General features: G+C 40.0%; 3 protein-coding genes across 3 annotated transcripts in view; 2 read left to right on the plus strand and 1 right to left on the minus strand.

Moving 5' to 3' along the window:
* The first annotated feature begins 30,796 nt into the window (after positions 1-30,796).
* LOC148361840 (uncharacterized) lies at positions 30,797-40,373 on the plus strand. The gene is made up of 6 exons (XM_088343203.1): positions 30,797-30,931; positions 30,996-31,265; positions 36,680-36,801; positions 39,885-40,004; positions 40,077-40,175; positions 40,259-40,373. Exons 1-6 carry the CDS (start codon positions 30,826-30,828, stop codon positions 40,319-40,321), a joined length of 780 nt encoding a protein of 259 aa, XP_088199329.1. The 5' UTR covers positions 30,797-30,825; the 3' UTR covers positions 40,322-40,373.
* A 2,680-nt stretch (positions 40,374-43,053) lies between these two features.
* LOC148361841 (40-kDa huntingtin-associated protein-like) lies at positions 43,054-57,700 on the plus strand. The gene is made up of 12 exons (XM_088342645.1): positions 43,054-43,227; positions 44,391-44,437; positions 44,615-44,687; positions 50,941-51,100; positions 51,212-51,280; positions 51,359-51,479; positions 51,679-51,771; positions 51,863-51,927; positions 54,358-54,439; positions 55,632-55,678; positions 56,804-56,859; positions 56,957-57,700. Exons 1-12 carry the CDS (start codon positions 43,169-43,171, stop codon positions 57,036-57,038), a joined length of 954 nt encoding a protein of 317 aa, XP_088198771.1. The 5' UTR covers positions 43,054-43,168; the 3' UTR covers positions 57,039-57,700.
* Positions 57,701-61,341: 3,641 nt separating this feature from the next.
* emp1a (epithelial membrane protein 1a) overlaps positions 61,342-72,089 on the minus strand; it is a 19,621-nt gene continuing 8,873 nt past the window's right edge. Inside the window, exon 5 of the mRNA XM_088342646.1 lies at positions 61,342-63,367. Within this exon, the coding sequence (XP_088198772.1) occupies positions 63,210-63,367 (158 nt within the window). The 3' untranslated portion in view covers positions 61,342-63,209. The remainder of the gene's footprint in view (positions 63,368-72,089) is intronic.

Here is a 72,089-nt window from a genome sequence, read left to right on the forward strand (position 1 = left end):
ACTCCGGTATCCTCCCACATCCAAAAAACATGCATTTCAGGTTGATTGGCCGGTCCAAATTGTCCCTGGGTGTGAATGAGCGAGTGAATTGTCTGTCTCTGTGTGCCCTGCGACTGGCTGGCAACCGGTTCAGGGTGTCCCCTGCCCACTGCCCGAAGAAAGCTGGGATGGGCTCCAGCACTGCCGCGACCCTTCTGAGGATAAGCCGTGCAGATAATGGATGGATAATATTTGAGGGCCACAACTCTGTCCAGCCTCCAGTAGCACAATGATGTTTAAATATCCAAATAGCATCCATTGGTTTTTTCTCAAACAATAGACGCATTGCGTGTGACGTTATTTGTCCTCTTCTGCACAAGCGGGACACTTGTGGCGTTCGAACAGGAGACCTTCAAATATCACAGATGATGGCAATCTGAGTCACATTTAGTGGAAAATGTGAAAAACATCGTATTTCACCCAGAAATCGTAATTGAGCATTCATCACTGCAGTTTGAACCTAGCCTTATACACACGCCCACACCTCACCCTTCATCAGTGATGCCCGTATTTCCCACAAAGCCTCAGTGTCCCCAGCTACATCTGCCGCCTTACATCACATAAAGGACGCTCTGCACAATTTGAAGAAAATCGGATACTTTTATGTGCGCCTTGTGGTCGTAAAAATACTGTAGTTTTAATGTCCTATGGTAGGGAAAATGTCGTATTCCACATTGTATTCCACATCCTAACTTGAAACTATCATAAGCTTGGTACGCCGTAACCCGGGGGTCTATTGTTTTTTTCTTTTTGATTACTTCTAGTTGGCCTTTCTTTTGCGCTAATAGTATTTCTTAAATCAATGTCCAATTTATACAAGGAGCTCACTGAAAAAGTGAATGTTTTCCTTTCCAACCTGATACAAAAACAAATAACTTTATTGAACTTGGATGACAAGTCAGTATGTATGATAATAACCATTTGCATGTCTACACAATTCTTTCTTTCTTTCTTTGACAACTTTGACTTTGAGCCTGGCAAATGGGTGTTTTTTTCCAGATGTCATGAGTTGGTGCCGATCGTTGTTAGTGTAGGTGTGCGTGCTTGTCCTTGCAATTGAAGAAAAATGTAATCGAAAACGCACCAAAATCCAAAAAGGAAGCACCACCGAGACAGATTCATTGTTGTGATCCTTAACGAGTCAGAGGTTTTGCTTACGGTCACTCAAGAAGCCTTCTTTTCATATTTTTCTCCTTTAAAAAAAACATGATTTCTGTTGTCGTACGTGCCTGAATTTGTACGGTTGATTACCTCTGTGTGTGAGAGCCACAGTGAGTGAGTAATACACACTTTTATATGTATTATACAACTCCATGTAAATAGAAATACTCATAGATTTTTGATATATGATAAAAAAAACAGTGTACAAAAGTGGCTGAGAAAAAGGTCTATTTGAGATAAATCTTTGATTCGTAGGTGCCCCTTACAAAACGCTTTTGTAACTTCTTCAGGACGTTTGTTGTGCAATCGTTTCAAGTTTGCTGCTTTTTTGTTTCAACCCGATCTGAGTCCTTGGTTTTTTTTCTGGGATGGAGAATGTCCGTACCAACTATCCCGCCGATTCGGGGACTTATCCTGTCATACGTTAAAAAAAGAAAGCTATGCATGAATAAATACCAATAAATAAATGTCATATAAATAGATTCTGTAATACTTAAATACATAACATGAATGCAATTTATTCATGTATTTATGATATTTCTCATGTATTTATTTCTGTATTTGTATTGTCATGTATTTTGTTGTGTATTTGTGATGCATTTTTCTTCCATGTTGTCGTTTATTTTGTCGTGTTTTTACCGCGTTGGCCTCACAGTTCAGAGGTCCAGGGTTCAATTCCATCTCCTGGCCTCCCTGAGCAGAGTTTGTATGTTCTCCACGGGTGATAAGCGGTTCCAAAAATGGATGGATGTATCGTGTATTTTGCCTTGGATTTTGTCACCTATTTTGTCATTTATTTTGTCATTCATCTTTTGTCATATTTTGTTTTTACCGTGTATTTTGTCCTGTAATCTGTCCTGTATTTTGGCCGTGTATTTTGTCTGTATATCGTCGTGTGTCTTGTCACAACAAGTTGGGCCTGTTGCCTGCGTTTTTCACCTATTAGTTCATAAGTGATGAACAAATCAGCTATCGGTGAAAAGCTCAACCAGCTTGACCCGCCCCCTGATTTGAATAATTAAATAAAATAATAATTGTGTTGTGAATAAAAACTCCACAAAATAAAGGACAAAATAGCCTACAAACTACCTGACAAAATGTGTGTATTTTACACCAATATATTCTTTTGATGAGGGGGGCGGTCCAGTTACCTGAGGTTTCCAACTATTGGTTGAACAAAGATAAACAAATTGGCTTAAGGGAAAAATGTCTTGCTTCCCACTTCCGTGTAACCAGAAAGGTTTTGCAGTTGATTAGTGCACTTATCGTTAAATCAACAGGTGAAAAGCTCAGCCAGTTTGACCCACCCGTCCATTTGAATAACATTTTGTTGTGAAAAAATTCCTGACAAAATACGCGATAAAATAAATGACAAAATACACAAAAAAATACACTGCAAATCACAGAACAAATTACACGACAAAATACATGACAAGATAAATGACAAATTTTACAAAATACACTGCAAATTAAACGACAAAGTACATGACGAAATTTGCAACAAAACATACAACAAAATACACATCAAATTACATGACAAAAGACACAATAAAATACATTTTGTCATCTATCTCGTGATTTATTTATTTTGGTGTTCATTTTGTCACAACAAAATTTTAATAAAATGAGTGGGCGGGTCAAACTAGCTGAGCTATTGGTTGAACGACAAGTGCACTGAACAACTGCAATACCTTTCTGGTTAAATGGATGCGGGAAGCAAGACATTAGTAGCCAATTTGTCTTTCACTGATCAACTGATTGGGCTGCCTCCTCATTTGAGTACCAATTTGTGACAAAATACAACACAAAGTATATGACAAATTAACTCACAAAAAACACATGAAAAACACAACCAAAACATACATAAATGATTAAACTATATAATAAATAACGAAATGCATAAATATATGAATAAATTGCATTCATGAATAAACTACATTATAATATATATTTTGGTATAACGTGATTTATTTATGTGTTCCTTTATTTATCTGGCATTTATTCGTTGGTATCTATTCATGTATACATCTATTTCGACATATGGCTGGATTGGTCTCCTGTAAGTGGGAAGCACAACAGCATTTTTTCTTTTATTCGTCTTCTGTTCGGGCCTCAGACGATCCATCCCAGAGCTGTACAGATTGTGAACATTGTACATACAACTTTAAAATCTTGTTCACCCTCACTTTTTTGTATGCAAATTATGTGGGGAAAAAAAGGATTTCAGATTTGATGGAATATTTAATAATATTTGAACATTGAGATTAAAACACACAGTCGATGTGCAAATAAGTGCTGAGAAATAGTATTCTTCTGTCTCTTTGGAATAAAAGTGTTGAGTAATAATAAAAAAAAAAGTGAAATCTCACTCATGCTTACTTTATTTGTTTTATTGGCTCTAGGTCTGGGGTCTTGATCTTGGCCTTTAGATATTAAAATTGTTGTGCCCTCGGAATTTTTTGTTGATAAAGGCCCGGTCACACAGCCTTTTGCGTCTGTATCGCGGGTAAAATTTTGCGATTTTTTTTGCCGAGCGCCCGCGGTGGAAAATGTGCAAAATTGGCCGGCGACTATTCCGCGTCCTTCCGGCGACTGTTCCGCATCCTTATTGCTGGTAACCGCGGCTGCATCGTGGTCTAAAGTTTTGAGCAGCGCAAAACTTTTTTGCGCGGCCAACCGCGTGTGAATTTCTTACCACGTGTAAAGCACGGCTGTATCTCGTCTATCGCGATCTCAAAAGCGTCCAACAGCGTCTGCTTCACGGGCAGAAATTTTTGGCCGTGATTCAGCCTCGATACGCCCGAGAAAGGCTGTGTGACCAGCGTAATCCGAAAAGGACCCAGCGTAACTAACTCGTGAGCCGAACAACCCCTCCTGCCCAGCACTTGTATCCCTCCACGGCCCAGTAACAGCTTGTAGAAGTACGGCTTCCTACTTTGTTACGAAAGAGGTGCCGCCAGGAGCAAATGGCTACGGAAAATAGACGCCCCGGCTATCAGTTCTCACCACCAATGGGCGACACCAACAAGCGCACCGGCTCGGTCCAATGGCCAATCTAAAATGCCCGTCAATGCCAGAAAAAGCGTTATGATTTCAATAGTTTAAGGAGCCAAATGTGCGTGGATGGGGAAACCGAAGTCCAAAGTAAGTTTTTCGAGATCTGACGAAAGGGGTAGTGAACGTGGCTGGAGACAATGGTCTTCGGCAAGGAGGGAGTCTAGGAGCAAGAGGATAGGCAATAGGGTTAACAGGACAGGCCTAAATAAGGCGATAAGTCAAGAATACAATTTCGACGGGTCAAACGTGGATCAGCTTTGACTTACCACAAATGAGCAATGTTTTTAAACACTGCAGCTTAATTGACGGCGGATACATTTAGGTTGATTGTGATCCTTCTAACCTGTGCCGGCTGAGGTAGAAGGCTGGTCCAGGGGTGAGGAGGAGCAACAAGTACCCCTGTCTTCGTAGAGGCATGGCATGAGACAACATTTATCAATTTGTTTATTTATTTGGGGTGCCTTGAGCTCTAAATTACAACTGCGTACATTTCCACGAAAATCGGTTCAGCCGTTTCAGAGCCTGTGGGAAACACACACACACACACACACACACACATACATACAGGCACTCACACAAACACACACAAACACACACGCAGATCAAGATTTAGCTTAAGATGTAATTTAAAGGTTCTGTTGGTAGTATACAAAATCATGCATGGACTTGCTCCCTCATATATTTTGGATTTAATTTTCCCATATGTTCCGGTCCAGAGCCTTTCCTTCTGAAAATGCTGGTCTACTAGTGATCCCAAAAGCCAAGAAGAGATCCGCAGGTTTGAGAGCGTTTTCCATTTGGGTCCCGGTGCAGTGGAATGCTCTTCCCCGTGAGATTCGATCTGCAACCTCAGTGAAATGTTTAAATCTAAACTTAAAACACACTTCTATTCTATAGCATATGAATAACCTATATTTTATGTTGACGATATCTGTGTATTATTTGCCCTAATGTATATTTTAGAGCAGGGGATGGTGTCATAATTGTCTGTGGTTTGCAATAATCTGAGGTCTGTGCAGCCCTTTGAGACTCTTTGTGACTGAGGGCTATACAAATAAACATGACTTGACTTGACTTGACTTGACTTGACTTGAATTGACGATAAGTTTAGATTTAGATATAGTGGAGAAGTGGTCTCTAAGTTCCCACTTCACAAAAATAATTTCATCATAATCATCCTTTAGTCATGTGGATATTGTTCGAGATTTCCTTCAAGTCGCTTCATGAGTTCCACATGCTTTTCCTTTAATGAATTTTGTTCCATTAGCCATTTTTGTTCACTCCCACAACAGAGCACAAATATAGTTTCCATATGTGCTCTTCTATAAAAATAAAATTCAAAAAAATTCCAATATGTATCTGTAACAATATCTCTAATCTCCTTTTTGGGGACTCTACTATATGTAGGTCATTTTTAAACAAGTATTAAAAAAATCGCTGCCATCAAAGCGCTTCCAAAACACCCACTTGTTCCTCTGATGTGCTTTCTTCTGAAATCTTCGTCCAGCAACAGGGAGATAAATAAAGAAGCAGGAGGTTTCAACATGTAACAATGCCTGCCAGCTTTCCCTCTGTGGGCAGATCTTTACATCTTCTGGCATGCAACTAATCTCTTATCGTCACCTCACATCTTGTTTTTTGTTTAGGGTACCAATCCCTCCATCGGCATTTTATTCCGCTCACATGTTCCCAGTGTTGGGCGCTCTACTGAAAAAAAGTAATTAGATACAGTTACACGTTACTTCTTTTAAAAGGTGGATTAATCCTGGGTTTCTGGTACCCAAAAGTAGTGCGTTACTCTGAAAGTAAAAATCAAGTTACGAATTACCGTATATACTCACATTGAAGCCTGATCGCCTGAATCTGCCTCAAAATAGCCAACATTTGGTTAAAGAATAGAACAGAATAGAATAGAATTTACTTTTATTGTCATTCTTTGTAACCATGCACACAGAACGAAATGTCGATACACCTGACCCGTACAGTTAAACCGTAGCAAGCCGATGCAGCCGCAGCCAAACAGGGCGCCGCCATTTTTTTAGACCCAACTGAGGTGTTGGGAGTCATTAGGTGACCAAACCCCCCAATTTCAACCCTTAATGCCGAGCGCCAAGCAGGGAGGCAATGAGTACCACTGTTGTAAAGTGAAGCTTTCATATTTCTTTGCTTGTGCAATCTTGAGCACTTGCAAGCGAACACAGCCGTGACACTCCATGTCGATTTTGTGTATGGGTTCATTAGACTTGAAGATATGCTTCTCCAATTGTGGGTACTGTCCAAGACATTTCTCCTTTTTCCAGACATGGTCTACTGCAAAAATATTTTTACAAATGAAAAGACCAAAACTCAGCACTCTTTGTTATGATTTTGGGTGGACCCAAATCCAGGAAAGCATGAGAAGTGGCTGGGGTGACCGAAAATTAATGGGTAGCTGGCTTCCACTTCTAGAAGCCGTCTAATAGAGCCGTTTGGTACGCGAACCACACGAATCGGTTGCTGCCTCATTCACCAACTCACCTTTTCTTTCGGCGGATAGTAAATACTGCTATCTAACTATATGGTCGTAGCTATTATGAATCGCGACATGATCCGAAAAGACGTAGTGACGTAAACAACTCGGAGAAGAGCGGAAAACCGCTTTATTCAACGTAACGCACCACTTTTTACCGTCAGTGAAGATAACGTTGTTGTAATGGCGGAAAAAAACATTTAGTTCGATTACCCCGTTACTGAAATAAATAACACTGTTACTGAAATGCATTATTTATAATGTTGTTATTCCTAACACTACTAGTGACACACAACCTAATACACACACTTATAGACTGACCCCTGATATCAGTATTTTATAGTTGTGAATATGGCTTGGATGTGGATGCATACAGAAGGGAGAACTTTAGATTTACAGTGGTGAGAAATGCAGTGGTGAGAAATCCAGCATTGTGCTTAAGAAGCTGCCACCGTAACTGTACTTAGTTGTACTTTATAGGTAGATATTAGAGCTACAACAATTTAATCGAGAAATCGATTATTAAATTCGTTGGCAACAAATTTCATCATCAATTATTTGTGTAGCACGATTATGCATTGCAATTGAATTTCGTTGTGACGTTTTAGTGTAGTTGGGCTGTTGAGGGGACATGTCTGTTGTACCACTTAAGTCTGTCTGAGGGTGCCTCTGAGATTTGATGTACGAGGTCCTCTTGATTCGAGAAAGTTGCATCTCCTTATTTGCACTTCATACAGAAGCTATCTTATACCATACGTATACCATACATTTGTGTGTATTTTTGTTTATTGTTTAGCCATTTGACACTTGGATTTTTTTATAGTTTCAGAATACAGGATATTCTGTTGTTCTTTGCACTATTTTTTTTCCGTCCAAAACCTCAATATTTGAATAAAGAGGAGGAAATTATAAATGTGATTTTCTGATTCATCGATTGATCGAAACAATAATCGACCGATTCATCAATGATTAAAATAATTGTTAGTTGCAGCCCAAGTTACTCCCAACCCTGATCTTCACCTTACGTCTTGTTTTTGAGTACCCATCCCTCCATCGGCTTCTTATTCCACTCACTTGTTCCTGCCGACATCATCAGGCCCTACAAGCTGGGCACGCATTGCAACACATGTAACTACTTCTTGACAATTAAGCGTTACCTAGCAACTGGCTCTTTTGCCAGCGATGGCGGTGGAAAAGAGCGGAGGGCGCGGCGAGGAGGAGAGATTTAAACAGAATTCCCACAGCATCTTTAACTGGATCGGGTGCAACAATGCATTGACAATCGTGGAACCGAAATGGAAACGCGCAGCTTGATCTCGACGCCCACCAGTGCAATGCGCGCGCAGGAGAGAGGAGCGGAGAGGCTTCTAAATCAGGATGCTACACAAGTAACGCAGAAAGAAGATTTTGAAAAGAAAATGTGGCAGAGGAAGGAATGTGCCGACTATTTGGATAAAAAAAGCAAATGATTACCTAGAAATAACTATCATACCTGCCCACCGGTGGTGGGGAGTCAGGGCCCTGAAAGCCCTCTCTGTTGGCCTTAAAATATCTGAATCATGTGATTTTGTTATAAATTATGCATGAACACTTATTAAATAACGACAAATAATTTGTCAGCTTTCGTTAGTGCTTTCACCCTGATAGCGCTGCTTCCAATTATGTGCATTCATAGTTAAGCATTTAACACATCCATGTCAAACATATGGCCCGTCGGCCAAATTCAGTACGTTGGATGATTTGATCCAAGCCGCCATACATTTCTGAGAATGTCAAAAAAAGAAGCGAGTCTGTAGGTCTGGAACCTATAGCTCTCGAGTCAAGTCAAGTTAAGTCCCATTTGTTTGTATAGCCCTTTATCACAAAATGTTTCAAAAGCCTGCACAGGCCACCATTACACCATCCCACGATCTGAAACCGACATGGCTCTTTTCATGAGTTAAGTTTACAGTCAGGGTGTCTCACCAACATACTCCGTTGTGGCTATTGACAGCTAAAGAATCCTTTAAAAGTTCTAGCAAAGCATCGAGAGCTATTTGATTTGGTGAGCGGTGATAATGGGCTAAGCTAAACACAAGGTGCGCACACTCCTTCTTCTCGTCCAGCGCCGTCTGCATTGAAGGTAAATATGTTGGTAACCTATTTTATAGTATTTTGAGAGATTTTTACAAAAGAACTTTGCTTGCACCTTGTTTCAAAACCATTGTTTGGAACAAAAATGGCCATCAAAATGAGCTTCAACACTCTTAAGTAACTCCGGGAGGGAGACGAATTTCAAGTGGCGTGTTTAGATTCATAAGAGACACAGGCATTGGCAATATTATGATAAAATAGATTTTTATAACATCATCAAACATCACACAGTGATATCAGTAACATGTTATATCTATGACTGCAACAAAATAAAAACTATGGATCTACAAACAAAAATACAGTTTTGCAGTTACATGAATGGCCTTTATTGTAAATACACAATAGTACAACAAATTTTCAGTGTAAGAAAGCTATGTAGAGAGCAGCCAGCTTGCATTGCCAATCATCGGATTGGCAGGTTTCCATGATGATTGAAATCCAAGTGTCAGAAACGTAGCAGTTTTCCAAAAGTTGTATTCCGCGTCATCAGTATAATGCGTAATGGATCTGGCATTGATGAAATACAGGTACGACAGTGGTGGCTTCAGAGGGTTGTTAGCCTAGCCGTAGCAATAGACCGGACCTGCAGCCACGCTATTGCTTTCCCTCCTGGACCCGATGACCATCCATGGAGCACCCGCCGATGTTCAGCATTCATTTGCGCTCTTCTGACTTTCCCCAAAGTCCGATATAAGTGCTGAATTTACTATGAAATGAAATTAGATGATCTGCATTTATATAGCGCTTTTCAAGTCAGCGACTTCCCAAAGCGGTTTACAATGTGCTTCACATTTCCCAATAGCGGTCTTGCAGCCATGTAAGGCGCCAACCTGCTTATTGGGGGTATTGGGGGTTCAGTATCTTACCCAAGGACACTTCGACATGTAACACGGACGAGCCGGGATTCGAACTGGGATCCCTTGATCCCAAGACGAGCGCTCTACCTCCTGAGCTACTGCCGCCCAACTATCAATGTAACGAGCCGCTAATATAATAGTTGTTTGCTATGTGTCTACTGCAGGACACAATTATATCAATGACAATAAAGACAGTTCAATTCAAAATCCACGAAGCATCAAAACCTGCGAAAAAGTAAACCGCAATACAGCAAGGGACTACTGTATTCCTAAATTATATTGTAATTTCATGAAGTTATTTTTTATCCTTTTTATATGTGTCACAACTCTAGCTGCAGCAATTGTTTTACAGCCATAACATAGTTATTGAGGGATGAATTGATTCCGCTTACTGAAGGCCTAGGTGTAAAATGGACGGCCTACCACTACTGTCAAAGCTACCGCTTTACGCGTTAGACTGCTGCTTTTCACCCTTAAAAAACGTCACGTTTTTATTTTAAAAATCTATCTATTTTTCAAATTCAAACAATCATAAAAAATCTTTACTAAAGATTACTATTTCAATCTGTCACTGTTTTAATTTGAAGTAAGACTAAACTGCTCCAACAATCTCATTTACTCAGTTTTGGTAAAAGTTTGCCACTTGCGGTTTTAAAGAGCTGAACCGAATTCGGAAGTTATTTACTCACTGCTGCTATCTACTAGCTTGTGTCATCATTGCTGCCTCAGTCAGCTCAATCATGATGATGATGCAAGTACATGCATTACTAAATACATAAACTCACATAAACTCTTCTTTTATCATCTTTGTAGGGGTTTGGCTTAGGATTTTAATTAAACAGACCTTTTCCTATTGCAATTTTCCACTAATGGTTCCAGCTCGCCTTGCATCGCTTCGCCTTTTTTGTTTTAACATTTTGAAAAATTACCTGGTTCTTGGTACTTGGCACAACCTTTTTTCCGTACCACTTCGGTCGAGGTGCCAAAACACAGTCCCGAGACTTAAACGTGATGTCAGGCACTGCTGACTATTGATTGGTCAGTGACATTGGTCACTGCAGACTACTGATTAGCCAGAGAGGATCGACCCCAAGTGGTGCAGCGAAAACCAAGCGGCCTCAACTTGCGTCCCAGTAGCAGTACAAGGATCTGCCTTTTTGAGCCATAGTCACCGAGTGGCTTTTTTTGTAACTATGTTATAATGACTTTCTTCTCGGCTGCCACTGTCACACCCAACCATCCTAGGACTTTGCAGGGTTGGGAGCAATGTTCCTTCTAATTTTCCATGGGTCTGAGCGTTCACACAAAGTCGGTGAGCAACGCTTGAAACAACAGTGAGCAAAAGCAATCCCAAGTGTGGCAACTAAGTAATTATCAAACATGTGCAAAACTTGACATCAAGTTATATTCTGCTGAGTTTCCGGCAATGCAATTTTTTTTTTCACTTTTGAATGAATTGACTAATGTACGATTGCATAGGTTGTACGGCCTACAAACGCGATTTGTTTTTACAACAATTCTTTCACAAGATTTCCATCTATTTTTTTTCCTGGTATCTTTTGTCGCATAATACTAACATTTTGGGGGGCTTATTTAATCGGTTGTACGATACACAACTGTATTTAATCACATTTTTTAGTGGAAGTACAATGTTGGCAACAAGATTTACTTGGTATAATTAGAAATTATTTGAGTGCAACACAAATGTTTTCTACCTTTCCCTGTTTTTTTCTGTTTTTTTTCAATTCCTTTAAAAAAAATCTCATTGTGTTTTTTTTTTTCCTGGCTGTTACTTTTTTCTTTTTGCTCTCCATTCACTTTTTTTCCTTTTTTCCTTTCTTTTCTTTTTTTCTGGCTTTTTTTCCGAATTTTTCCTTCTTTTTTTCTCTTCCTTTTGTTTCTTTTTTTTCTCAGCTTTTCACTACTTTTTGATCTTGGTATTTTTTTCTTTTTTGTTCTATTCCCCCTTCCTATAAGTCATTTTGTGCATAATTTTACATAATATTTGGTCATATAGGGATGAAAGAAACAAAAACAACCTGAAGAGCCGTTTAGGACCCGAGAGAGCCGGTTCCTTTTAGAGAGCCAAGCCAAAGAAGCCGGTTCTTGAAAAACTCTACTGACTTTACTCAACTTCGTTCCACTTCGACCTTGACTTCCAAATACCGCATTTAGAACACAACATCAGGGGAACCCTTGTATTTTTACCTTCATGCACTATAACTTTGACTTAATTCGCTTCTTAATTAGCAATTTCGAGCCCTGATTTTTGTGAGCTGGCTAGATTTTCTTGTGCGCGGAAAAGCTCTGGAAGGTGCGCAATTGCGCACACACGCAGCTTGGAGTTAACATTGCGCTGGATAGATTATCTTGTGCGCTGAGAACGTTTTCGCAGTGCGCGATTGCGCACGCGCGCAGCTTAGAAGGAACAATGGTTGGGAGTAACTTAGCAAAACCTCTGCAGCCGACCTCTATTAGCTCAAAGACAATGTTCCAGCCCCTGCCCCTGCACTCCTCCACCAGCTCCTGGTACTTTGCATGTTTCCTTCAATTGGCTTCGTCAATACGCTCTTCTCACGGGACTGTGAGTTCCAGCATAATCAGGTGGTGATGATCATGTCTGGTTGGAGCGATGTTACTTCAATGTGCTGGGGGAACCTTAGTTGTTTTGAGAGGTTGACATGCAACAGCCAATCAGAGGCAGTGTAAAGGAGTTCCGTTGATGTCTGTGCACATGCACCGAAATAAAATGAAATGAAATGATTGAAATGAAATGAAATGAAATGATTTGCATTTATATAGCGCTTTTCAAGTCAAGACTTCCCAAAGCGCTTTACAGTGTGCTTATAGGGTATTCAGTGTCTTACCCAAAGACACTTCGACATGTAACACAGAGGAGCCGGTTTTCGAACTGCGATCTCTTGATCCCAAGACGAGCGCTCTATCTCCTGAGCTACTGCCGCCCGAGGTTTCTCCCCTGCCTTGATAAAAGGGACAGCTTGATAGTATATGGCTGTGTTGATTTCCAGGGCGATGCTCTCAACAACTGCTTTCAGGACCTGATCATGGTTCCAGCGATAGCAACCATCAGCCAGGGACTTTGGGCTGCTGCCGAGGAGGTGTTTCAAGCATCCTCTTCCAGAGTAAAGGGGACAGGAGGGTGTCTAGCTCTTCCCCACATATGAAGGTTCGCTGGGCTTGGTAAGACGTTGTAAACGCCCTGCACAAAGAACCAGACATGGTGGAAGTCCGCCTGCATGCCGTTTGACCAGGTCATTTTGCGCTGTAATGTGTTCTCCCACATTGTCCATGTTCCCTGCTTCCAGAGTCCAACTGCCTTGCTCACATGCTCTTTCTCCACACCTGCTTGAAACTCGTCCTGGAGAAAATGGTGTCTCTCCTTTCCCCGGGCCTGGCTCATTTGGGTCTTTGGGAAGAAGCCCTGGCCTGTTCTCGTTTCCACGACCCCAAATTAGTATGTAAACAAAATTAACGTCAAAATGCTATCAAATGTTTTAGAGCAAAAAAATACATTTTTTTATGCCTTAGACTACCACTTTTCTCACCTTAGATGCCACAGGTTTTTTTTTTTTTAAATCTATCTACCGATTTTTTCAAATTTAAAAAACAACAAACAATCAAGACTCGAGACGAATATTCTAATCTGCGGCTTCTTTCTTTTGGAAGGAGACTAAGTGAAAAACGCTCTAATGATAGAATAAGCATGCCAGAAAACAGTGTTGGGCACGTTACTTTAGATAAGTAATTACTTATAGTTACTCACTACTTTTTTCAAAAAGTAACTGAGTTAATTACTCTATTGTAAAAGTAACTACTTACAAGGAAGAGTAACTATTTCCGTTACTTTAAAAAGAAGTGGTATGTCGAAGAATTTGAACACTGAAGATTTGGTAATACCTTTTTTCGGCCCAGCTAACTAAAAAGAGACGACTCTTTCAGGTCTCAAATTGCTCTTCGGGTTGTTTTTGTTGCTTTAATTCCTACCTTACTAACTATTATGTAACATAATGCATGGAATTAAAAAGGATGGAACTGTCACGAGGCGTGGTGGAGTGGAAGGAGTGATCGGACCGGAACGGAGGCAGGAAGGGAGAACTCAATTGCGTAACGATCCAAAACTTTTATTCACCGAAATAAAAGTTGTCCAAAACTCTGGGACATGACAAAACAAACAGTTGTTTCTTCCAACTCAACTAAACAGGACAAGGCATAACAGAACGGACAATGTTTAAAACTAAAACAGGACAAGGCATAACAGACCGGGGAATGTGTAATGAGCCAGCGCCCGCCAAACCCACAACCCAGCCTTAAGTAGCAGACCAGCAATCAGCTGATCTGCTACAGCTTGAGTTCGGGGGCGCGGCAGACTCGTCGCCACGGCGACCGTGACAGAGCCCCCCCTTTAAGGGACAGCTCCTGAGGTCCCCAAAAAAGGAAAAAAAAATATATATACTACCTCACGCCCCGGAATGGTTCGAACGCTCGGCAGGGTTGGGGGGGTCCGGCAGGCAAACTGGACCGGCGAACAAGAGGACAGACGGAATCAGGACCGGCAAACACGAGGACAGACGGAATCAGGACCGGCAAACACAGAGGACAGACGGAATCAGGACCGGCAAACACGGAGGACAGACGGAATAAGGACCGGCAAACACGGAGGACAGACGGAATCAGGACCGGCAAACACGGAGGACAGCCAGAATCACGACCGGCAAACACGGAGGACAGACGGAATCAGGACCGGCAAACACGGAGGACAGACGGAATCAGGACCGGCAAACACGGAGGACAGACGGAATCAGGACCGGCAAACACGGAGGACAGACGGAATCAGGACCGGCAAACACGGAGGACAGACGGAATCAGGACCGGCAAACACAGAGGACAGACGGAATCAGGACCGGCAAACACAGAGGACAGACGGAATCAGAACAGGCAAGACTGGACAAAATCGGTACAGGCAGACTGCAGGCAGGCTGGAGAGTCGAACAGGCAGGCAGGCCGGAAAGTCGAACTGGACAGGCGAAAACAGGACAGGCGGAGTCGGACTGGCAGGCAGCGCAGGCGGAGTCGGACTGGCAGGCAGCGGAGTCGGAGTCGGACTGGCAGGCAGCGGAGTCGGACTGGCAGGCAGCGGAGTCGGACTGGCAGGCAGCGGAGTCTGAGTCGGACTGGCAGGCAGCGGAGTCGGACTGGCAGGCCGCGGAGTCAGTGTCGGACTGGCAGGCCGCAGAGTCGGAGTCGGACTGGCAGGCCGCAGAGTCGGAGTCGGACTGGCAGGCCGCAGAGTCGGAGTCGGACTGGCAGGCCGCAGAGTCGGAGTCGGACTGGCAGGCCGCAGAGTCGGAGTCGGACTGGCAGGCCGCAGAGTCGGAGTCGGAGTGGCAGGCCGCAGAGTCGGAGTCGGACTGGCAGGCCGCAGAGTCGGAGTCGGACTGGCAGGCCGCAGAGTCGGAGTCGGACTGGCAGGCCGCAGAGTCGGAGTCGGACTGGCAGGCCGCAGAGTCGGAGTCGGACTGGCAGGCAGCAGAGTCGGACTGGCAGGCAGCAGAGTCGGAATGGCAGGCAGCAGAGTCGGCCCGGCAGGCAGCGGAGTCGGAGTCGGCCCGGCGGGCAGCGGAGTCGGAGTCGGCCTGGCGGGCAGCGGAGTCGGAGTCGGCCCGGCGGGCAGCGGAGTCGGAGTCGGCCCGGCGGGCAGCGGAGTCGGAGTCGGCCCGACGGGCAGCGGAGTCGGAGTCGGCCCGACGGGCAGCGGAGTCGGAGTCGGACTGGCACGCAGGGGAGACGGAATAGCAGGCAATCGGCACGGGAGTCGGGCAGGCAGGCATGAGAGTCGAACAGGCAGGCGTCAATTCTTCCCGGGACCCCATTCGAGGCACAGCAATGGCCACGACGGGCGGGGCCGTGGTTCGAACGGGCAGGGAGTCGAAGTCGGACTCAGTGGGCCCTTGCCAAACTGCGTTCTCCAGCTCTTCCCAAGTCGCGCTGGGATCGTTCGCTGAGTTCTAGTCGTGGCTGGCTCATTCTGTCACGAGGCGTGGTGGAGTGGAAGGAGTGATCGGACCGGAACGGAGGCAGGAGGCAGGAAGGGAGAACTCAATTGCGTAACGATCCAAAACTTTTATTCACCAAAATAAAAGTTGTCCAAAACTCTGGGACATGACAAAACAAACAGTTGTTTCTTCCAACTCAACTAAACAGGACAAGGCATAACAGAACGGACAATGTTTAAAACTAAAACAGGACAAGGCATAACAGACCGGGGAATGTGTAATGAGCCAGCGCCCGCCAAACCCACAACCCAGCCTTAAGTAGCAGACCAGCAATCAGCTGATCTGCTACAGCTTGAGTTCGGGGGCGCGGCAGATAACCAAAGGAAAAAGAAAAACAAAAGAAACAAAAAACAATACACTTTATTTTTTCATATAAGCACATTAACACTGAAAAGCACAGGCAATACAATCAAATATGTATAAATCTACAAAAAAAGATAAAATACATAATAATTGTAATCTTATTTATGCTCAACAAATTCACAACACTGAAATCCCCCCAGAATTCATAAAAGAGAAAAAAAGATTTCTTGAACAGAATCAGTTGTTGATTGGTAGAAAGACAGCTCTCTTCGTTTACTTCCAAGAGCCGCGATCAGCACGAGTGGGGGGGTCGGTTAAATATAGGGATAACATTTTTTCGCGAATCAGCCCTCATTCGCCTTATCTTTCGACACTTTGCTAAATACTTTATACGTAATTGCTATCTTACTATAGGACTACTATATATTTTGTATGGTGACATGATCCAAAAACACGTCAACAACTCGCATACCTGTCAAACTGTACGTTTTTGTCGTACAAAGTATGTTTATTATGCATTTTAAGACGTGTACGACATACAAGAAAATCTGTAAGGAAAACGCAAATCTGTCAATTATGGGTACCATCCGGTATACACCGACCATCACGAAACGGCAAATCAATCAAGTCAAATGAGTTCGCCGCGATCGCCTCTATCTCGGTATCGTTTTTTTCGTTGCAAACCAAGTGAGCGATTTGATGCTACTGTGTGCATGCGTCTGCCGCCTGGGGATTTCCCATCATGCATCAGTCTGTGGTAGTTGTGTAGTGAAAGGAAGTCCGTTTCTTTTTAGAGAACCGGCTTTTTCGGTTCAACTCATTAAAGAGAGCCGGCTCTCAAACGGCTCACTTGCTTTGATGCATTATATTACGAATCATTATTGTTGTATAAAGAAGTTAAGCAAAAAAGGAAATATAAAAGGAGAAAATGAAACAAGACAGGTTTATGGTTATCCCTTTAATCAGTATATTACCAACAATAATATAATGCAGAAAATGAAATAATAATTTGAACAAGAAAATTTATTATTCTACTTAATTATATTTACATATATTTTTTCCCTCTACTGTGAACGTCCAAGCTACTTCATTTTTGAACTTTTTTTATAATAAACCTCATTCATGTCGAGCAACTCAGTATCTCACAACAAAATGTTAAATAACAATATATATGATATAACGCAACACATGTACAATTTAATGTGTTAAAGTACATAAATAAACACGTTTGAAAAAAAATATGGTGTAAGATTATTTTGTATTTTGTGAGGGAAAATTCAACATTTTGTAAGAGCATGGAGCCGTGGAGGTTGACAGGTGTGAACTCAGAAGAACGTTTTGGTTCTCCTACAGATAGATGAAAGTATGCTAAATTCATACGTAAACACAATTAGTGTCGATGTGTCATCAAATACATTAGCTTAGAACAGTTAGAAAAAGTCGAGTACAGTACGTACTCTGGTCTGGATTTAAAACTTAGTTGCAACAGCTTGGAACGATTGCCCAAGTTGTTGCTGCCACTTTGTGGCGAAATGTGGCAAAGCGGAGTCTGTAACTGAAATTCCGCTCTTGAACTTCCACTATTTGTAAGTTTATTGAACATCGCATCATTACAAACAAAATTGGCATGAGACATTATAAATGTCAATATAACATTAACATTTTCACTGGATAATAAACGCTGCATAATAAAGAAGAAAAATAACACTGATAATATTAATGACAATTCCAATAATTGGGCGGAGATCATTAAAGGGACACGGTGTAATATTTGGACATTAGATGTATCCTTCCTTCCTCTTTCCGACTCTCTTTCCTTCCCACGCCCCCATTCTTCACTTTCTTCATTTCTCCCTTTGTCCTTCCTTCCTACCTTCCTTCCATCCTTCCCTCCTTCCTTCTTTCTTTCTTTGATTTCTATTCTTTTCTTTTCTTTAATTTCTATTCTTCCTTACCTCTTTCCCACCTCCATCCTTCCTTGCTTCCTACCTTCATTCTTTCTTTTCTCCTTTTCGTCCCTGTAGTATGGCTTGTAAAAAAATGTAAAGACATCTGGTTCTATTGACAGTTCATTTGAGCCATTTTTCGACTGCATAATACTTTATTTTTAATACATTTAACAAAACAGAAAACTTTTTAGGTGTGTGAATGCATAAGTGTGAAGTACATCATTACATGCTTTGGGACGTCTTCAGTGACCTAAAAAGGTCTATATAAATGTAGACAATTTTTTATTTCACTTTAATACTGTCCGTCTGTCTGTCTGTATCTATCTATCTATCTATCTATCTATCTATCTATCTATCTATCTATCTATCTATCTATCTATCTATCTATCTATCTATCTATCTATCTATCTATCTATCTATCTATCTATCCATCCATCTATCTATCTATCTATCTATCTATCTATCTATCTATCTATCTATCTATCTATCTATCTGTCTGTCCGTCCGTCCGTCCGTCCGTCCGTCCGTCCGTCCGTCCGTCTGTCTATCTATCTATCTATCTATCTATCTATCTATCTATCTATCTATCTATCTACGACATTCCAAAAACATGCACGTCATGTTAATTAGCCGGGTCAATTTCTCCACAGGTGTTTAAGAGCGAGATAATTGTCTGTCCCTGTGTGCCCAGGGACTGGCTGGCAACCAGTTCAGGGTGTCCCCTGCCCACTGCCTGAAGATAGCTGGGATGGACTCCAACACCCAGGCGACCCTACTGAGGATAAGGGGTGCAGATAATAAATGAATGAATGTTACAAGGCTATTTATTTATCCACCCTTCTCTTGACCATTAAAAAACTTGAATAACAAAATGAAAAGAGACAAAGGTCTAGTAGATTTCCCCCATCCTCGTTCTTCGCCTTACCCCGCTGCCTCCTCACCATGCGACTGCCCCCCTTGAGGCCGGCGCTCGTCTTGTAGCAGGCCATGAATGCATCTCCACCTGTCGGGCTGTGACGTGCCAAAGACAGGTCATCCCGGCATTGCCTCGGGGTAGCCATGGTGAAGGAGGAACGGTTGCACCGTTGCTAGGCGACGGGTGAGCTCCGTGATACACTGGTGCAGCGTGGAGACATGTCTGACAATGGTTTCTGCGAGAGGACGCACCCTGCAGGAAGAAGTTTCAAATTTGAAAGCTTATTTGAAATACTGATGAGCAGTATTGGGACTAACGCTTTACAAAGCGTTCCTGAAACGCAATTGCTTTTCTTGGTAACACGTTAGTAACACATTTCTAGTGTGGTTACTACATGGTGCATTATTGCTTTATCCATTGATCCATTATCTGCATCGCTTTTCCTCATTTGAGTGGTGGGGGCTACTGCTTTATTCCATTATTACTAAATGTATAATTATTAAATACAGTTCATAGAATACATCCAACCGCTTATCCTGGGCAGAGTTGTGGCCCCCAAAATATTATTCATCCATTATCTGCATCGTGTATCCTCAGTAGGGTTGCGGGGATGCTGGAGCCAATCCCAGCTATCTTCAGGCAGTGGACACCCTGAACTGGTTGCCAGCCACTCGCAGGGCAAATCAAGACAGTCAACTCACAAGCTCATTCACACCTAGGGACAATTTTGACTGGCCAATTAACCTAACATGCATGTCCTTGGAATGCAGGAGGAAACCCATGCAAGCACGGGGAGAACATGCAAACTCCACACAGGAGGTTCGGTCTCATGACCACAGAACTGTGCCGCACACGGGCTAACTTTGCTCCGCCGTGCTGCCTCATAAAATATAGTGTTCTTGAATTGCTAAATGCTTCTGTGTAACTTGATGTCTCATACAACCCTGGATCTGCCACCAACATTTTCTGAAAGGTGGGCATGTGTATATATACTTTCAGCATACAACTAAATACGTACGAGAACACTAAATCTTTCCTCATGTAGATATTCTCCCTGCGAGAGGCAATGATGAGAGGTTTAGCAGACTAGTCTCGCTAAACTGGTAGCTGGCAAGTATTTGCAATCAGAAGGGATTTAGGTTTGTGGATAACTGGCCTTCTTTCTGGGGCCGACCTGACCTGCTGAGGAGAGACGGCCTCCACCCTAACTGGGAAGGTGCTCTCACTTCTAAAAATATAGATTACTGTTTAAGCCTTCCATGGCAGGGTACACTAGTGCAGGCCAGGTCACAGGTGATTAGTGAACCTGTACCCACGGGTGTGGAGTCTGTAACGCTAGAGCTAACTAGCGCTATGCTAGATTCATGCAATTCACATAGTTTTTGTAGTTTAGAGCGTTCTATTGACTGCACCATACACCCTGATCTATACTCTTCTGTAGCATCTTCTTCTGTGCTTCTTACATCTGTTTCTCCCTTGTTAGGTGAGGAGGGAGAAGAAATGACATTATTTTCTACCAATAGTCATCCTGCTACTCCACCTGTCAACAATATTCCTGTGGTATGGAATTCGGGCCGCATCTGCCGTCATGCAAGGCACAAGACCCGGGACCGGCAGTATAATCCTGTGGAGGTTACCACTAAGGTTGCCATTAAGGTTCAAAACTTGCGAAAGGTTTCAGCTCAGTCCACAGTGCGGAAGCTTGGCCTTCTGAATATTAGATCACTAGCCTCCAAAGCTTTACTTGTCAATGACCTTATTAATGAACACAATCTTAACCTTATTGGCCTTTGTGAGGCCTGGTTAAAACCAAATGAGTTTGTAGTGTTAAATGAGGCTTCTCCCTCTAACTTTGTGAGTTCGCACTTGGCACGACCATGCAAAAATGGTGGAGGTGTTGCTCTTATATCGGAAGGTAAGTTGAAATTTACTCCTAATACCCCTACTAGTTTTAAAACGTTTGAAGCACTTGTTATGAGGTCCTTAATGTCAACACCAATTTATTTAGTTGTTGTGTATCGCTTGCTGCATGTCAACCCCTGCATTTACCAGCTGGCAGAGATGGGAGGCAGCGTCGTGGCCGTCATAGACTTTCTGGACTGGTTTGCAGGCTGGGGGCGTCGTTGATGTCATGCACTTTCCGGACATTTTCAACATCTTACCTAATGTTTACTATTATGTGTACAGTAATGCTAATTGTAATTCACCCTGGTCAATCCTGGAAGGGGGATTACCACATGTGAGGTCCTTTCTCGAGGTTTCTCCTTTCTCCTCACACTGAGGTTTTTGAGTTGTTCCTTGCCCGCATGCTGGTTTAAGATCAGGTAATTGTGTAATTTTGTAATTGTAATCCTGTGCAGTCCTTTGAGACATTTTTGTGATTAACGGCTATATAAATAAATGTGACTTGACTTGACTTGACTTAATTCGCTTCTTAATTAGCAATTTCGAGCCCTGATTTTTGTGAGCTGGCTAGAATTTCTTGTGCGCGGAAAAGCTCTGGGCAGTGCACAATTGCGCATACACGCAGCTTAGAGGGAACATTGGCTGGGGGTCAGTCCATATCTGGTTGTATGTCACCAGTATCAAATGGTAATAAGCGTGTGGGGAAGGGGTTTTGGCTTATACATGAATAATAAAACAAAGGAAAATCAATGGGGCATACGTAAGCAAATAATTTATGGTAAACATGTGGTGGACATCATGGAATGTACCCAGAAAGACGTGTATCTTCGAGTGGTTTGTAGAACAGAGACTAAATGGATTTAGAGTATTTTCATAATGTGTCCGTTCTAAAGCAGTTTAAAGGGACTGGCTTTTAAACAAGTACACTATACATATACAGTAACTTGTAACCAAATAATTACTTTTAGAATAACGGGCAGCGGTGGGTAAAGAGGCCAAAAATGTAATCTTGTGAAAATATTGTTGCTTCAGAATAACATGACTCAAGTAGAAGTAAGAAATAGTCATCCAAATAATTACTTAAGTTACAAAAGCACTTGTGAAAAAACTCAAGTACTAGACAATGACTTAACTATTCAATTAGATCATCAAATCGTTCAAGTTTATCCAATCCAATCCATCCAATTTGAAGAGCTTTTGAAGTGTATTTGTCAGTCTGGAACATTGCCCGGCGACCCAGTTTCTGGAGGGAGGGAAACGTATTCTTTTTTTGTATTTGCTTAAAATGGCATAAAATTGATGACTCTTAAATATGGATCAATGTGGTTGTTCGTAAAAGCTGCTACCTCTTGAGTTGGTGTTTCCCTTAATGAAATGCAACTCCCCAATTCCAGTTGCACTAATGCAGCCCCAAAGCATAACATTCCCAAAACCCTAACCCTAACCTTATGTCATGATTACCGATTCAGAGCACCTGCGACTGCTTAATTGGCGCCAACAGCCTGGACAGCTGATTGGCTGATGCACTCTTTTTAAAACCCCGGCTTCCAAGAGGAAGCCGTCAGATCGTTATGCGAACTGTTGCCACCAGCTCAGTAAGCCCTTGCATCCGACTCTGTTCCTGCCCCGCTTTTCTCAGCCTGATCTCCATTGCCAACCTGTTTCCTGACCGATCTGTTTTGCCCCATTAACTGCCTGCCTCCTGTTGCCGACCTCGTTTCCGAACTTGACACAGCCTTTGCTCTCCAGTCCCGGCCAGCGACTTGTAATTCCCGCCTGTCTTCGATTCTCTTCGCTAGACACGGAAGTGCCACTTCCTCATCGCCCGCTCCTCTTGTCCTTCAGCCATCGAATCGTGGAAACAAGCTCTGCTCTCCCTCTTTATTAATAAAAACTGAGAAAACGAGCGCTATTGGGTCCTGTGTCCATTTCTGGTTTGTGACACTTTGCTTAAATTTTAGGCACAGACATGCTTGTACTCCTCACCTGGTTGCCGCCACACATGCTTCAGACCATTTGAGCAAAATACATTAATCTATGTCTTGTCAGACCAGGGTATATCTTTCAAGGGGCCCAGGGCCTTGACATACTTCTTTTCATTGTGTCAAAGCGATGTTTCTTCAGTGATGTTCTAGTAAACATTACAATGAAATCACTGCAGAAATAGGAAGGGTGTACTCACTTTTGTGACATACTGTAAACGTTTGAATCCTGAAATATGACAATATGTCAAAAAAATCGTGGGGGGGCAATACTTTTGCAAGGTACTGTAAATAGGCTAGGGTGGTGGATCTTCAAGTAAGACCAGTTGAAAACCACTGTTTTATCTTGCCCTGGTGATGTTTTACCTCTATCTCTGTAGTTCCAGTTGGTGGTCCTTGCCGGCCCACATTACCATGGCAACCGCCACCAGCACCATCCTCGGTCAACGTAAAGCTTTAAAAGATTATTTATGGAAAAAAAAGGAGAATGGTTAATTCTGGCATTTGTTCACAATATTGCAAATAATATGATTACTACCTTGTTTCCCCTCAATTTCTACAATTAGATGACTCACCTAATTCGACCAATTAAAGAGAATATGCTAATTTTTGGAGTATCTATTTTCGCACATGATGATGTACCATAATTTACACACACAATTTTACATTTCTTAGAAAAGAAATCTCGCTAGTTATGATGAAAAAAAACACTTGCTGGAAAGAACCAAAACAAGTAACCTTTCTTTGGTAGATACTTTACTGAATAATTTCCTAGAAATAAGTCAGTTACTCATTATTGAATATTTTTTTAAATCAAGACCTTAAATAGTTCTTTTAGTTGTGCATATTTAATTACAGTTTCGTAATATTTTTTGCCTTTCATGGTTTCAACCACTGAAAAAGGAATTGCTTCGCATCAGCATCTAGGTATTGTTTGCCTCAAAACAAACAAATTGTTAATCGCACCAGCTCATAGTAAGCTGCTGACTCATTGTTGACGTATTAAAGCGGATTTTCAGAGAATGTACAGAGGAAAAAAAGAGCGAAACAAGAGGTAAACAATCTCCACATCTGGCAAAAACATCTTTCCTCGCATTGCACCTTAAACACTCTGCTTTGCAAAACTGTAATTTGCAACCAAGAAAGAAGCCTGATGCTGAAAAGATTATAAAAGATACTCACAATTTTAGTTGCTAAAGAGATGAAATTGGTCATTAAATTGTTGATCTTTCATTTTGTTTGGTTTTCCTTTTTTGTCTTTTATTCTGTTTACAGCTCCAATTCTGCTTGGGAAACAAAGCCTGAGCTCTGCCAACTTTCACTTTCATGAGTTTTGCCTTTCTTCCTTTTATTCACTTATCGCTCCTTCTTTTCTGGATTGCTTTAGAAGAAAAGTCAAGTGCAAAACAACTGGCACCAAGTATTTTGTTGATATAATTGTATTAAACCAGGGGTCTCAAACTCATTTGAGTTTGGGGGCCAAATGGTAGAAATACTCATGCTGGCCAGTTTAGTAAATAAAAGAAAGAGAAAGCAAGGGAGTAAAAGAGAGTAAGAGAGAGCGGGAGAAAGAAGAAAAAAAGAAAGAAAGAAAGAAAGAAAGAAAGAAAGAAAGAAAGAAAGAAAGAAAGAAAGAAAGAACACTTTACAATGTACTTCACACTTATCCATTCACACACCTAAAATTAGCAAAGTATTCCGTTTTGTTAAATTTATTAAAAATACAGTATTGTGCAGTCGAAAAATGGCTAAAATGAACTGTCAATAGAAGCAGATGTCTTTGCATTTTTAACAAGCCATACTACAAGGGAGAAAGGGAGAAAAGAAAGAGTGAAGGCAGGAAGCAAGGAAGGAAGGAGGTGGGAAAGAGGAAAGGAAGAATATAAATTATAGAATGGAAAGAATAGAAATTAAAGAAAGGAAAGAAAGAAAGAAAGAAAGAAAGAAAGAAAGAAAGAAAGAAAGAAAGAAAGAAAGAAAAAAAGAAAGAAAGAAAGAAAGAAAGAAAGAACACTTTACAGTGTACTTCACACTTATTTATTTACACACCTAAAATTAGCAAAGTTGTCGGTTTTGTTAAATTTATTAAAAATACAGTATTGTGCAGTCGAAAAATGGCTAAAATGAACTGTCAATAGAACCAGATGTCTTTGAATTTTCTACAAGCCATACTACAAGGGAGAAAGAGAAAAGAAAGAGTGAAGGTAGGAAGCAAGGAAGGGAGAAGGTGGGAAAGAGGTAAGGAAATATATAAATTAAAGAAAGGAAACAATAGAAATTAAAGAAAAGAAAGAAAGAAAGAAAGAAAGAAAGAAAGAAAGAAAGAAAGAAAGAAAGAAAGAATCGTGTATTTAAAGACATCATGTCAAATATGTATCATGGCAGTTACAAATCAGCTTTCCTAGAAAATCACAATGACCTATCACAGATGAGCCCACAAACAGAGAGAAAATGTCAATGAAGTAAGTGGCAATGGGCAGGGGACACCCTGAACCAGTTACCAGACAGTCAAAGGGCAAACAGAGACAGAACAACCATTCACACACTAACTCACACCTAGGAACATTTGGAGCCATTAATTCACCTACCATATTTTGGAAAAGAGGGAGGAAACCAGAGTGCTTGGGCAGCCACTGGAACAACTGTCAACGCCTAAGTATCCGTCAAACAAATTCACAACAATTCGCTTTCTTATTCACACCTAGGGACAATTTGGACCGGCCAATTAACCTGACATGCATGTTTTTGGGATGTGGGAGGAAATCGGAGTGCCCGATAGAAACCCACGCAAGCACGGGGAGAACATGCAAACTACACACAGGAGGTTCAAACTCATGACCTCAGAACTGTGCCGCACACGCGCTAACCACTGCACCGCCATGCTGCCCTAACTAAGAATTGTTTTTGAGCTTTAAGTTTCAGATTCAGATTCAGATTCAGATCTACTTTATTGTCATTCTAGTACACGTGTATACAGAACGAAATGTCGATACATCTGACCCGCACAGTTTCCTCGAATGTACAGATATAAGTAAAAGTTGTATTGTAATATGGCTACGTATAGTATTTTACCATAGTGCCGATAGTGCAAGAGGAGTAGCTAACCAGATGTGCAAAATGGGCATTCAGGTTAACAAGTCAGGTAAACAGTAACATTAACACTGTAACAATAACGCTGTAAGTACAATAGTGCAGAGAGCAAATGTGCAAGGAGTGGCAAGCTATAAAGAACTGCCAGTAGTGCAAAAAGTCAGATTAGCAGCCGTTTAGATTTAGGTTAACTATATGTTAGATTGACCATTTAACAGTCTAATGGCCAGGGGGACTAGACTACTGCAGAACCTGGTGGTCCTGCACCGCACACTGCAGTACCTCTTCCCAGAGGCTAGCAGAGTGAACAGTCCATGATGGGTGTGAGAGGGGTCCCCGATAATGTTCTTAGCATGGGATAGGCAGCGCTTCTGGCCAATGTCCTGAATGGAGGGAAGTGTAGTCCCGATTATTTTCTCTGCTGTCCTCGTTACCCTCCTCACACTACCCCAGTCGGTAGCGCTGCAGCCTCCACACCACACAGAGATACAGCTGGTCAGGATACTCTCTATGGTGCCCCTGTAGAATGTGATGAGGGAGGGTGGGGGCAGGTGGGCTCTCCTCATCCTCCGCAGGAAGTACAGGCGCTGCTGTGCCCTCTTAACCAGAGATGCAGTGTTCACGGACCAGGTGAGTTTGTTTGTAATGTGCACCCCTAGGAACTTGATACTGCTGACAACCTCCACAGCCTTGTTGTTGATGCAAAGTGGGGCATGGTTGGGCTGGTTTTTCCTAAAGTCGACAATGATCTCTTTAGTTTTGTCAACATTCAGGACCAGGCTGTTGTCCCTGCACCAGGCCACCAACTGCTCCACCTCCTCTCTGTAGACCAGGTCGTTGTCGTCCCTGATGAGGCCCACCACTGTTGTGTCGTCAGCATACTTCACGATGTGGTTTGTGGCGGACCTAGGGACGCAGTCGTGTGTCATCAAGGTGAACAGCAAGGGGCTCAGGACACAGCCTTGGGGGGAGCCCGTGCTGAGGTAGATGACATCTGAGATGTTCTGACCTATCCGCACTGATTGGGGTCTGTCACTGAGGAAGTCCAGCAGCCAGTTCCGCAGGGGGGTGTTGAAACCCAGGAGTCTCATTTTGTCTACCAGATGTTGTGGGATGATGGTGTTGAATGCTGAACTGAAGTCCAGGAACAGCATCCGCACATGGGTGTTCTTCTCCTCTAGGTGTGTCAGGCTCAGGTGAAGCGCAGAGGAGATGGCATCCCTGGTGGAGCGGTTTGTCCGGTAGGCAAACTGAAAGGGGTCGAATGAGGAGGGGAGACAGGAGGTGATGTGCTCTTTAACCAGTCTCTCAAAGCACTTCATTATGATAGGAGTCAGTGCAACGGGCCGGTAATCGTTGAATGATAAGATCTGGGGTTTCTTTGGCACAGGGATGATGTTGGCAATTTTGAAGCATGATGGTACTTTGGCTTGGTCTAGCGAGGTGTTGAAAATGTCTGTTAGTACACAAGCCAGCTGATCGGCGCACTCCCTAAGTACCCGCCCCGGAATGTTGTCAGGGCCTGGAGCCTTCCTTGTGTTGACCCCTCTCAGGGTCTTTCTCACGTCAGTTGAGTCCAGGTGGAGTGCTCTTTCGTCCTGATTTGGAACCGCTTTCGCTGCAGGGGTGCCGTTTTGTGCCTCGAACCTTCCAAAGAATTTGTTGAGGTCATTCAGAAAGTCCATGCTAGTGTCCTGCACTGGGGCGGTGGTTGGCTTGTATTTGGTAATGGCCTGAATGCCTTTCCACATATCCCTGGTGTTGGTTGTATTGAGGAAACGTTCCTGGATTTTTTGACTGTGCGTTCGCTTTGCTAGTCTGATAGCACGGTTCAGGTTAGCCCTCGCTGATCTCAGCGCCTCCTTGTCACCAGATTTAAAGACAAGGTTCCGTACTTTTAGTTGTTTGCGTATCTCAGCAGTCATCCAGGGCTTCTGATTGGCACGGGTGCATATAGTTTTGGTATTGCTGACGTCTTCTGCGCATTTACTGATGTAGGCTGACACAGAAATGGCGTACTCATCTATATTTATTTTGTTGTTGTAAGTGGCAGCCGATTTAAACATGTCCCAATCAGTGCAATCAAAGCAGTCCTGTAGTGCCTCCATTGCCCCCTCAGACCACACCCTCACCTGCTTCACTGTAGGTTTTTCTCTGGTCAGCAGGGGCTTGTATGCTGGAATTAGCATAACAGAAAGGTGATCTGATGAGCCAAGGTGGGGGTGGGGGGCTGCTTTATATGCACCTTTGATGTTTGTGTAGGCCAGGTCTAATGTGTTCCTACCTCTTGTAGCAAAATTTACATGCTGATGGAAATGCGGGAGAACTGTTTTCATATTGGCCTGGTTAAAGTCCCCCGCCGCAATAAAAATGCACTCGGTGTAAGCATGCTGCAGTTCACTCACAGTTCGGTAGAGAACGTTCATTGCCTCCTTCGTATTAGCGCTGGGGGGCACGTACACGGCAGTAATGATGGTCGCGCTAAACTCCCTCGGTAGGTAGAAGGGTCTGCAGATCACCGTCAAAAGTTCAATGTCTCGTGAGCAGTGATTCGAGATTATCTTCGCATTTATACACCAGTTGTTGTTTGTATAAATGCATAGACCGCCACCCTTGCTTTTGCCGGTGAGCTCGCCGCTTCTATCAGCGCGGAAAGCAGTTAGCCCCACAATGCTAACAGCGTCATTCGGGATAGATGAGTTTAGCCATGTCTCTGTCAGAATTAAAGCACAACAGTTCGTCAACTCGCGGTTCGATGTGAATTCCACTTGTAAATGGTCCAGTTTGTTGTCCAGGGAGCGGACGTTGGATAGGAAAATGGATGGTAGAGGCGTTTTGAAGGGTTTGAAAAATTTAGTAAAATAATACTACTTTCAAATTTATCACTTCCAGTTTTGCGATCTGTTTTGTATTCTGTAGTCCCACACTGGCTGACAGGACATGACGGTTGTATGTCCAATCCATCTCTATCCGTGTTGAGGAATTCACGAGTCAGTGCCGTAAATTTTTAAAGGTGTTCATTTGATGTACAGTATAAACAACTGTATCTTGTAATAGTTTCGTGAAAATGAATGGACTTTATATTCAACCCTAACCCTAACCGTAACCCTAACCGTAAACCAATTCATTCAAACCCTCAACACACACCATTGTACAATTACAGTCAAACATTCCACAAATGAACACCAGATAGATTTTCTAGACACAACCACTTACAAAGGACCCTCATTCACCCAAACACAAACTTTAGACACTAAGGCCTTCTTCAAAGACACAGACACACATGCGCTCTTACACAAAAACAGCCTACATCCAAAACACACCTACAGGGGCTTAATAAAATCACAGTTGCTCAGATTCCACAGAATCTGCTCACAGAATACGGACTTCGAAAAGGCTACCCAAACCCTTTTCAAGGCACTGAGACCAAGAGGATACTCTAGATCTTTCCTCAGGCAAGTCCGTAAAACATTTTTAACCACAGGGCAACGGGACACACAGAAAATTATCCCCCTAATAAGTACCTACTCAGAATTTAGCCAAACTGCTAATAAAAAAATTAGACAAAATATAAACCAGACACTAAAGAACACAGACATAATCCAAGATTACAAAATCATCTCAGCCTTAAAAAGAAACAAAAACCTCAAAGATTACTTAGTAAAAAGTAAATTACCGGAAATCAACATAACACAAACACAGGGCCCCACATTCTACAAACAAGCCACCACAGTTAGGAACACCGTCACCAACACAAACTACCTAATTAAACAAACACTCACACCTACTACGGAAAACTGTATATATGTCATAAAGTGTAAACACTGTGACATTAAATATATAGGAGAGACAGGAAATTCAATCAGATGTAGATTAGCACAACACATTTACAACATAAGGAACAGCAGGCAAACTAACACACACCTTGTAGCCCACTTCATACAACATGGACTACAGGCACTAGAAATATGGAGCCTACAAACAAACAGCAATTGGACGCAAGAAGAAAGACGCAAGGCAGAAAAACACTGGATAAGAAAACTCAACACTCTCTTTCCAGATGGACTAAACAAACGCAGGTAAGACAAGAAACACTCCAGTTTCCTGAATGGCCAGTGCAAAGACTTACTTTCTCAAGGGCCTCCAATTTTTGGGGGACCTTGAGAAAGAAAGATTGCTTCCTAACCTAACCCTAACCCTAATCCTAACCCTAACCCTAACCCTAACCCTTATTATATTTATTGGCTGATCGTTTCAATGCATTGTAATGTACTTTTGCAGAGACGATTTAACACTTCAATTACCCGTTTTACGTGGTCACAGTCCTTCTCTGGTTGTTTAGCTCGGTGTCATATCGATGACACTGCAACTACTACCTTCAGGACTGTTTAGCCAATCAGAATGCAGAACACGATGCAAATCCATCAAGTAGCTAAATCGTGAAAAGAAAATCCTGTTATAGGAAGGGATCACTGTATATTTCCTTTCCTTAAACAAAATACGTCAAACAATATAGTAAACCGTATTAGAATTAGTAAGAAAATACATAGGCTAGCAAAAACAATACAACAGTCAGCAAATAGGTAAGTAATCAAGTACATTTCCTGCACAAAACATAATTTAAACAAAAGTAATAATAATAAGGATTAATGTGACAGTAAATCAATCAAACAGGGGCCTTAAACTATTATCCCAGGGGCTGCAAGTTAGAGCCCTTGATTTAGAATTTGCACATTGGTCCATTTCCTGTCCTATGTTGGTTTCCAATGAGCAGCGGACATTTTTGAGGAAGTTCATTTCCCAGAAACAGGAAGTTTCAGTTGTTAGCTGAGCGCTGCAGGGTATAAAAAATGCATGATTATTTTTTCTTTAATATGCCTTCACGACAACTTTTCCACCTTTGTCTTATGTCAGTTTTTATTTCCCTTCCTTCACCTGGCAAAGCTGAAGATCCAAGTAAGCCACTTCCAAATTGCTATGCTTCATATTATGATGTCACATTTTTGCCTGCTTCCCACAGAAATATTTTTTCAGGAGACTGTCTTCGTGGCTTTCACGGGAGAAAACCTTCCCGTTCATTACGAGGTGATGGTCCCGGCTAACCAAAGCAGTGATCTACTAATGTGTTTTGACCCGGACGACCAGCTGGTCTTCAAGCAGCGGGTGCCGGCTACCCTAGACCACGCGGTTACCAACAGGGCCATAATGCATCTAAGAACGCTGACGACCTCTGGGGAATATCAATGCCAATACAAAATGGCCAGAGCCTACTGGTTTTTACGACTGAGAGGTAAGTGGAGGTGTGTGATTATTACGAATAATAGACACATTAATAAATAACCACAGTGCATTGTTACCAAAAACAGCGAGAGTAGCAGAACAAGTTTGAATAGAGTGAGAAAACATTTGTATAATTAGATGCGTCTTTAGAGTCGCAATTTACGTTGACAGTTTGTTTCGTGTAGGTGCACAAAATTAACACAATTTTTTGAAATCCCCAGTCCTTCTCTGGTGGTTTAGCTCGGTGTCATATCGATGACACTGCAACTTCTACCTTCAGGACTGTTCAGCCAATCAGAATGCAGAACATGATGCAAATCCATCGAGTAGCTAAATCGTGAAAAGAAACAGGCATTTTTAAAAGCTCAGTAGGAGCCGGTGGCTGCAAGCCCTTATTATAAATGACTGGACCATCAACAGACATCATTAAAAATGTCCGTGTTTGTAGTGCCCATCCATCCATCCATCCATAATCTGCACTGCTGACCCTCAGTAGGGTGGCAGGGGTGCTGGAGCCCATCCCAGCTGTCTTCGGGCAGTGGGCAGGGGACACCCTGAACTGGTTGCCAGCCAGTCGCAGGGCACACAGAGACAGACTATTCGCTCGCTCATTCACACCTAGGGACAATTTGAACCGGCCAATTAACCTGACATGCATGTTTTTGGGATGTGGGAGGAAACCGGAGTGTCTGGGGGAAACCCACGCAAGCACATATCTGGTAAATTATCTGGGTGATCTGGTTAAGATTTACTTGATTGCCGTAGGCCTTGGAAAGTAAGTGGAATAAGTGTCAGGAAAATATAAGTGTTTGCTACCAAAGCCAACACTACTCAGCAAATTTGCTACTACTGGTGCTCCATAAAATATATTTCATAATAATAACTTAAAAAATAGTAATAAAGATTAGTGTTAATAAGTGGTTCCCAAAATCAACCTGGGTCTAGACCCCAAGTGAGGCGTTCAAAAAAATTCCGGACCCCCAACCTAAAGTTCCGCCAATAATGTAGTGCTGGACACAGCAATGCCATGACACAGAATACCTTTTATTGTGTCAATGCGATGTTTCTTCAGTGTTTTTCAATTAAACATTATGATATCACTGCAGAATCATGAGGGGTGTACTCACTTTTGTGACGTACTGCATACTATGTGATCACTTAAAAAAAGTAAAGAAATGAATTTTGGTGAGGCACGGAAGGATTTCTTCTCCCGAGAGGGGGCACGACGGAAAATAATTAAGAAGCACTTATAAAGTTGAGTCAAGTCACATTTATTTGTGTAGCCCTTTATCACAAGGAATGTAATAGGGCTGCACAGACCACAGATTATAGCAAACCACAGACTATTATTACACCATCCCCTGATCTGAAACCTACATGAGAGAAAGGCAAAACTCAAAAACTCAACATGAGATAAATGAAGAAACCTTGAGAAGGGACCGCACATGAGCTAATCCCGCTTCCAGGATGACCAGACTGCAACGGATGTTGCAATAACAAATAATACACATACAGTAGGTCATTGATAAGGTATAGAATAGAAGTGTGTTTTAAGCTTAAATTTAAACAGTTTCACTGAGGTTGTGGATCGAATCTCAGTGGGCAGAGCATTCGGCCAAAATGGAGAACTCTCCCGAACCTGCGGAATTCTTCTTGGGATGACTAGTACACACCAGCTCGGTAGCCTAGAACATCAGCTCGGTAGCCTAGATGGTAGGGCGCCCGCTCCGAGACTGGGAGGTCGCTGGTTCAAGCCTCGTCCGAGTCATACCTAAGACTTACAACATTGGTACTCATTGCCTCCCTGCTGAGCGCTCTGCATTAAGGGTTGGAATTGGGGGGTTTGGTCACCTAATGACTCCCAACACAGCAGTTGGATCTAAAATGGCGGCGCCCTGTTTGGCTGCGGCTGCATTGGCTCGCTACAGTTGTATCGACATTTCGTTCTGTGTGCATGGTTACAAAGAATGACAATAAAAGTAAATTCTATTCTAGAAGACCAGCATTTTCAGAGCAAAGGCTCCACACTGGTACATAGTGGTAAAATAAATCTGAAAGATATGGGGAGCAAGTCCATGCATGATTTTGTAAAATACCAACAGAACCTTAAAAATCACATTTTAAGCGAACAGAGAGCCAATGCAGGTTAGCTAAAACCGGGGTGAACTTAAAATCCTAGCTGCAGCATTTTGTACCAGCTGGAGGCTCTTGATTTTGGACTTTGGGAGACCGGAGAGTAGTACATTCCAGTAATCAAGACGGGAGGTAACAAACGCATGAATTATTATCCCCGCATCAGACTGGGATATCATTGAATGAATTTTATCAATGTTGCGAAGATGGAAAAAAGCTGTTGTAGTAATATTCTTAATGTGTGTTTGCCAGCACGGATTTGGGTCAAATATGACACTTAAATTTGTGACTGAATCACTCTGGGTGATATCAAGGCAAGTCAAGTCAAATTTATTCATATAGCCCTTAATCACAAAAATGTCTCAAAGGACTGCACAGGATTACATTGACACAATTACCTGATCTTATGAACAACTCAAAAACCTCAGCGTGAGGAAAAAGAGACTTGAGAAGGGACCTCACAAGTGGTATCCCCCTTTCAGGTTGACCAGGGTGAATTACATTTAGCATTACAGTACACAAACATAGTAAACACTTAGTAACATGTTGAAAATTTGTCCGGAAAGAGCATGACAGCAGCGACGCCCCCAGCCTGTAAACTAGTTCAGAAGGTCTATGACGGCCACGACGCAACTTCCCATGCCAAGTGTGTCTTAAGCCTTGATTTAAAAACTTCCATTGAGGTTGCAGATCTTATCTCCGGAGGCAGGGCATTCCATAGCACCGGGGCCCGGATGGGGAACGCTCTCGAGCCTGCAGACTTATTGGCTCTCCGAGTCACCAGTAGACCGGCATTTTCCGAGCGCAGACTCCGTGCAGGACTATAGGGGGAAATCAAATCAGAGAGAAAAGAGGGTGCAAGTCTATGCAAACATTTATATGTTAATAAGAGAACCTTAAAGTCACATCTTAAGTGGACTGGGAGCCAGTGCAAGTTGGCCAATACAGGAGTAATATGCTCAAACTTTTTTGTCTTAGTCATGAGTCTAGCTGCTTCATTCTGAACCAGCTGCAAACTTTTGATGCTAGACATCGGGAGACCAGAAAGCAATACATTACAGTAATCAAGCTGAGAAGTAAAAAGCGCATGAATTAAAACTCTGCATCTGGTTGGGACAGCATCGAACGAATCTTCGCAATATTACGGAGGTGGTAGAAAGCTATTCTAGTAAATTTTTTCACGTGTGACTGAAACGACAGATCAGGATCAAATATAACACCTAGATTTTTGACCGAGTCACTATGGGTGATATTACATTTGTCTAGGTTCAGGGTAGTGTTTGAAAACAACTCACGACAGTGAGCTGGACCAATAATCAACATTTCAGTTTTTTCTGGGTTAAGGCGCAAAAAATTAAGTGACATCCATCTTTGAATCTCAGTAAGGCAAGCCTCCAGATTTCTACAACTTAACTATCCAGTTGCCTCCAGTGGCACATACAGTTGAGTGTCATCTGCATAGCAATGGAAACTAATATTATACTTGCGGATAATGTCACCAAGCGGGATCATATAAATACTAAAAAGAAAGGGGCAAAGTACAGAGCCCTGTGTAACACCACAGGGGACGTTAGATTGTTTAGAGGTCAGATTGCCATAGTTAACACATTGCATCCTGTCTGACAGGTAGGACCTAAACCATGAGAGTACAGTTCCTGAGATATCAATGCATTCCAGACGAACAAGTAATATGTTGTGGTCGACAGTATCAAAAGCAGCACTGAGATCCAGCAGCAGTAACATTGATGAGGCATCGGACTCTATTGCTAAAAGGAGATCATTGGTTACTTTAGCCAGGGCTGTCTCAGTAGAGTGATTTGCCCTAGATGCTGACTGGACAGTTTCAAAGTGGTTATTTTCTGACATGAAGTAATTTAACTGCTGTGCAGTGACCTTTTCAAGTAATTTTGCAAAAAATGGCACATTTGACACTGGCCTATAATTACAGTTGTCAATATTCAGAGCAGTTTTTGAGAACAGGTAACGGCATTTAGATGGACCAATAATTAACATTTTGGGTTTTTTCAGGATTGAGGAACAAGAAGTTGAGTGACATCCGTTCTTTAATCACAGTGAGGCAGGCCTCCAAATTTCCACAGTTTAGTCTGGCATATTCCTCTATCGGAAGATAGAGGATGAGATGAGTGTTATCTGCGTAGCAATGAAAACTGATATTATCCTTGCGAATGATATCACCTAATGGAAGGATGTAAATGCTAAAAAGAAGGGGGCTAATTACTGAACCCTGCGGAACACAACAGGTAACACTAAAGGGCTCAGATGTCATTTCACTGTATTTAACACAATGCGTCCTATCTGAGAAGTAGGATCTGAACCATAAGAAGACGGTTCAAGACATGAATTCTGTCGTTTTGACCGTGTGGGTGCAGCTTTAATATGTCACATTTTTTTTTCAAAATCAAGATTTCACAATGGCTTAACTGCGACAACACTCCATAACGTGCCAAATGTATGAAACTTGAAAACTAGAGCTGAAAATATTTTTTTCATCTTGAATTTTGATTTTTGTTCTTTTTAATTCCATAATTATTGTATGCCTGCCTAACTGGGACCACGCCCCCTAATAATCCTCCCAAAATCTGAAAATTGAAAAAAAAGATCTGGGAAAAAAAAAATCTTGATATTTTAGGTTTTGGGAGGTCTTCATTGACTTGAAAAGCGCTATATAAATGCAGACCATTTACCATTTGATTTTCAAAAACTCGTGATTCCATGCCCCCTCGATGGAGACCACACCCCCTGATAATTTTGCCAAAATTCAGAGACCTGAATAATTAAACTTATTTGTTCAGATAGATAGGTAGATAGATAGATAGATAGATAGATAGATAGATAGATAGATAGATAGATAGATAGATAGATAGATAGATGGATAGATAGATAGATAGATAGATAGATAGATAGATAGATAGATAGATAGAGAGAGAGAGAGATAGATAGATAGATAGATAGATAGATAGATAGATAGATAGATAGATAGATAGATAGATAGATAGATAGATAGATAGATAGATAGATAGATAGATAGATAGATAGATAGATAGATAGATAGATAGATAGATAGATAGATAGATAGATAGATAGATAGATAGATAGATAGATAGATAAAGTATTGTACAGTCAAAAAAAATATTATTGTCAATAGGACAAGATTGTGTTTTTCTTACAAGCCATTATACAAAGAAACATTTTGCGCCTTCAAGTCACATTTATTAACTTATTGTATAAATCTGGTTTCTAAATAATCTACGGATGATTACATTATTCCAGATGAAGGTTATCGGGATCTAGACATGGTGGACTACACAAATATCATTGTGGTGGCTGTCTTCAGCGGTGTGTTGCTGCTTTTTAGCGTGCTCAGCTCTGTGTATGTCTTCAGAGGAACTTGGGTAAGACAGGCTTACTTGCTTTTCGGAATGTTGTGAGAACCCTGTGGGCTTTTGTCTACCATTACATTCAACAAACTTAAATACAGTAGCTTCGTTTCCATGGCTATCATGTTTTTGCTTCTCCCTTTAGCATCACTGCAAGTCTTGGGATCCGGAGCGAATAAATAGAGTGGCAAAAAAACACGTAAAACAGTATTGTATCGACGACCTGCAAAGGTTTTACAAGGCACACAAGATTCTGAACTAAATGAAGAGAAAGGGATTATAGGAGGTAGTTCAGCCAATAGCATATAAGCCTTTTCATGATGCCGCATTTTATATGATCTTTACCTATAGCAGAACTGCATCTTCGAGACATTGATTGTCATTCTCACAAACACTGCAAAATTCGCAATTTGTATGTTTTTGACACAAAACAATTTGTTGATGTCATACAACACGAATGTGAAACTAATTTTCACCAAGGGCCACAATTGCAAAATTACTGTGCTTCAAATGGCCTGATGTGATGTAAGTAAATGTAAATGAATGGTATTTAAATAAATGTATCATCTCATCTCTTTAGCTGCACCGCTTCTCCTCAATAGGGTCACGGGCGTGCTGGAGCCCATCCCAGCAATCATCGGGCAGTGGGCAGGGGACACCCTGAACTGCTTGCCAGCCAGTTGCAGGGCATACAGAGACAGACAACTCGCTCGCTCATTCACACCTAGGGACAATTTGGACCGGCCAATCCACCTGAAATGCATGTCTTTGGAATGTGGGAGGAAACCGGAGTGCCCGGAAGAAACCCACGCAAGCACAGGGAGAACATACAAACTCCGCCGTGCTGCCCTACTATATGATATATTAAACTGAAATTGCTGATCCGAACAACAAAGGAAAATCATAGTTGAAAAGCGTTTTGGGAAATGTAGTTTTTGGTCAAAGCACACTTGACAACTTGACAACTTCTTTTTTTAGACAATCAGATACCAGCTCAGTAGCCTAGATGGTAAGGCGCCCGCTTTGAGACTGGGAGGTCGGTGATTCGCGCCCCGGCCGAGTCATTCCTAAGACTTAAAAAGTGGTCGGCGGCGCCCTCTGTTGGCTGCGGCTGCATCGGCTCGCTACAACGGGTCAGGTGCAATCGACATTTCGTTCTGTGTACATTGTTACACAGAATGACAATACAAGGAAATTATTATTATTATTATTATTATCATTATAAGCCCTCGCGGGCCACATAAAATAATATGGCTGGCTACATTTGACATACAGTGCATCCGGAAAGTATTCACAGCGCTTCACTTTTTCCACATTTTGTTTTGTTACAGCCTCATTCCAAATTGTATTAATTTAATCTCTTATCTCAAAATTCTACACAAAATACTCCATTATGACAATGTGAAAAAGTTTTTTTTTACTTATTTTGAATTTATTAAAAATAGAAAACTAAGAAATCACATTTACATAAGTATTCACAGCCTTTGCCATGAAGCTCAAAATTGAGCTCAGGTGCATCTTTTTTCCACTGATCATCCTTGAGATCCTTCTACAGCTTAATTGGAGTCCACCTGCAGTAAATTCAGTTGATTGGACATGATTTGGAAAGGCACACACCTGTCTATATAAGGTCCCACAGTTGAATGTGCATGTCAGAGCACAAACACATGAAGTCAAAAGAACGGTCTGTAGACCTGCGAGACAGGATTGTCTTGAGGCACAAATCTGGGGACGGATTCAGAAAAATTTCTGCTGCTTTGAAGGTCCCAATGACACAGTGGCCTTCATTATTCGTAAATGAAAGACATTTGGAACCACCAGGACTCTTCCTAGAGCTGGCCGGCCTTCTAAACTGAGCGATCGGGCAAGAAGGGCCTTAGTCAGGGAGGTGACCAAGAACCCGATGGTCACTCTGTCAGACCTCCAGCGTTCCTCTGTGGAGAGAGGAGAGCCTTCAAGAAGGACAACCATATCTGCAGCAATCCACCAATCAGGCCTGTATGGTAGAGTGGCCAGACGAAAGCCACTCCTTAGTAAAGGGAACATGGAAGCCCGTCTGGAATTTGCCAAAAAGCACCTGAATGACTCTCAGACCATGAGAAACAAAATTCTATGTTCTGATGAGACAAAGATTGAACTCTTTGGTGTGAATGCCAGGCGCCATGTTTGGAGGAAACCAGGCACCGCTCATCACCAGGCCAATACCATCCCTACAGTGAAGCATGGTGGAGGCAGCATAATGCTGTGGGGATGTTTTACAGCAGCAGGAACTGGCAGACTAGTCAGGATAGAAGGAAAAATGAATGCAGCAATATATAGAGATATCCTGGATGAAAACCTGCTCCAGAGCGCTCTTGACCTCAGGCTGGGGCGAAGGTTCATGTTTCAGCAGGACAACGACCCAAAGCACACAGCCAAGATCTCAAAAGATTGGCTTCAGAACCCCTCCGTGAATGTCCTGGAGTGGCCCAGCCAGAGTCCAGACTTGAATCCGATCGAACATCTCTGGAGAGATCTGAAAATGGCTGTGCACAAACATCTCCCATCCAACCTGATTGAGCTTGAGACTTATTGCAAAGAAGAATGGGCAAAACTGCCTAAAGATAGGTGTGCTAAACTTGTGGGATCATATTCAAAAAGACTTGAGGCTGTATTTGCTGCCAAAGGTGGATCAACAGAGTATTAAGCAAAGGCTGTGAATACTTATGTAAATGTGATTTCTTAATTTTCTATTTTTAATCAATTCAAAAAAAGTAAAAAAAAAAAACTTTTTCACATTGTCATAATGGAGTATTTTGTGCAGAATTTTGAGATTAGAGATTAAATTAATACAATTTGGAATGAGGCTGTAACATAACAAAATGTGGAAAAAGTGAAGCGCTGTGAATACTTTCCGGATGCACTGTACATTATACAGTAAGGAAAATATCTTAAAGAGAGGCTGAAAAAACATCTTGCACCCAACCGAAAAGTGAAAATGACACAAAGCACAGTATCCTGGGGGTTTGTTGCTATAATGTCAGATGTAAAAAAAGAAGAGTACAGATTCCAGGTATTGTATTGCTGCTGATGTACTTTTTCCCCCTTTCAAATTGCAGAAAAAACAAACCCCAAAATATGGCAGTCCTCGCAAGGATCAAAAGCAGAACCAAGAACAGTTGCGAGCGGACAAATACGAAGATGACAAGATAAAAGCTTCCTCCACATCCCTTTATGCCGTAAGAGGGATGAGGCACAATCATATTGTTTTTAGTTATCTCTTATTTCATCAGAAAAATATATTTTTTTAGAGTCTTGAGCCGCGACCTCGCTCCATTTATGATGTGCTGGACCGCTCAGCCTCTGATGCTGAGTTCAAGCAGGAGAAACCAGAAAGTGAACACAAACTGGTCAGTGTGGCGTTTTGGGGGGATTTATCACTCAATGAAATGTTAACGATAAAAAAAAATAAAAAATGTGTATGTCTTTTTAGGTGGTACAGAGCACACCCAAGCAGGAAGAGGGCCTGTTTGAGTGTGTCTATGAGAATTTCTGAAATGTGAATATGTGACAATCCTGAAGTATAAGTCATAAATTAATAAATGAATTACACTCACATTTTTATCTTGTTTACTTTATTTCAATGTTCATACAGTTTACAGTAGGTAAATGTGAATACTTTCCGTATGCAGTGTATATATATATATATATATATATATATATATATATATATATATATATATATATATATATATATATATACACGACTTATTGTTGTCCTATGGACAGATACTCCCACCTCTGCTGTAGACCTCTGCAGTTCATCCAGAGTGATCATGGGCTTTTTGGCTGCATCTCTGATCAGTTTTCTCCTTGCATGAGCTGAAAGTTCCAATCTTGGTAGATTTGCAGTGGTCTGATATTCCTTCCATTTCAATATTATTGCTTGCGCAGTGCTCTTTGGGATGTTTAAAGCTTGGGAAATCTTTTTGTATCCAAATCCAGCTTTAAACTTCTCCACAACAGTATCTCGGACCTGCCTGGTGTGTTCCTCGTTCTTCATGTCGCTCTCTGCGTTTTAAACAGACTTCTGAGACTATAACAGTGCAGGTGTATTTATACAGAGACTTGATTACACACAGGTAGATTCCATTTATTATCGTTAGTCATTTAGATCAACATTGAATCATTCAGAGATCCTTACTGAACCTCTGGACAGAGGTTGCAGCACTGAAAGTAAAGGGGCTGAATAATTTTGCACACCCACTTTTTCGTTTTTTATTTGTTAAAAAAGTTTTAAAATATCCAATAAAGTGTGTTCCACTTCATGATTGTGTCCCACTTATTGTTGATAATTCACAAGAAATTACAGTTTTATATCTTTATGTTTGAAGTCTGAAGTTTGGCAAAAGGTCAAAAGGGGCAAAATAGTTTTGCAAGCCGCTGTAAATCCAAGAGTGTGTGTGTCTTGATTAAAGTATATTGAACAAAAAAAACAGTGAAAAGAATTCAGCTAAAGTTTGTGTTCACCATGGCTCTGGGATTAGTAGTAGACCAGTATTTTCCGAGAGAAGGCTTCGAGCAGGAACATAGGGGGTAATCAAATTGAACGATAAGAGAGGGTAAGTCCATTCATAATTTTATATAATAGCAACAGAACCTTAAAATCCCATCTTAAACTGACAGGGAGCCAGTAATAATGTGATCAAACTATCTTGTCCTCATGACATGAGTTATCCTCTCAGCATTAGGCAGGGGCAGCCTAGGACGAATTTTTGCAAAGTTGAGAAGATGGAAACAAAGCTGTCTAGTGATATTCTTAACGTGTAACTGAAAGAACAAATTAGGGTCAAATGTGACACAGAAATGTAACACCTACATTTTTGACCAAGTCACTCTGGGTGATATTACATTTGTCAAGGTTTATAGCAGTGTTTGAAAAAAAGTCAGGGCACTGAGAAGGACCAATAATTATCAGTTCAATTTTTTTCAGGGTTGAGGCGCAAGAAGTTAAGTGACATCCATATTTCTTATCTCAGTGAGGCAGGCCTCCATATTTCCACAATTTAGTGGAAAACATTATTTGTGTCATGTTTGCCTTCCTACACAAGCAATATTATTTTTATGTTTAAACATTTAAACAGTGAGCCACTAGGGAGTGCCTTAAGAGCCACATGTAGCTTCAGAGCTGCTTGTTGCCGACCCCCGGGCTAAACAGTCTCTGGGAGTAGTTATTGGTTATAAATAAGCCAATTAGTGTTTACAGGTGCAGTATACAGTACTTTCACTTGTTAAATACAGACATATTCCTGTAAAACGGGTTTGTTCTTATACATCAATGTATAATTGTGTAACTTATTGTATAATTATTATAAAAATAAATAAATATAAATTCATCAAGTCAAATACGATTTCAAGAAAAGATTGGTTCTTGTGGCGGATGTATTTTTCTTATTTTGAAAATAATTTCAAGAATTATTTTACTTTCGGATACTTGGCGTATTTTGATTATTATTTTCTTATTTTAGATTTAAAAAACGAATGAAAATCTAGTACACTTTAGGGGGTATTTTCTTTTAACAAAAAAAATTTAAACTTTGTAAAATAAGAAAAATAATACTTTTATTTTAGAGGAGCGAGATCTTTTTATTTGCCGGTAATGCGTGCTTACATTTTGTTGTCATTGACCATATTACCGCTTTTCCCATAATCCCCTGCTTTTCTTTCATGTATTTCAGGTAAGGATTTGAGAAATGTAGATTTCGGTTTATGAGATGAGATGAGATTTATTTAGTATTTATGCACATAGACGTAACCAGACCATTATTTTGGGTGCTTAAGCACCTCCAAATTCAACCCAAGCACCCTCCAAAACTATAGCATTTTAAAACTTTTTTCCCTTATAAATGACAGGATAGGCTTGTATGTGATGAAAAACGCTTCATTAAAATAAAAACAAAACAAAAAACAACAACGCAACGTCGGAAATACTCCACTGGCTTGGTCCAGTCAACCTAATTTTATTATTTAATTCCTAAATGGGAATAAAACAGCTTGTAATTAAGAACATGGATGAAGATAATTTATGTATTCTTTTATTATTTAATACATGTTTAAATGACTGAATCAATATGTTTAATGACTGAAAGATGTTTGTATGTGGTTGTTGCTCTGAAGTTAAGATCGCCCCTGATGGACTGTTTGTTACCTTAGATTTTCAACAACATAATACGTGTTTGATTTAGTGACATTTGAAGTTACGCTTTGTGCCAGATGATGGCGGTAACGGGCCATGTAACGCATGCTAAGGAGATACGCAGAAGGAGAGAAGGGCTAAACACAACCCCTTTTTCCGTCGCTGCGTTTCCGAACAGAATTTTTTTCCAATTTTCCTGCGGTAACAATGGCAGCAGAAGGTGACTTTTTGGCCAGATACCGTGCTGTATCGAATAAACTTAAAAAGTAAGTGCAATTTTGGTTAAGTATATTATAAATAGCAATTTTTGATGTGGCTATCAAGCAGGCTTAGCTAGCTAGAGGTCACCTGCTTATTTTCATCCTGATTATTATGTATACCTGCTCGTGTGTTTCGTGTATTTTGTTAATTGAAAAAAAAACGTAATGTAGAAATTAGATTATAACTTAAATTTTTCTATTTAGTATGTAGCCGCATTAATATAATATTTCAATAGCAGAGACAATGTCTTCCTCAGAGCCATCGCCGTCCTGAACAAGTACACAAAACTGACATAAATATATTCCCTATGTGTTGTAAAAATGTCATGTCAAGTCAAGTCAAATTTATTTATATAGCCCTTAATCACAAAAATGTCTCAAAGGACTGCACAGGATTACAGTTACAAAATTACACAATTACCTGATCTTAAACCAGCATGCGGGCAAGGAAAAATGTGTGTATATATATATATATATATATATATTACAGTGTTGCCCTAACCATAACCATTGCACTACCAGTATTTTTGATTGTTTTTTCAACACTTTTCTAACGGATTTACAACTTGGACTAGTTTTCAAGCTATATCTATCTATCTACCCTGGTCATATCCCTCAAGAGGGGTGACCGACAGCCAGACAAACACATACAAAAATGAAGAAAATTTTTAAAATGGGAAAAAGTAGCAGAAAACACACACGAAATTTCGGAATCCAAGCTGGTCATGCTTTCGTCCCTCCAGATGAAACGAGAGACAAGAAAGCGGCCATGTCACTCGGGTCAGGGTGACACAATACACTCTTCTGTTCAACAGCAGAGCCCGACAGCTTTCACTGGTTTACCCCTGCCACATCATACGGGTGCCCTGCCCATCCCTTAGATCGTGTCCAAACATCCCACTATCCTTTCACAACACCTCTCCACTCATTCCTTCAAGCACTACGTTGTAAATATTTCCTATCTATCCTAATTATCTTGTTATATCTTATTCTTTCTTTACAAGTCTTTTATTACATGTTTATCTTGGAGTGCTATGTCTTATCTCTTTCCAATCAATGGACACTTGGTAATCAGTATATACTTTGCTTGACGCTTGTTGAAGCTGTCTAAACATGGTACCCATTCTAGGTAGATTTGAAATTTACAAATGTATTTTTCCCCGTTGCAGACGTTTTCTTCGGAAGCCAAATGTCGCAGAGGCAAGTGAGCAATTTGGTAAGTTTTGGTGTTTAAATAATGAAAACAGTGTATGCCTTTAATGTACGGACTACTCCACTAGATTAGTTTTGTTACGTCCATATTCAGCAATTTCCTGTCTATCTTATCTTTTCTTATTCAATACCCCACTGGATTAGGTTTGCTTTGTCGGTATTCATCAATTTTAATTTGCAGGCCAGCTAGCCAAGGAGCTAAAGCAGCAGGACTGTCTTCAGTATGCTGCCTTCTGCAACTTGGCAATGGCCCGGTAAGACTCTAGGACAAAGACTTTCTGGATTGTTTTTTGTGGTAGTGATTATTTTCATGCAGGCAAACTGTATAGAAAAGGTTCAACATACAAATTTTGCCTTTAGAGTCAGGACCTTGGTTAACTTTTTGATCTCATTGACGAAAGAAAATGTGAAGAAACTTTCTTCAGTTTTGTTCCGCAAGAGCAGTCGTATCCCAAATCACAACTGATCCTGATTCTCAGTTAACACTATATCAAATCCTCATTGGGGCAGGGGCCACCAACAATGTTCCCTCTAATTTTCCACGGGTCTGAGCGTTCACACAAAGTCAGTGAGCAACACTTGAAACAACAGTGAGCAACAGCAATCCCAAGTGTGGCAACTAAATCATTATCAAACATGTCCAAAACTTGACATCACGTTGCATTTTGCGGAGTTTCCGGCAATGCAAAAAAAATTTCACTTTTGAATGAATTGACTAATGTATTATTGCAAAGGCTGTACGGCCTACAAACATAATTTGTTTTTACAACAATTCTTTCACAAGACTTCCATTTCTTTTTTTTCCTGGTATCTTTTATCGCATAATACTAACATTTTGGGGGCTTATTTAGTCGGTTGCACGATACACAACTGTATTTAATCACATTTTTAGTGGAAGTACAATGTTGGCAACAAGATTGACTTGGTATAATTGGAAATTGTTTGAATGCAACACAAACTGTTTCTTCTTTTTCCCTGTTTTTTCTATATTTTTAATCCCTTTTAAAAAAAATCTCATTGTGTTTATCTTTTCCTTTTTTCTTTTTGTTCTCTATTTACTTTTTTTCCTTTGTTTCTTTCTTTTCTTTTTTCTGGCTTTTTTTCTGAATTTTTCCTTCTTTTTTCTCTTCCTTTTGTTTCTTTTTCTCTCAGCTTTTCACTACTTCTTTTTTGTTCTATTCCCCCTTCCTTTAAGTCATTTCGTGCATAATTCTACATAATATTTTGTCATATAGGGATGAAAGAAGCAAAAACAACCTGAAGAGCCGTTTAGGACCCGAAAAGAGCCATCTTAGTGAGCCGAGCTGAAGAATTCGGTTCTCGAAAAACTCACACACGCATTTTAGAGGGAACATTGCGCTGGATAGATTTTCTTGTGCGCTGAGAATGTGCAGGCAGTGCGCAATTGCGCACGCGCGCAGCTTAGAGGGAACACTAGTCACCAACCTTTTTCATGTTTAGAGCTACTTTATTTTTCTGTTTGGCACACTGGGTTACCACTTTATTATGTATTTTGAAAATAACAGTCTATTGCAATGGCCCTTTTCAAGCTGAGAGCTATTTTTTGTTACTAATTAGCACAAGGGGCACCCAGTTTTATATGCATTTCTAAAATAACAACTTATCATGTAATTACTATGTTGTTTCTACGTTTTTACCAGGTTAATTATAAAACTAGGGTTAAATACTCAGTTGACCACTAACAATATTATTCTACTAGAAAATCACAATAGCCCAGGCCTGGTGAGCTATTTTCACAAAATGTCCACAGGCATTTTAGGTGTACTTAGGGGACATCCTGGTGCCTGGAGGCACCATGTTGAAGACCCCTGGCCTATTGTGTTATAACTATGTTGTCACTATTATTTTTAGTACGTATTACCAGGTTGTTTACTAGATGGAGGGTTAAAATAGGTTCAGTCAATCACTAAAACATCTGGATTTTATAAGGGCACTGAATGATTTATATTTAAAATTTCTAAGGGTCATTTAAAAAAAAATAATCTTGGAGAAGAATCGATCATGTATTTTAAGGTGTGGTGCGTAGTTTGAATTGTCCTTAAAACGTTGAAAGTTGAATATTTTCTCTATTAATCATGTGTTGACAATACCCAACTGAGTTTAAAGAGCCCTTTTGCTTTATTTATCATTGCGTCTATCTGCTTTTTTCTTACTTTTATCATGACTGTTGGGGGAACAAACGCCCAAAAAGATGAAAAAAAAAATAAAGAGTTTATTCGAGCGCAATGAAGAAATGCGCCGCCATCTCCTGGTTCAAATAATAATAATAATAATAATAATTTCCTTTGTATTGTCATTCTTTGTAAGAACGAAATGTCGATACACCTGACCCGTTGTAAGAACGAAATGTCGATACACCTGACCCGTTGTAGCGAGCCGATGCAGCCGCAGCCAACAGAGGACGCCGCCATTTTACCAATGTTATAAGTCTTAGGTATGACTCGGCCGAGGCGCGAACCAGCGACCTCCCAGTCTCAAAGTGGGCTCCCTACCATCTAGGCTACTGAGCTGGTAAGACATGATTGCAACCTTAAGTTTCCAAATGCTGCAACCCGCTTTTAACCCTTAACTTCAACTGTTAACTGTTGAGACGCAAATATGTGTCTGTATGATGTTATCAGTCACTGAAATAAATCATGCCACATATCATTGGAAATCCTAAACTCTTGGGATTCAAAATCTGCTGACTATTTCAAAATATACTAATCACAGAAACATCACCATCAGTCTTAAACAAAATACCCGAAAACCATAACAGATGTCGTCTTGAAGCCATCACATTCAATGGTAGTACGCAACCATGGCCTCCTTACATCCATGAGAGTCTGGTGTCTCCAACCGTGTAAAATATTTACCGTAAATTCCGGACTATAGAGCGCACCTGATTATAAGCCGCACCCACCACTTTTTAGGTGTTTTGCCACTTTTGTACTTACACAAGCCGCACCCATGTATAAGCCGCGTGTGCCCACATTAGAACTCGTGACTCAATCACAAGTTTAACCCCGACCATCCTGAAAGTTCCGCGGTTGTAACTTCTTAGATAGTGCACAAACCTAGAATCTCAGTCGGCATCATGAATGGAAAATGATAAAATAAATACATTACAAAAATATACAGTTGCAAATACATATTATACATGGTTACACATATTTACGAAGAAAGACTTAGAAAGGTGCCAACACGCTAGTTAGCATCACCCTCGCAATGTATCAAACGTACCTGTTAAAAAAAAAAGCATCCCTTAAATGTAAAATTCACGGCAGATCGTTCTCAACTTCCTCCTCATAACTATCGCCATCAAGGGCGTCTTCCTCATTATCGGAACGCACCGTAACTTTACAATGTATGCTTAAACATAGAGGTTGCAGTCTTTCTTGGCGCACATGATCTACTGGTCTTAATCTTACATTTTATACTCCAGCACCGCTGGTGGCCGTCAGAAAAATTCCATAAATCTCACTATTGTATTCAACTTAGACCCTGAAATGAGTATGCGTAACGCAACTAGGATTTGTTTTTATGCGCAAGTGGTCACAATAGTGATAGAGACGCAGAAAGAGAATTAAAATGTTTACAACTCCTTAAGAATGTCTAAAAATAGTGGCCGAAATAAAATACACATCTGCAAAAGTTTCAGTATTGAAAATTAGCCGTTTCCAAATGGCCACTATGGAAACGCCTAAAACTACCCTTGGGAAAATGTTCAAAATAAGTTTAGTTTTTCAGATTGTGATCAAATTTGACAAGTTATGTAAGGCTCCAAACTATTGTCTGGTTGTTTTTTTTATCCAAGATGCCTATGCTACACTCATCTGCCGGCATTTGATTGCAAAAAAAAAAAGATTCTTGCTAGAATAAAAAAACTTTGTGTGTTCTGCAAATAAGAGCGCATGCTTGTACGACCAGTTTAGTCCGGCAGAGGGTAGCCTAAGACCGTATTCCGCACCAGGTCATCTACTGCCAAATCTAAATTTATTTATATAGCACTTTTCAGATGCTGAAATCAAACAAAACGTTCTATATATAAAAAAATAAATGTACAATAAGGTCTAATATTCCTGCACAACATTTAAAAGCTACCCTCAAAGCTATTTTTTATTAATTTCCCCCTATGTTCCAGTCCGGAGCCTTAACTCTGAAAATGCTGGTCTACTAGTGATCCCAAGAGCCAATAAGAGATCCGCAGGTTCGAGAGCGTTCTCCACCCGGGCCCCGGTGCTGTGGAATGCTCTTACCCCTGAGATTCGATCTGCAACCTCAGCAGAAATGTTTAAATCTAAGCTTAAAACACACTTCTACTCTATAGCATATGAATAACCTATATTTTATGTTGATAATATGTGTATTATTTGCCCTCATGTAGGTTTTAGATGAGGGGATGGTGTCATAATAGTCTGTAGTCTGCAATAGTCTTTGATCCGTGCAGCCCTTTGAGACTCTTTGTGATTAAGGGCTATACAAATAAACATGACTTGACTTGACTTGACTTTTATTACACCATTCCCTGATCTAAAACATACATGAGGGCAAGGAAAAACTCAAAAACCTCAACATAAGGAAAATGAAGAAACCTTGAGAAGTGACTGCACATGTTGTAATCCCTCTTCCAGGATGACCAGGCTGCAATGTATGTTACAATAACAAATAATAAACAGATATTGTCAAGAACAGCATTCAATTTACTTAGGTTGCGTCTTGGATTGGGATTTTAGGTAAATTGTACATGATTGTTAAGGTATTAAAGACACTGATGATGTATGTTTTTGTCATGCCAGTTAAAATTTTAATTTTAAAGAATTTCTGGCTAGTTAAGGTTTTATTAGAGGGCCACGTTCGTGACTCACCATAAAGTTAGTACTGGTGCTTGAAATCCTTGAGAATGCTTGAATTTTAATGTTGTTTTGTCAAGGTTAAAAAAATGCTTGAATTTTGTGTGAAGTTCTTGAAAATGTTTCAAACTATTTCCATATGTTTCTGGACAATCTGACTTGACAGAGCACGCATTAAGGAAAAAAATAGATGATAAAATGACGCTGCTGCTATCGCATTGCTTTGTAGGGCTCTGTCAAGTCATGTTTATTTTTATAGCCCTTAATCACAAGAAGTCTCAAAGGGCTGCACAGACCACTGATTATTGCAAACGACACACCATTAATTACACCATTCCCTGGTCTGAAACATACATGAGGGCAAGGAAAAACTCAAAAACCTCAACATGAGGAAGATGAAGAAACCTTGAGAAAGGTCCGCACATGAGGTAATCCCCTTCTGGGATGACCAGGCTGCAATGGATGTTGCAATAACAATGCACAGATATTGTCAACGTGAAATAAGGGTCATTCATAAGCTATAGAATATAAGTGTGTTTTAAGCCTGGATATAAACAGTTCCTCTAAGGTTGCAGATTGAATCTCAGGGGGCAAAGCATTCCACAGCACGGGGCCTGAATTGAGAACGAGCTCTAACCTGCAGATCTTTTCTTGGCTCTGTGGATCACCAGTAGAGCAGCATTTTCAGAGCAAAGGCTCCGGACTGTAACATATGGGGAAATCAAATTCGATATCATATCTGAAAGATATGAGGGAGCAAGTCCATGCATTATTTGGTATTTTTTATACCATGTGAAGCGTCATCGCTCCATACATGTGCATTGGTAAATCTGCACCAGAACAGATCAATTATAACAAAATGCCAATGCTAGGCTTTGCTCATAAAATCTGCTGAAAGCAATGCAGAAAAGCTGCAGCTAAAACTGTACCTCCTTTCAAAATCAAACGGTTTGAGAAGAGGATCAAAAGAAAATAAGAAAATTCTTGAAGGTTTGGAGAAAAAAAATGATAGAAAAGATGAAGTAACTGAATGAAAGTCGTAAACAATTTGGCCTTTGGTTTTACCTTGGTGTTTTGCTAAGTTAGGTTTATGTTCCTTCTGGTAATATGGAACAGTTTTGTTAAGTGAATGTTATTAAATAAGTGACTGTTTATTTGAAAGTGTAGGAATTGATATCACATTGTGCAATTTACAAGGAGCAATATGGCATAAATCAATGAATAGCTCTACAGTTTGACGTAACTGATAGCTGTGTGTAATACAAATAACTATAAAGAACTAAAAATAAATTTGATTCAACATGAGCCAAACAGAGACGGCAGCAAACATAAATGAAATGAGGCAATTGTTTAAAACTTGTTATGCCCCATTCAGCTGGTGGTTTAATATTTGGCCTAGGATTGATCATACTTGCTAAGTTTTTCCTACAGGCAGCACTAAGTCACCTCAAACAACATAAAAAGGGTGTACGAACCCTGTATAGATAGCAAATTGGAAGTCCTTTGTTCATGAATGAAAATTGTAATACAAAATAATGTGAATAGAAATAATCAGTTCTGGTGTCAAACTCTTTGTACTTGTAAGCTTATGTCGTCCTAAACGGTAGGCAGCAGCTCGCGATTCATGTATGACAAACTTGTCATTTACCTGCAGGTGTGAGCAGACTCTCTTTAATGCCCCTGGAGAAGCGTTAGCACTAACTGATGCTGCACGGCTTTTTCTCTCCTCTGAGAAGGAGAATCGCGCTCTGCAGGCACCAGGCTTTGATGAGCATCTCCAGGCAGCACTGAACTGTTACAGTTTTGCCATAAAGGTTCACTTTGAAATCATTTTTTTTTTCCTGTCTTAGCATAAATTTATATTGTGCAAAGTTTCTTTTTTTTTTTCATTTAAAAGGAACTCTTGGATCATGTTATTTGTACAGGTGTATGTTGAAATGAACCAGCCAGTTATGGCAGCCAGTCTCTGTCTAGAACTTGGCAATGCACTCAAAGTAAGCTATCTTCTCTCACTTGGTACAATATATAATTGACATAATATAATTCATTTGAATATGATGCTTTTTTTATAGGAGATGAATAGACCAGGTGAAGCTATTGTTCATTACCAGAGAGCTGCAGAGTTGCAAACGCAGATGCCAGTGGAAGCTCTACTGTCGATGGGGGAAATGGCTTCTTGTAAAATTCTCACACGTGAGTTTCATGTCATCCTTTACCCACTTGGCGTCACTGTTTCCTATGCCTATGTGTTAGGTCGATAAATTTTATTTGAAATTAGATAGGTAGTCAAACATCAGATTAATTATTATTGTTGAATAAATGTGTATTCCAATATTTTGGCCATTTGGCTTATCTAATAGGTGACTTTGCTTCTTTTTTTTTGTGTGTGTAGGTGACTACGATGGCGCTTTGTCAGTTTTTACAGAAATGCAGCTTACTTGCCAGGAGAAAGGACTGCATCTTCCAGGGACGAGCACCCCTGTTGGTTAGGATCATTTGCATACGCTTGTTTACATCCTCCCTTTCAGTTTCATGTGCAATGCATATAATCTTTTGGGGTTGTACTTGTCTTACAGGTGCTTTTCTGGACATTATAGCAAGATGTGAAATATGCAGAGTGCTGCTGCTCATGTTGCTTGAGGTATGATTCATAGAATTATTTCTATATTTTGCTTTATCCAAATCAAATCTGGTTGAAAATGTGTGCATCGGGAAAAAAAGATTGTTTAGCTTGTTTATTTGACATTAAAAAAACAACTTTGCTTGATAAAGGGTAATAAATGAAACTATAACTACCGTATTTTCCGCACTATAAGGCGCACCTAAAAGTCTAAATTTTTTTCAAAAGCTGACCATGCGCCTTATAACACAGTGCGCCTTATATATGGCTCAATATTAAATTCGCAAGGTCTCGCAACTACGAGAAACAGCCGCCGACTCCATTTTTCGCGCTGTGCATACTGGGAAATATTAAACAACGATTCTCTTTCATACGTGCGGGGAGACAGCGCCGGGCGACATACGCCACCATCTGTCAGTGGATCGTAAATGCATGGGCTGATATATCAGTCTCAACTGTGGTCCGAGCTTTCAAGAAGACGGGAATTGTCCCCGAACAGCCAGACAACAACAGCGACACTGACTCAATTAATGACGACCTTGATGAAACGGAGTCGGACGTGTTGGATGGCCCATTCACTGAGATGGTCAATTCGAACACTGCAGAAGAAGAATTCGAGGGATTCGTTGATGAGGAGCTTATAGAGTGATCTTTGTTTTTCTTTTGTGTGTTTACGTTTTACATTTTACAGTTATTATGTTATTGCTTTATTGTTATTGTTTTGCACTTGTTGTTTTTGCACATTACGAGTGTCACTTTATTGCGATTGCACTAACGTTTCATTTAAAATAACAGTATCAGACGGTTTTTTTTTTGCGTGTTGACTAAATGATGTTGTTCAAAGATGTTAAAGATGTGTCACGAAAATGCTTTACCTCAGAGAAAATAATAAAACGGCTGTTTATTTATTTTGGGAGTGAATGGAGTTGTGGAAAGCTTGTTTGTTAACAATAAAGTTTGACCATTTTGAATGTTTTGTTGACATTCCCTTTAGCGTGGCAACATCTAGAGGTTGCATAACGTAACTACATTCTCTACTGTAGTCAAGTCAAGTCACATTTATTTACCGTAAATAGCCCTTAATCACAAAAATGTCTCAAAGGACTGCACAGGATTACAATTACAAAATTGCACAATTACCTGATCTTAAACCAGCATGCACTTATAGCGCCTTATAATGGGGTGCGTCTTATGTATGGCAAAAGTTTTAAAATATATCATTCATTGAAGGTGCGCCTTATAACACGGTGCGCCATATAGTGCAGAAAATACGGTACACTGAGGAATTCACCTAATCGACAAGAAAATCATCATTCTAGATAAGAAAATAACGATCCAATACAACTTCAAAATACATGAGTGTGCCAGAGATAACCACACTTTGCAGAACCTAAGAAATAATACCACTATTAAGACATGAAATAAATAGATGCTCATATTTAATTATCTTTTTTATGCCTTCACACTGATTTATTTAGCAATTAAAAATCAATTATTATGTTGTCACTTCTATATTGTCAAACATGCTGAAGATAACTACTCCTCAGTTTGAATTTCCTCAAAAAAAGGAAATTGATTCACAAAAATGCTCCACTCTAAAAAAAATACTGTTTATACAGTATATAAAGAAGTTCATTTGCAACCCTGAATAGTGTATTGACTATTGCATTAAGTTGACATGTTTCAGGTACATGCTCTCAGTCACAATCCTCCTCAGATTTTACATAGAAGTTTAGTAAAAATAAAATATCCATTCATTATCGGACCCACTCATTCGGTGGTCAAATTCTGGCTCTACGCTACTGCCCTGTGCCTATAGTTCTTGGAGATTGGCCTAAGTTATAAGTGCATCGTAAAAATTGTGCAATGAAAAAATGGTGCAGTAACATGAAGCAGCAACAAAATTTAAAAATCAATCGAAAACGTATCGCCCATTTTTCTATAAAAAAAGACTAGGTACTGTATAGCGTAATCCCTTAGTTATCGTGGTTAATGGGGACCACAAGGCAAGGGGTCCTTTATGATGTTGTCGGTATCGCAAGCTGGCAATGTCCTCTAGACTGGGCAGAGAGCAGTGGGTGATTCTCTGGGCTGATATTATTGATCTGAACCTAAACAAAGGCTGTTTTCATTCTGACTTTTGAGCTCCGTTTGATATCAGAGGCTGTCCTTATCGTTTATGAGGGTTAAAACGAACTTGAAGATGCTAAAGTAGCATAACTGTAGACAGAATTGGTCTGTTTAGCTGCATGAACTGGTAACATTTTAGTGGCACGCAGCCATCAAACTGCAAAACGCGGAGGAGAGCTAAAGGTGAAGTGTAAAAGGAAGGAAACACCTACGCAGCAGGAATCAATTATCCAGCTGGTTATTTTACGACCCAGAATATCCTATTTTGTAAATCATAAAAGCCGTTTATTGGTTTCAATCACGACGATTTTTTTGTTGCAGCCTCCGCCTCAAAAGCTGTTACCGGAACACGCGCAAACACTGGAGAGATACGCTTGGGAATCTTTCGAACCACACAGCCAAGGTAGAAACATTTTTCAATTCTTAAAGACAGTATTTAAAATGTAGCGCCTCCTAGTAAGAAAAAAAATCATTCAAAAATTCATTAAATATGATTGAAATGATGAGCAAAAATACATAAACTATCATGTGAATGTGCATTAATGTTAATACTTATAAGTCAAAAAAATTTGCATTTATTTTGCACAACAAGAGCTTCACCCAGAGCAGGAGGGAACCTATGGCTCGCGAGCTATATTCGGCTCTTTTCATTAGTACATATGACTCTGAGACTGAATTTATTCCATACAAATTTTCGTCCAATTGAAATTTTCAGGTTTCTCAACAAATCTCCTTATAAATGACAGAGCCACTGCTCTCTGGTGGCTTCGCTTTGCAATTGCATTTCTTCTTTCCCCATGACTACCGGCAGCTAATATTACTTTGTATGACATTGTACTATGAAGCATCTTCACCTCTACAGGTCGCTCTCAAGAGGACAGGTGCATGTTACACTCAAACAGGGCACTAGGAAATGGTTATTAGTGCGATGATTATGTATCAATTAGGGACGTTTATTATGGGACATGCAAAATTTTAAGGTAGTGTTTCCCAGTGGTAATCTGTAACGGGAAGAGTTTCCTGCATCTGAAAATGTAAGCTACATATTATCATTTAATAATTGTCATTTTTACCCAATATGGAGAGAGTTTTCTCAGAAAAATAAATATATTGGCCAATTCACTCAAGATCTAAAAAAAAAGATCTTATTAAACGCACACACAATATTAAAAATCGTATTTATATTTGTGCCTCTGCAAAATACATGATTTTCACCGGATTTCTTTTAATCGTACTGGAAAAATTGGAAAATTGGTGCTTAAATTTGTCCATCAAAAAGATGTACAAACCCTGAAGTAAGTTTGCGGACAATTATGTTAGCTCTCTTTAGGTGAGGCTCATGTTATGTGTCATTTATTGACCTACAATGTTTTTAATAAAAGCATGTTTGTGTGATAGTAATTGTATGTTTGCCCATTATTTAAATCAATATTGTTTTTTCTTTATAAATCAAGTTTTCTACCACTGGGAGGCGCTAAAGAATACACACATACAAAACCTTTGAGTACATTTTCCTGTGTTTTTATCATGTCAATGTCTCGGTACAATTGACATTTCTTTGAAGTCCACTGACTCAGTGTTTGGATTTCTTTCAGTGACTTTCCTCCCTGAGAACGTTTTCCTCCTCCTGCAGTCTGTGGTGGTGAGTTTCATTAGCCGCATACTTTTGCACTTGACAGGATTTCCTGCTCTTCTCCTTGTGGCCTTTTACAAAGCTGCGATAAATGTGCCAGGACGAGGCCAGTCTTTTCAAACAGATCTTTGTTTTTGCATTTATTATCCGCCGGGCTTGTGCACGTGTCCTTCAAAGGAAGGGATAACAGCAATGGACACGTTACGAAATTGGGATTTTAAAATACAGTGCCCAGTGAAAGTATTGGCTCCCCAAGATGTTTTGGTCCTATTGCCACATTTTAAACTTCAATCTTTAAGCAAAAAAAAATCATAGAAATTTTTTGAGGATCAACACGTGAGACACAATCGTGAAGTGGAGCCATATTTTTACAACAATTTCTATTACATTTACAACAACAAAACTGAAAAGAAGGTGTAAAAGGATTGCCCCCCTGTTTTCTCAGTTCAGCCAACTGACTCCAAAGGTTCCTTGATGACTTCTGAATTATCCTCTTTCAACCTCAATGACTAAGAATGACAAACAGAGTGCACCTCAGTTTAAATGCACCTGATCAGACAGCATTATGATGCATTATAAAGATTAAAAAAAAACACACCAGCAAGGTCCGGGATAAAGTTGTGGAAAGATTAAAAGCAGCAATGGATACAAGAAGAAATTGTAACATTTACACATCTTCCGTAGCACTGTGCGAGCAATAATATAAAACTAGAGCGGGCATAATAACCAAGACCTGGCAATCTCCCTCTAAACCTTCACCCCAAACAAGGAAAAAACTAATCAAAAGCAGGCAATATTATTTTTGGACGTCTTCCTTTTAATTCTTTACTTGATAGCACAATATAAAATGTTGATCGTGTCTGACATGTTGTAGATAGATAGATACTCTATTCATCCCCGCAGGGAAATTCACATTTCCAGCAGCATCGCTTCGCTGAGATTCTTGGAAAATATTTTGAGTTCTTCATCCATAAGTTTGAAGTATGAAATATGGCAATAGGTCAAAAAGTCTTCGGGGGGAGCAATACTTTTGCAAGGCACTGTAAAGTATCAAGTGAAGCGCGCACTCGCATCCCGTGTTCAAGGCTATTTGAATTTATTGCTGCAGCATATGAAAGGCAATGTGTTTCACAGATGGCGTGCCAGGAAAAAGACACGGAGTCCCTGAAGTCTCTTCAGATTGAACTATGGTAAGCGTTCAATAATATTGTTTTTTATCGCCAGGCGGTCTGTCGCCTCTTGCGTTGGATTTTTTCCTTTTTCATGCGTCCGTCTTTTCCGTTTCAGGCCGCTGCTCACCGCTGAGCAAAATCACCTCCTCCACCTAGTGGTTCATGAACGCATCACACCGTCTGGCCAAGGCATTTAGTAACGTCCTTTCCTCATCCGCTTCCTCTGGGAACGATAGCTAACATCATGGAAACATTCCTGCTTGTGACTGGGTCTGTTGTAAGACCTTGAGAAACGCTTGCACTGAAAGAAATACAAATTGTGAAAGCTTAAAGAAACATTTGTGGCATGCACATTATTTTGTGCTTTTACGCAGACGAGACTTTGCTCCATTTTTACACGTGAATGACTTTGGATGGGAACTACAATTGTACCTATAGATCAGGATTCATTATCCTCAGTAACTTTTTTCCATATTTCTTCATACGGGTAATTGAAATCCAATGTTTTGTTCAAGGTCAGAAAAATGCTGGAATTTTGGGTGAAATGCTTCAAAATGTTTGAAATTGTTGCCATTGCTGTGTTTCTTGGCAGTCTGACTCGATATACCGTGCAATAAATCAATAATTTTATTTAAAAAGTGCTTAAAAATGACGTTAACATGTCTGCTCTGGTGACTTGTCGTTATGCTTTTTTTATGTGAAGCGTCACCGCCCAAGAGGACAGCTCTTTTTAGAAAACCGGCTCTTGCTGCTCAGCTCACTGAGAAGACCCGGCGCTTTCGGCTCCCAAACGCTTCCTCCGATTTTACATTTTTTATGATATATCATTCTGTAATAATAAAACATGCATTAAATTGTTTAGTAATTAGTCATTTCGTATGTTTTAAGGGGATCCTAAAAATTGTTTCAGCAATTTTAGGTTTTTACACACTGAACAGGTTTAAAGTCGAACAACAACACAACATCCCTGACAATGCAAAACAATAAACAAAAAATTAAAAATCTTAACTCTTCAGTGCTATAAGTAAATGATAAAATCCCCCCCATAAAATATTTACAATTTTATCACAACCATTTTTGCCAGATCCTCTGAAAAACACGGAAATAAAATAAATTAGAATAAAACAAAAAGCAAGACTCTAAGATCAGACTGAATGCTTTGCAGGTTTTGGAAAGTGAAAAATTGGCTTTGAACGTGCTTTAAAAGTCCTTGAATTTGGCCTTTAAAAAGGTGTACAAACCCTGTTTTTTTATTATTTCAATAATAAAATAAGAAAAACAATCCTTAAACAGGCATGAAAATCTGTATCCTTCAGAAGAAATCAATTGATTTAAAGTCAAAAACCTATGTAAATTGTGTAGATCTGATAAGAAATTTGGGGGAAATTGAGAGGGGGTAATTTGAGAGTTACAAAAGTGAATCGGGTGTTTAAGGTAGTGCGTTTGAATTGAAATCAGGGTAGTTCATGCGAGAAGTAGTACTGTATTTATTCGTGTGTAACGTGCATTCTATTGTCACACTATTTTCATTCATGGTACCTGAGACAAATCCTAGCGAACGGAGAAAAATAAAGTCTTCATGAAACATCAATATACTCAAGCACAAGGGAAACGGCTCCTTAGTTTATCTAATGACAAATTTGATTTTATAGAACATTAAATATATACTTTGTAAATTTTATGTTTGTGTTGTGTTCATAGCTTTCAATAAATGCTTTGAATCTTAGCCACATATATTAAACAACCTCTGTCACTTTTATCAATTAATTTGAGCAGTGAAAAAGCATTTTGTACTGATTTTTTTCTCTAAAGTTCAGAAGATAGATAGATAGATACTTTATTCATCCCCGAAGGGAAATTCACATTTCCAGCAGCATCCCTGAGCTGAGAACAGTACAATAATAAAGCCAAAAGAATACAATATACAAATACCCAGTGTGACGTGCAAATGCCCACTGTAGCGTGTTATATAGAGTAACTAAATAGTGCTACACAGAATACATATTGCAGTAAGATTCGGTAATATCCAATGTAGGTGGTGTGGTTTAATGTGGGCCTTTACTCTGCCGGGTGGAGTTAAAGAGCCTCATGGCATGAGGAAGAAAAGATCTCTTCAGTCTGTCCGTAGAAAAAGTATTTTTGCGAGTTGAAACCCATATCCATAGGATAGAAAGTAATCCAAGTGTTGCAAGGCACTGATAAAGTAAGGAAAAAAAAATAAATAAAAAATAAATAAATCACAAAAGTAGCGAAAATAACACGGGAGCTGCTGGAGTGGCTGCCATTCGTGACGGCGCCGGAAGTATTTGAAAGTAAAATGTGAAAAAATAACTCAAAATAAATATAAAATAAAAACTTGATGAAGTGTGCATTATACACAAATACAGTTTATCCTGCACGCCTTTCTCACCTTTTGAAGCTCCGACCATTTTTTTTTATCTCTGTTAAAGCGACAGTGTGTATTACTGATCTATTTGACATATCTGTTTTGTGTAGTGCCACAAACAATTATGTGCTGAAAAGAAAAGTGAAGAACACAAACTGTTGAGACTCATAGTGACCAAGCCGCACAAATTTTCTTTTCCCTTTTTTTCTGCACAGCAAGGTTACTTTTTGGGGACCCATAGCAGCATAATGACGGACAGTTGTCAGTTTCCTCTATGAGTATTCAAAAAGAAAAGCATGTTTATGATACATCATTTATTTTGGCTTATTAATCACATCAACACAAAAAAAATGTTTAACCACTAAGAGACGGTTAATTATACACACTGTCCCTTTAAGAAAAACTAGTTTTCTTTTGGGCAGGAAATCTATTAAAATATGGGAAATAATACTAATATTGGATACAGAAACTTTCAAAATATAATAAGAATAAACATTTTAATATCCCCTGTTTTGATTCTAGAATTTTGTAAAAAAAAAAAAAAAAAAAAAAAAACAATAAGCAAAAATATACATAGAATATGGTTGTTGTTTTTTTTGACAAATGATGTACAGAAAAAAATGGGATAGTGTGTGTCATTTCGGGCCTCCCGGTGGTAAAAAAAAACTCAATTTAAAAAAATATTAATTTTAATCATGATACATGAACCATCCTTTTAACTGGCCGGCCATATAAAATGGATTGCAGGCCAGGAATGGCCCCCGTGCCACAGATGGCCAAAACTGATGTAGGTTATTCATGCTCATCCATCAGTATTGTTTCTAATGTAATTGGTATGTGTTTAGAATTTAAGATTAAGCAAGAACTGACCCAAAATCTGGAAAGTCAGAGCAAAGATTTGAACCTCAAAAGTACAGTAACATAGTACCGTAAATTCCGGACTGTAGAGCACACCTGATTATAAGCCGCACCCACCTCATTTTAAGAGGAAAACCGATTTTGTACTTAGACAAGCCACACCTGTATAAAAGCCGCATGTGCCCACATTAAAAAAATGTAACACAAAATTAACCCAAACCTGACTTTTAAGTCCCGCGATTGAAACTGAACGTCCTTCATTAAAGTGCACAGTCCAAAAATCACAGCCGGCAAAATGAAGGGAAAATGATACTGGTACTTAAGGTTTGATGCATACCTGCAGAGTCCGGGTCCTGTTGAAAGTAATCCAAGGAAAAAAGTGTATATTTCCAAAGGTAAGGGTGGGAAAAATATATATCCACTATTGTCCGCCGCGTCCACAAACAGGTCTCACCTTTACCCCACTTCCCGTCACCCCGCGTTTGTTCCGCCCCTTCTTTTTTTATTCGCCCGTGCAAAACATATCAGAATAAGTGTCTAAAATAAATGCATTACAAAAAATATACAGTTGCAAATACATATCAGACATGGTTACACATATTTACAAAGAAAGACGGTACACCGAGAGAGTTTTCAAAGCTTTAATAATAATAATAATATAACTTTCATCCCAAACGTGCCTGTGACAAGGCAGTTAATGGTAGCAACACGCTTGCAACACAGCAAACGGGTCTGTTAAAAAAACATACCGTACTTGTAAAAATCATGGTAAACCGTCCTCATCTTCCTCCTTAGAACTGAAGCCATCAAAGTCGTCTTCCTCCGTGTTGGAAAGAAACTTTGTCATACAGACGTCCCACGCTCCCGCAGCCGGACTCGCGCTGTCACTGTTGCTGGAACTTTCATCCACTCCTGATTCTGTGCAATCCTCTCCGTCACGCAGCAGACCGGCTTTTCGGAACCCGTTGGTGTTGGTGGATTTTTTGATTTGCCTTTCTTTTTGCATGATGAGGGTATGTTTACGCTAATTTAATTTATGCGCAAGCCAAGAAGTTGCAGTCTTCCTCGGCGCATATATTCCACCGGTCTAAATCGTACCTTTTGTTCTGGAGCGCCGCTGGTGAAAAATTACATAAATTAGCCGCATCACTGAATAAGCCGCAGGGTTGAACGTTTGGGAAAAAAGTAGCGGCTTATAGTCCGGAATTTACGGTACTTGCTTAATCGTATTCACACAATTGAAGAATGCATCAAAATATTTGTTACTTGTCGTTTTATTGTTTATAGTATATGGCTTCACTCCAATGTAATTACAAACCTTCTATTCTAGACTTTAACATTGTGATCAAATGAAACACTGTCGTCCTCCATACCTGCTTCACATGTGCTATTTTTTTTGATAGCAGCCTACTACAAACAGATAAAAAGCTGAAAACATATTTCGGAAAGAAAGGAACATAACAAAATGTTACAAAAATATAATGGTTACAATGTACATAGGTTAAACAAGGATACACTATACTTCAATCATAAAATAAAGATACATAACTAAAACTACTTGTATTCTCAATTCAGGCTTGTGTGATTGTTTCAAGTACTGCAACATAAGGACACTTTAGTGTTGTTAACATGCTACAACTTTACACGTAATTATCACTTCTTTGACGTTCTTTTCGTTTTCTTGACCGCTATTGGAAGCCCCAGTTTACAGTGCCTAGCGAAGCTATTAAAAAGACACCCCCTCCCCAAGAACTTTTAGTTATATTGCCCCATTTCAGGCTTCAAACGTGAAATGTATAAAGTGAAAATAATTTGTAAGAATCAACATGAGAGACACAATCGTGAAGTGGAACCAAATTATTTCAAAATTTTAGATTATATGTACTACAAAAAACTAAAAAGTAGGTGTTAAAAATATAAAAATATTGCCCCCCTGTTCTCTCAGCTGAGTCAACTGACTCCAGAATTTCCCTTGTGACTTCTAAATGATCCAATGTCAACCCAAATGGCAAACAATGACAGAGTGCATCTGTGCTAAGTCTCAGTTCGAATGCATCTATTCTCTGGTGGGCGTATTAGTCTGTGAAAGCAGACACTAAGGAATACACCAGGCAGAATGTATAAAACAACTGCAAACCTATCAAGACCAGTCCGTCCCTCTAAATTTTCAGCCCAAATACAGAGAAAACTAATCAGAGAAGGAACCAAGAGATCACATTGGAAGACCTGAAACATGTACACACTGTTAACTCATAGCAGGCCAATATTTTTGCAGTTTTTTTAAAATCTGTTAGCACAATATAAAATGTTGAATAAATGTGGTTTATTTTCATGATTGTGTCTCATCTTGTTGGTTCTCAGAAAATATATTTTTTTAGTTTTTTTATTAATAAGTTTGAAATATGGCAATATGACAAAAAGTACTTGGGAGGGGGGCAATACTTTTGCAAAGCACCGTTAATCCTGAGGGGGATCAGCACCCTGTAATAAACACCACGCTTCCAAAACGATCTTAACTAATGGCTTAATGGCTTTATTTAAAAAAAAAAGTGAGACTTAAGGCACAGAGATGCTACACTTCTGTTAATGTGTGTAGCCGCATTTAGCGTTTTGGGTTAGCTTAGCGTAGAGGCTACATTATTCAAAGGTAACAAAATCCACATGTAACACCTTCTAATACACATTTTTGTGTAAACGATTACAGAAAACACACAAATACAAAGACATATCTCCCCTCCCACTTCTCCCAAATGTTATGCTAAGCTAACTAGCGGCAAGCTAGTAGAGTCACAGTTGACGTATTCCTAACTTGCTACTATATGTAGTGCTTTTACATCATTGGAATTAATTACTATGTTAAGGCAATTTGCTTGGTAAAAAGTATTTGACTTCCAAATAGTCTTTGCAATCAAATTTAATTGGGGATGGGAACATTGTCTAATAAAAGGATGGAAAAGTTAGGCTTATCATAAGTACTTTTCTTAAATTGCTATTTCTTTGAATAGTAGAGCAATAAGTATTCCTGCTGATTACTCCCAACATCAGATATTTGCCAACATTTTTGAAGATACATTTAGAATGTCCCAATTAAAAAAAATGCAATCCTGGCTTTTTCTCCTCCCATTTACTCGCTCTTTTTCCTTAGAACGAGATAAGTGATGGCTAAGAACAGTGTGAGGACAAAGGAGATCCAAGCCAAGATGTAGGAGTGCCCGTAGGATCCATCTTCTTCGGTGTGGAACTCGGCAGTGTAGATCGAGGCGGCTATCATTATACACAGACCTGCAGTCCAAAAGGAAAAAACACTATTTGTACCCATAACCGGTAGGTCTGGATGCCAACAATAAGAACATTGACCTTGATTAAAAAAAAAAGAAAAAACTCAAATCATGGTTAGTTGAGTGATTTGTTTGTTTACTTAGTCAAATATGTACTACATGTAATTGTTAGCATTTTTCAGGATGTGGTTCTACTTTCACTTGCCCAACACTGAATACCTGTAAATCTGCCCTGGAGGTAAGATTTGGCCCAAAAAATGCAGCCGGAACCAAGTCCACAGGTATCAAAACCCGAAGCAGGCCAATTAACTTGATTTGAATGTTTACAGCCCGTCTTTTGTAACAAACTCTAAATTGAAGAAGACTGTATAAACATTTTCATGCTTTATATTTCTGTGTCTGCAGAGGTTACCCTAACCGTCAATTTTCCATCATGGATTTTATTGAGAGTTGCCATGAAAATTTTAAGGCCGTCTGTCACTTTGACGGGTTGAAAAAAAACACAGCAGCAGTACATCCTTAAAGGTGCTGTCTGAAATTTGGATATTATCTACTCGCTGACGCCATATTTGGTTTAAGTCATCATTGCAAGCTCTTTTTGTCCATGTGCATTTCTTTGACTTTCTTAAACTCTTTCTTTTTCATATTTTTTTAAGTTTCCGTCGGCCAATTCTTACTTTTACCATTTTCATGCTAACAAAAACATGGGGGCGAGCATGAAATCACTCTCCATTCCCTTTCCCCTCTCGTCCCCCTATTACTGCTTCCTAAAGGGTTTCGTGTCCCTAACAGCATTGCTAAAAGTAAGATATTAGCAGATAGGTGCGGTGGAAAAAATATATAAAAGCTCTTTGAACTCAGTTGGGCATTGTTAATACTTATAAATACATCTCAGAAACTCGCACAGCACTTACAGAGAGGCAGATAAACTAAGCACAATGAGAGGTGGATAATACAGGTTTTTTTACAGTATTTTTTTATTTTATCTGTTTTGTTTTGTTTTAGGTTAAAGGGACAGTGTAAAATCTTTAGTGCCTTCTAGTGGTTCAAATATTTTTTCAGTTAAAAAAAAAGCCTGACCTATCACACTAATGTTATGTGTTTTTAAAAAATAAGTTGAGAATTTTGTATTTCCTTTACATAGTGGAATCTCTACCTAAGGTCGCCGCCATGTTTGTCTGGCAACTTGCTGCTATGCTGTGCTCTGTGGCCCTGATTTTTCTATGCATTAGACAATAAAGTGCCTTATAGTGGTCAAATATTTCACATTGGGGCTTTTAGTATCTTCATAGTTCAATCCGCACTTTGGTCTCCAGCATGTTTGTCTGCCGTCTTGTTGCTTGCTGTGGCACTGGTTTTTGTTCGGTTTAGACAACAATGCACTCTATAGGTCAAATATTACACACTGGGGCTTTAAGATCTTACCTCTCATTCGCACTTTTCTTGTAATTATGATAGACAGCTTTACAGATTCTGTGCCAGGGGGTCGGGAACTTATGGTTCGCGAGCTATAAATGGCTCATCTCTTGAGTATATCTGGCTCGGATACAAAACTTGAACTTTGTAAATGTTTTCCATGTCACGTCATCTTTGGCGTGAGTAGGGTCTATTTTAGTGCATGCAAAGCCGAAAGTAGCGCTTGAATAAATTTTGTTACAGTCTATATATAAGGCACTTTTTTAACTACAGTTTACAGTTAGGGTGTCACACCAACAGACCCTGTTTTGGTTGTAAATCGCTAAATAATCCTTTTAATGCATGCTGATTAAATAATCCATGTTCACTATTGAGACACTTTATGATGAAAACCCACAGAAACAAATTTAAACTCTCAAAAACAATAGCAAAAGCACACAGAACAATTCAATTGGGTAGGTGGTAGGAGTGGGCAGAGTTATGAACAGAGAGACAGTACTGTACTCTATTTTGTCTCGTGCCCGGTGGTGTCAGTGCTGAAGGTTAACACGCCGGTATCCTCGTTTGCAGAATTTTGTGACAATCTTACAAAAACTTTGCTCGCACATTGAAACAATTATTTATGACAAAAATACCGTTCAAAATGAGCCTCAATTATCTGAAGTAACTAATGGAGGGGAAGTTTAAAGGGGTATATTGAATGGGACACAGAATCTGGCTTTATTATTGTTTCATGGATTTGATCAAATCATTAAACGTCACACAGTGAAATAAAATGCGCTGAAGAATAAGCTTTTGTCTGTAGAGTGTGTTTAGCGGTTTCGTTTAATTTTGTTTTGAAATCTATGGAATGGTAAACCAAAAAAAAAATCTAAATATTTTGCTTTAATGGCTCTTTGAGTCATAAAGGTTTTCGGCCCCTGTTCTACGCCATCCCTTCTTTTGAATGGTTTCTTCCCTACTGTGACTTTTTCTTGTGTTCAAGGTGACAAAAACCATGGAGTGACACTAACTGCGGTTTAGAAATGTCCCTGCAGTGCACCCATCTTTCATTTGTACGGCACACCCTGTGATTCACTGCTCTACGGAACCAGAGGCCACAATATGAGGAAATGTGCTATTTGAATCAAAAATCGCAAGCATGCGTTCATAACACATCACAACACTTGACAAATGAGAACAAACAGTGTACTACTTTTACTGTACTGGTTTCAGTCCCTCGCCTGGTATGAGTCAGACTGTGAAATCTATTTTTATGAAATATGACGATAAGTTTGGAAAATATTTAGAGCACAGTCATGACCTATCAAGAGGATGCACATGACTCATTTCTGAGTGTCCGCTCTGTAGAGGAAAAGTGTAACACCCTAAGGCCATAGTGGCAGCAAAAATTTGAAATTTGTCAATATTGCTCACTTTGAAATCGCCATAAAAATATGTCTTTTTATATAGTTCAAAATTCTCCTACCCTATCATGAAAGGATAACCCTGTTTAGTGTGCCGCAAGAAATTGCCTAATTTTATCTTTGCAAAAAAGCCGTCATCGTTTAGTATTTTGTTTCAGACGAGTAACTGTAACATTAATCCAGATCAGTAGGTGGCAGCAGATTATATACTAATCATCTGCTCACAAGGTAGTACAGGGAAATAAATTAAATGCCCTATTTTGTTTAATGAAGCTAATAAAGATTGCACTGAAAACATAAATGAAATAAAATCGAAATATTGCACATATTTTTGCGGATTTTCTTTTTCTTCTAGTAAAAACTAGTATAAAAAATGCTCTGCCAGATCAGTTTTGCATATTTAAATCTGAAGTAAAAGAAATACAAAGTTCCAGACCTATGATTTTTTTTTTTAATAAAGATTATTATTGGTATGATAGGTCATGTATTTTTGCCTAGTATTCAAATAAATTTAATTATTTATTTTTTTACTGAAAGTGAGTTTTTTGTATCACTAGGAGGCACTAAATACTACCCACTGCCCCTTTAAGCTCGGGTCCCGAATCCAAGCCAGGCCATAATTTTGGCCCTGGCGGGTCCTAAAATGTCAACCATTAAGTTTTTGGTCGGCCCGGGCTTCGCAGTTTAAAAATGTAGTAAAATACATAATTTTGGTAAAATCATTCACCAAAGTAAATATGCTGTATTTCACCAGAGCCACAGTGACAACAATTAGGTAATGATCTTTAAAATAAGACCACACAAAACTGGTGCCAGGAATTCTTTTTTAAACATTTTCGAAAGTGTGCCTTGACATTTTTTATGTTAAAAAATGTGCCTTGGCTCAAAAAAGGTTGAAAAACACTGAAATAGGCCACTTTCCCTTCGATTCTCTTGCACACGGGTTGGCAAATATTTGGAATCTGGGCCGATTGGGTTCAAAAATGTGGCCTAGGGGCTGTAAAGTTGGCTGTTTTGAGATATGTGCATTTCTCAGAATTCAATACAATGAAATTAATCTGTTTTTATATTCCTAAATATAAAAACAATCTCTCTCACACACACACATATAGTCACGTTTCAAACATCAGTCTAATTTCATCTTTTATACGTTTCTCTATCTTACAGTATATCCTTTTATTGTGAAGTCGCCCTCATGTGTGTTTCTTTTCCTGTTTATGTGTCAAAGAAACCACACCTCCTGACCGGAGTCAGTTCTGTCGGAGAGATTTTGGTGAGATGGCTTCCCGGCAGTGCTGGCTCCCTCGCGAGGGAGATTTTAAAACTTAATGAGTGATTTCATCTGAGTAATTCTGCCAACAGAGAGTATATATAATATATAGCTCTTACAGGGGCCGACCCTGGATACCTATCCAACATTTTATTTCCTGAATACATATACATGAATAAAACTACGTGCTATATTGCTTTATGAATGGAATACTTTTATTCAATTGGTCTTGAAAAACTCACTATTAAAGAAAAAGTAATATATAAGGGCCCTGTTTTAAGCACTGAACTTGATATTTAGTTTTGTCGTATTACCTTTATTAAGTTGATTTTTGAAGTATTTCTGTAGCAGTATTATTGTTGTATTTTTGTCGTAATATTTCTGTAGTGGTATTCTTGTATTGTAGCATTACTGTCGCTGTATTTTTGTATTTTTTTTAATAAGTATTTTCTATTGCAGTATTTTTGTTGAATATCTGCAGATTTTTTTTCTTTTCAGAATTAAAGCAGAATAATATATTAAGTCCCTGTTTTTAACACTAAATTTGATATTTAGTCATTTTATCCCTGTGGTGAGGGGCCCTCTCCTTGTGAGAGGTAAGAGAAATCTCCCACCATGGTCCGCTGTGTGTCTGAAGAGGCGACTAAAGTGGAGGGAGCGAGGGGACTGGGGATCCTCTCCTCTCTATCTCTCCTCCCTAAGAGACAGCAAGGCAAAGAAAGGAGGGCGGGAGACCGAAAGGTCTCGCAAACCCTAGTTATAGGGTCACTAAATGTGAGAGGATGTGGAAGTAAAGCGACTGAGTGGAAGAAAGAGGAGATCGGAAGGATGATGACTAAAAGGAAGGTTGATGTGTTAGCCTTGAGTGAAACAAAGATGAAAGGAAAGGGTGAATTACAGCTTGGAGGTATGTATGGTAGAAGGTCTGGAGTTACGGGTGGACATGCTAGAGAAGGAGTGGCTGTGCTTGTGAGTGAGAAAGCAAAGAAAAAACTGGTGGAGTGGAAAGAGATATCTTCCAGATTGATGTGGGTGAGGTTGAAGTGGGGTGTAGAAGTATGGATGCTTATAAGTGCATATGGACCTGGTTCAGAGAGAAGCGCTGAGGAGAGAGAAGAGTTCTGGAAGAACTTGTCCGAATGCGTGGCAAGTGCGAAAGAAGGGTGGAAAGTGGTAATACTAGGTGACTTGAATGCTAGAGTGGGTGATGAAACAGTTGAAAACTTGATTGGTAGATATGGAGTACCAGGAAGAAATGAGAGTGGGAAGAAATTGATTGAGTTATGTGTGGAAAATGAGTTGGTGATTGGAAAAACATTGTTTAAAAAGAGGGACGTGAATAAGTATACCTTTGTCAGAGTGGATAGTGGCAAGATGGTGGACAGAGCACTGATGGATTATGTAGTGGTTAAGAAAGGATGTTAAGTAGATTGTTGGATGTGCATGTGTACTGAGGTGAAATGAGTGGTATGTCTGATCATTTTTATGTGGAAGGAAAACTGAAAATAGATGGATCGTGGAGGGCCAATTATAAGAAGAATGTGAGGGAAGAGGTGAAAATGTCAGAGTTGAATAAGGCAGAAAAGGAAAGAGAGTTTAAAGAGAGGATAAGGGAAGAGTATGAACGGATTAGTAGAAGAGAAATGGAGAGTGTGGAAATTGAATGGAAGTAGTTTAACGAGGCAGTGTTGAGGAGTGCAAAAGAAGTGTGTGGAATGAGAAAAGTTGGTCGAGGTATTAGGAAAGAAAGTGAATGGTGGAATGATGAGGTATTAGAGGCTGTGACAGAAAAGAGACGTGCCTTTGAGGAGTGGCTGCAAGATAAGAGTGGCGATGCGTATGAAAGATATAAAGTGAAGAAAAGGTTGGTAAAAGCGGCAGTGGAAGCAGCGAAAAGGAAAGCAAATGATGAATGGTGACGGAAGATAGGAGTGAACTTTGAGGAAAGGAGAAAAGTGTTCTGGAAAGAAGTGAAAAGAGTAAGAAACAGTGAGTCTTGAAAGGAAGAGAAAGTGAAAGATAAGGATGGTAGATTGCTGGTTAGCGGTAGTGCAGTCAGGACGAGATGGGCAGAGTATTTTGAGGAGTTGCTAAATGTAGAGGATGGGAGAGAAGTGAGAGTCGAGGCGATCGATGGTATGGAGAGAATTCCCGTGTTGGTGATTTAAATGTGAAGCTTGTGGAAACATGGGAGGTGCAAGAGGCAGTGCAAGAAATGAAAGGGGGGAAGGCACCTGGGTTGGATGGTTGTACTGCTGAATGCCTGAAAAAAGGTGTCACAGCTATGATTGACTGGTTAGTACGCTTGTTGAATGAATGCTTTTTAAGTGGCATGGTTCCTGTGGATTGGTGTAGTGCATGTGTGGTGCCATTGTATAAGGGTAAAGGTGATAAGCATGAATGTAGCAATTCGAGAGGTATCAGTTTGTTGTGGAAGAGCAGAGTGGTTTCAGGAAAGGAAGAGGATGTATAGATCCGGTGTTTGCAGTACGACAGGTGTGTGAGAAATATTTTGCAAAAGGTAAGGATGTTTATTTGGATTTCATGGACTTGGAAAAGGACAAAGTTGATAGAGAGGCGTTGAGGCAAGTGATGGTGATGTATGGAGTGGGTGGAAAGTTGTTGGAAGCATTGAAGAGTTTTTATATGAACAGCAGAGCATGTGTAAGAGTAGGGAGTGAGACAAGTGAGTGGTTCCCTGTGTTGACTGGTGTGAGACAGGGGTGTGTGATGTCACCATGGCTGTTTAATGTGTACATGGATGGTGTGGTGAGAGAGGTGAATGCAAGAGTATTTGGCAGAGGTGTAGAGATGATGGACAACAGTGGAACAGTGTGGCAGGTAAGTCAGTTGTTGTTTGCAGATGACACAGCGCTTGTGGCTAATTCTGAGGAAACATTGAGAAGGTTGGTAACGGAGTTTGGTAGAGTTTGTGATAGGCGTAAGTTATGTGTCAATGTTGGGAAGAGTGAGGTGTTGAAGTGTTCACGTGATGGAGTGGGCATGACGTTAGAAATCAGGTTGCATGAAGAGGTGCTGTAAGAAGTTGAAAGCTTTAGGAACTTGGGTTGTGATGTGGCTGCAGTTGGTGGAATGGAGTGTGAGGTATTGCACAGAGTGAATCAAGGAAGCAAGGTTTTGGGTGCTCTGAGGAGAGTGAGGAACAAGAGAATGAGTATGGATGTTAAGAGGGGACTGTATGAGAGTGTGATTGTGCCAACTGTGTTGTATGGTGCAGAGACTTGGAGCCTGAACGCAGATTTAAGAAGGAAATTGAATGTTTTTGAGATGAAGTGTTTGAGAACTGTTAGGGGTGACAAGATTGGATAGATTGAGAAATGAAATTGTGAGAGAAAGAAATGGAGTAGTCGTGGAACTGAGCAAGCGTGTTGATAAGAGAGTACTCGGTTGGTTTGGACACATGGAGAGGATGGATGAGGACCGAATGTCGAAGAGGATCTACAGAGCTGAACTCAATGGAAGGAGACCACGAGGAAGCCTGCGATTGACGTGGATGAATGGTGTTATGAGTGCACTGCAGGAAAGAGGTCTAAATATAATGGAAGCTAGAGCTCTTTTTAGTGATAGAAAGGAGTGGAGAGGTGTTGTGAAAGGATAGTGGGATGGGCTGGACACCCGTATGATGCGGCAGGGGTAAACCAGTGAAAGCTGTCGGGCCCTGCTGTTGAACAGAAGAGTGTATTGTGTCACCCTGACCCGAGTGACATGGCCGCTTTCTGGTGTCCCGTTTCATCTGGAGGGATGAAAGCATGACCAACTTGGGTGCCGAGGTGCCTAACTTGTTTGGGTGTTTGGGCAATTGGGTTGGCCATGGTCCCAAAATTTTTGTGTGTTTTTTTTGCTATTTTTTTCCCTTTTATTTTCTTTGTTATTGTATGTGTTGTCTTGCTGTCGGTCACCCCTCTTGAGGGATATGACCAAGGTTGATAGATAGTAATTTTGTAGTATTACTCTCATATTTTGTAGTATTTCCGTTGGGATATTTCTGTAGTATGTTTGTAGTCATTCTGTTTTAATATTTCTGTAATAGTATTTGTATATTTTAATAGTACTGTCGTGGTATTTTTGTAGTATTTATGTAGTAATTTCGAAGCATTTCCATAGTAATATGTTTGTAAAATTTCTGTAGTATTTTTGTAATATTTCCTAGGTATTTTTGTAATATTATTTAGTTGTGTTTCTGTTGTAATATTTCTGTAGTAGTAGTTTTGTGTTATAGTAATATTGTAGTCCAATTTTTAGAGTATTTTTTTCTTTTCAGAATGAACACAAAATAATATTAGGTCCAATACTATACAGTACAATACAGTATTTCCTTGCCATTTTGGCGTCACTTTACATACAGCAGTGCAGCAATACCTCATTTTTTGCGAATAACGAGTACCAGGAAACCACGATATATGAAAAAAAAACCACGATGTAGTGCACCTATTTACTCCTTTTTAACATGTGCAGCGCCGGCCCCAATGCCCCACTAGACTACCTGTGATGAAGGCTTACAAGCGCCGTTCATTTTCGGTGGAAAAACAGAAAAAGAGTCACCACGCATGACACAAATTTGTCCTTTTGGCCCCCGCTCTTAAGCATTAGTCGATAATGGATCGTGGCCAAAA

Source organism: Urocampus carinirostris, chromosome 8 (genome assembly GCF_059441175.1).
Source record: "Urocampus carinirostris isolate Australia breed hairy pipefish chromosome 8, RoL_Ucar_1.0, whole genome shotgun sequence".
In the NCBI taxonomy this organism is placed as follows: domain Eukaryota; kingdom Metazoa; phylum Chordata; class Actinopteri; order Syngnathiformes; family Syngnathidae; genus Urocampus; species Urocampus carinirostris.

Excerpts from the sequence above, each read along its gene's own strand:
- LOC148361840 (XM_088343203.1), top strand. The coding sequence starts at position 30,826 with ATGCATGATTATTTTTTCTTTAATATGCCTTCACGACAACTTTTCCAC. Across the intron at positions 30,932-30,995 it reads TGGCAAAGCTGAAGATCCAA|AAATATTTTTTCAGGAGACT; the intron begins GTAAGCCACTTC and ends TGCTTCCCACAG. Across the intron at positions 40,176-40,258 it reads CAGAAAGTGAACACAAACTG|GTGGTACAGAGCACACCCAA; the intron begins GTCAGTGTGGCG and ends ATGTCTTTTTAG.
- LOC148361841 (XM_088342645.1), top strand. The coding sequence starts at position 43,169 with ATGGCAGCAGAAGGTGACTTTTTGGCCAGATACCGTGCTGTATCGAAT. Across the intron at positions 51,480-51,678 it reads TTCTTGTAAAATTCTCACAC|GTGACTACGATGGCGCTTTG; the intron begins GTGAGTTTCATG and ends TTGTGTGTGTAG. Across the intron at positions 51,928-54,357 it reads TGCTGCTCATGTTGCTTGAG|CCTCCGCCTCAAAAGCTGTT; the intron begins GTATGATTCATA and ends TTTTTGTTGCAG.